The sequence below is a fragment of the Moschus berezovskii genome, chromosome 20, assembly GCF_049115385.1.
Source record: "Moschus berezovskii isolate FMDL1 chromosome 20, NW_MosBer_1.0, whole genome shotgun sequence".
NCBI classification, from domain to species: Eukaryota; Metazoa; Chordata; class Mammalia; order Artiodactyla; family Moschidae; genus Moschus; species Moschus berezovskii.
Window position 1 is genome coordinate 62,804,487 of NC_142479.1, and position 62,915 is coordinate 62,867,401.

Consider the following 62,915-nt stretch of genomic DNA (forward strand, 5'->3'; position numbering starts at 1 on the left):
AAGACTGTGGCCCTGGACCGCCAGCGGTGTTTGGAGATACTGCTGTGAACATGTGACTTTCAATATGTACATGGACCTAGGAAGAAATCTAGATGCGAGTGTTGTACACATACGTGTCTTCCTGTTCTGCCCATTGACGAACAGTGTCTAGGACCAGGGCTCAGATCTTGGTCTCTATGACTAGTCTCCACTGAAAGGACTCCTTGGAGTTCTTGGAGAAAGGATTGATTCTTGAAAAGTACATGATGAGCTTGGAACACCTTATTGTGCAAGAAAGCAAGGAAGTGCTCAGAGAATGACAGGGACCCAGCACAGGACAAAGGGGCTAGCTGAAGGGGCTCTCACTGTCCAAATCTAGGAAATTGGCACATCAAAATAACTCGTGATAATAATGGATGATAACCCACTGAATACAACTGGAAACCATGAGTCCACAGTGCTGTTGATATATTAACACGTTGCAAGTTTGACAAGGACCAGGACATTTAGTTTCAAAGTACCTCCCCACAAACCACTCATTATTTACTAAGGAGAAAGACATAACTATCTAATCAAGCAATCAGAGAGAATATAGCCAGTAATGGGACAAATCAAAATCTTAGGGCATCTGATAGGATTCAGTGGAAACACAGCAGTACATCCACGATATTTGTGCCAAAGAAATGTGACTTGAATTTCACCATGAGTGTGGGTAGGGACAATACTGGCTCCCCACAAAGATGTGCACCCCCTTAATCCAGGGAACCTGTGAATATGTTACCTTACATGCCAAAAGGGATTTTGCAGCTGTGATTAAGGTTACAGACCTTGAGATGGGGAGATTATCCTGGATTATCCGGATGGACTCAATCTAATCACATGAATACTTAAAATTGGAAAACTTTTCCTGGCTGGGTCAGTTATGTGAAGTGAGAGGGAGCTGACCCCTTCTCTGCTGTTGCTGACTTTGAACTTGGAGGAAGGGGGCCATGAGCCAGGGAACGTGGCCTCTAGAAACTGGGAACAGGCCTCAGTTTTCAGTTTGCAAGACAATGGGGGTCTTGGTCCTACCACCCAAACGAATTGAATTCTGTCAGCTACCCAATGAGCAGGAAATGGAATCTCCCCGAGAACTTCCATAAAGGCGGTGACCTGCTCACATCTTGATTTCAGTCCAGTGAGATGCATTTTGGACTTCTGACCCACAGAACCATAAGAACAGGTTTGTGTTGGTTAAGCTGCTAAATTTGTGGTGATTTGTTACTCTAGCTATGAAAAACTAATACAATGAGGAGGCATCAGAAAAACCCCAACTGAGGGACACAGTGTTAGTTATCAACCACATTGAAAGAATGCAAAATTCATGAGATCAAATAGCTAATTAGAAAAATGGGTAAAAATGAATAAGCATTTTGAGAAGAAATATGAATGGACAATAAAAATAGGAGTAGATGATTTACTTCATTTGTAACCGGGGGAACAAATTAAAAACCACAGTGAGGAGCCTCCCTGGTGGTACAGAGGCTAAGACTCTGCACTCCCAATGCAGGGGACTTGGGCTCTATCCCTGGTCAGGGAGCTAGATCCCACACGCCAAAACCAAGAGTTAGCATGCCACAACTGAAGATTCTGCATCTAAGATCACATGCAGTCAAAGAAATAAATATTAAAAATAAAAAATAAAAACCACAATGCGATTCCGTTGTATTCACCAGATTAGCCCAACTGATGATACCGTATGTATGTGACAATGTAGAGCTGTGGCGAGTTCCTTGTGCTCCAGGTCCTGAAAGAAAGGGCTCAGGATACTCGGTCCTCAGGAGGATTATTAGCTGTGTGCTGGAACAGGTGGTCGGACACCGGGCCCCGCCCACAGACCCAGCCCACCTCTCATTGGTTTGCTTCCCACCAATCCCCGCCCCACTAGGTCCGCCTCTCTCCGTAAGAGTCCTGCCTGAGCACCGCCTATTCGCCGTCACTTCCGGGCAGAGGAGCCCGCGGAAGGAGGAAGTGTGTGTCAGAGTGGCTGCGAAGCCGGGCTGAGGTGTTCCTGGCTGGCACGCCGCAATTCTTCCGGGTCTGTGCGTGGGGACACGGAGGTGGCCGGCGAGAACCAGCGGGGGAGGAAGACATGAGGCGGCCGTGGGGTCTGGCGGGGTCTGGAGGTTGACTGCCCCTGCCGCCTTCCCAAGAGGCCGCCTCCTCCAGGCAGCCAGCCACCCGTCTCCCACAGGGTCTCACGCCCCACCGTCATCCCGGCGCCTTGAACTGGGGCTCCTGGGCCTCTCGACCCCGCGCTATGACTGCGGCCGCCGCCTCCAACTGGGGGCTGATCACGAACATAGTGAACAGCATAGTAGGGGTCAGTGTCCTCACCATGCCCTTCTGCTTCAAACAGGTGAGTCCAGCAGGCAGTGGTCACCCCCCTCGCCGCCCCAGGCTAACCCCCTCGTGGGAACTAGGACTTGGGGAGGCGGCCCCGCAGCTCACCCGCCCCGTGGCTGCAAGAGAAATTCAGGGAATTCCCTCGAAGAAAAGCTTCAGTTCACCCGCTCAGTCCTGTCCGACTCTCTGCGACCCCATGGACTGCAGCACAGCAGGCCTCCCTGCCCATCATCAACTCCCGGAGCTTGCTCAAACTCATGTCCATCCAACCATCTTATCCTCTTTTCTCAAGGAAAAGCTTAAGAACAATTAATAACTTCAGATCGAAGTGCAAATGTAGCAAAGTAATATGATCTTTCAAAAATGGAAAGTGACCACAGGATTCAATATTATTTTTCTTTATTATTATTTCTAAAAACTCTGACCTGACTGCACTTGTATTCAGAAGCACATCAGTCAAACCTCCAGGCCTTGGAGCTAGTTTGGGGTGTTGGTTACAAGGTGATTACTACATTTTCCAGATTGTTTGCTTAAAATTTGTGCATTTCACCATATGCAAATGTTACCTTGATTGAAAAAATCCGAAATATTAAAAAATTGGTGTCATCCCAGCATTAAATACTGCATGAAAGAAACTCACCATTTTTGAGGTGTGGGTTCATTTGGTTTCTGTTTAATTCACAAATAAACAGGCATTTAGTATGGTAGAAAAGGGAGGTGATAGAATTATCAAATTGGGTAACTTCTTTCCTACAAATGAACTTAGCTTACTGTGTGCCATGCTGGAGATACTGTTACCTCTGCCTCTTGGGGCAGGAGCTGTCTACTAGCTAGGTTGCTTGAGGGTGGAGGAGGAGAGGGACACCAGAGAAGGACAGGTGGCCAGCAAGGCCTCAAAGACCAGTCTTACATGATGAAACCAAATAGGTGGAAAAATGAAAATAAGATGGATATTTTGGAACTGAAAATCGGCATCAGCGTTTAATTTTAGAGTAACACTGCATTTTTCACATTTAGCATCTTTTGGATAAAAATAGCAAAAAGAAAATGCATTTAGCGTTCCCGTGTGAGTGGTTGATCTGACTTGGTTGGTGAGCATGTTGGTGGGAGGATGGAGACTGCAGGGCTATGTAGAAGGCCACGCTGGCGGCTTCAAGAAGCAACATCTGTGTCTTGGCTTGTGAATCCCAGCGTGGGCCAGCCACCTCTGGGTGTTTCTGGAAGGACTACGTGTCCCAGTGTGCATTGCGACTTGCCTGGCACAGAACTGCATCCTGGGATGTGTAGTTGGCTGGTCCTGAGTCTGTAAATGCAGTGCTGCCTTCCTTGACTCCTCTCTGCCAAGTGCCACTGTGGCAGGGCTCTGGTGATTCAGATTTGAATGCCTTACTGTGTGCTGGGCATGAGTCCCCTGCCAGAGCATTTAAAAATGGGCCAGGCTGAGTTGTCTGGGGGAAGAGCTTATTGGTGGGTGCCTTCTTGCAAGCAAAGACCTGGAAGTGGTTTGCCCTGCCTCGAGGACCTGGCCAAGTTAGGACATGCTGTCACTCATCACTCAGACTCAGCATCTTCTCCATGAGAAGCCCATTGGCAACAACACCATGTGAGGCCAACAGGCAATTTGGAGATGTGTGTTTTTATGTGGTAGCGAGGTCACTTAAAAGTTTTTGTTTGGGTTTTTTGTTTGTTTGGTTTTAATAATTTGGGGCACTTTTCCGAAAAATTAGCAATTTGTTGTAGTGTAATATGCATAGAGAAGAGTGAACACATTTTAGGTGTACTCTTGATAGATTTTCATAATATTAACAAACACATGTAGCCAGCTCCCAGATTGAGGAACACAGCATTGCCAGCACCCCCCACCCCTGCCTCCTTACTGAGGGTCGCCCTCCCACCCCCAGACCCCACTGGTCAGTGTTGCCAGGTTTTAACTGTGTCTGAATGCATCATGTCGTAGGTGTCTGGTGAGCATTGCTCAATTTATCTGTTTTTTAACCTTTGCTAGGCAGGCGTGGCATTTCCTATTTGGAGCAGTTAGGAACACGTGTCTGGGGACCTGTCCTGTGGGGTGGTGACCCATGCTCAGGAGAGCTGGCTGGTGGGCTGTGTGTGTATTCCGCTCTGCTAAATGCTAGTAGGACAGTTGGTTGTTTCTTCAGTTTTTGGATTACAGATAAACCTGCTGTAAACATTGGCATGCAGGTTTGTGCATGAACACATGTTTTCATTTCTTTTGGGTAAATACCTAGGAGTGCAATTGCTGGTCAGATGGTGAGTGTCTGTTTAACTTATAAGAAAGGCAAAAATGTCATTTTTAATCTCTTCCTTCCAGAATGTGTTTATCACTCGTAGCTGTTGATCCAAGTGGCTGGAAGGTAGTTTGCTGTAGGGTGTCTGCAGGGAACTGGGGAGACTGGCAACCCCTCACCATTCCTTGAGACTCTGAGAAGGAAACGGGGTCCCTGGTGCTCTTTTGGTGACATGTATATGCTTTATGTCCCTGGGCAGAACGTGTTGACCACTCCATCCAGGAATTGTTACCCATTGGCGTGGGGACAAAGTAGAGCTGGGGCCTCAAGTCTAGGGAGCGGGGGCCAAGGGGAGGGCTTTTGGTCATCGCTTGTGCTGTTCACCTGTGTTCAGTGTGTGAGATAAAGATGCTGGGTAGTTTTATTTTGTTCAGTTCAGTCGCTCAGTCATGTCCGACTCTTTGAGACCCCATTTATTTTGTTAACATCTCACTTTTGCCCCAACACTCCAGTGTGGCATTGTCCTGGGGGCCCTGCTCTTGGTCTTCTGTTCTTGGATGACGCACCAGTCCTGCATGTTCCTGGTGAAAGCTGCCAGCCTGAGCAAGCGGAGGACTTACGCTGGCTTGGGTGAGTGCATTGCCTGCCTGAGAGGGCCGGGGCCTTTCTCAGCACCTTCTTAAGAAGTGCAGCATCTGGATCTGGGGGTGTGGGCCTTCGTCTTTTAAGTACTTTTCTTTCACTTTATTATTTTTTTATTTTGGTCATGCCGCACAGCATGAGGGATATTGTTTCCCTGACCAGGGCTCGAACCCACACCCCGTGCACTGGAAGCATGGGCTCTTAACCACTGGACCGCCAGTGCTTTATTCTTTATTCTACTTTATTCTTAAAGAGTCCTTTGAGCAGCAATCTCTTTTCTTATTTTAAAATTTAATGCAGTTAAAAAAACAAAGCTGTTAACATCAACATATTTTAAAATTGAGTTAATGCTTGTCCTCCTGCCTTCTCTTTATGCACATCCACACAGAGAGGCCCCGCCCGGTTCAGGCAGCCTCGGCAGCTTCTGCTCCTACGCCTGCGGCCCCGGAGCCTTCCTTCCAAGCTGCCTGACCCAGATATTGCTGCACGTCTCCACCTTGAATGCCATGGGCAGCCTGTCCTTGGGCTCAGGCTTGTAGCGGCGGCAATTCGTCACCTCCTCCGTGGCATCCTCTGTCCTGTTGCTGTTGGTTGCAATCTCGTTCCCTCTAGTTCTTTCTTCCTTTGATTTCAGCTGAGGCAAAGAAGGCTGTGCTTTCCACCTCCTTTCAGTTTGATCTGTTTCCTGGGCAGCCTGTCTCTGAGGGCAGGGCCCCCACTCTCCCGCCCGCCGCAGGCTGGTGTGCAAAGGCTGCATTCTCTCCGTCACCTCGGACCTTTCGACTCCATGTTGCATTCTGGGGACACGTGGTGTGGGTGTTGAAATACAAGTACACGTGGTCTCAGAGGCTGCCCTATGCACATCTGGGAAAGACTCCCATCCTCTGGCTGAGACCCCCTGACCTTCCAGCTAGTGTGTGGCCCGGATGCTGGGTCCGCTCGCGGAGGCCCTGGTGGGCCCTCGGCTCACATCTCTCACGGCAGGGAGGAGGTGCCAAGAGGAAACAGTGTGCAGGGTTCCCAGGGCCAAAGAAAATAAAAACATCTGTGAGCCCCACGCGTGGGCTTTTGGCAGTGTGACCTCTGGTTTCCTTCTATTCTGCCTACTTTGCATTGGCACCGAGATACTCACATTTGTTCTGACCTCAAAACTGAAGGACTGCTTCCTTCTCTCTCCATTCTGATAAGAGTGGTGCTGTCAGACTCTTTCATTGCTGTGGAGTCACTTGGGGAAGTGAAATTTAGTGGCTAAATTTGACTCGCTCCCATGAGAGCAAGTTCTACTTGGGATATGTGCACCAGAGCAGGTCCCTTCCTCCTTCTGCGAGGCTGTGGCTTTTGGGGTGACTCTTTCTCCCCGCTCAGGGTTCCCATGAAATGCTTGGCTATGCCCTGAAAGAGTATGAGTGACCCTGGACTGGGGAGGCTGTGGTTTTTGACAGTTGTCCATCTGAATATTCTTAGAAAGTCCTTGAGAAGGCAAACTGGTTTGGCGAGGTGTGAAAGATTGAAGAAAACTACCCATGGACACCCTCCTGCGTGGTTGGCTGGGGCTCCTACCTTTAACTGCTTGTGATGGCTGCAGCCCAGTTCTGACTACCCAGAGGCAAAAATAGATCTGAAACCACCTGTGGTCTCTGATTATGCCTTTGGTACCAAACAAGATGGAGCATTTGTGTGAACTCCCACAGTCCCCCCAGGCCCAGCCTGCAGCATCAGCTGCCCTTTGTCCTGGCTCCATCCTGGCACCATCTCTGAAATGGAGAGACCCCGCTACTTGGAAAGGAGCCCTACGCAGGAGGAGATGGGAGTCTCTCGGACCCTATGGACCAGCAATCCTCCCACGCCTCCTGGGCCGTTTCCACTGCTTGTAGGTCTTCTGTCTTCCTCCTCCTCCTGGCCCAGAGCTTGTGCTGCTGCCAGAGATGGTGGCCTGGGAGAAGAGAGCCCACTGCATGCCAGTCCTGCAGGCCCGGGACAGATGGCCTCTGTCTGCAGAGCCCCCAGCACATGTCTGCTGGGCCCATGGGCATCAGACAGCTGGGGGTGGGGGGGTGGGGGTGAGGAGATGGACAGACCTGGAGACAGTACAGTGCAGGGTGTGGAAACGGCTGAAACGGCAGAGGCATCCTCAACAAATAACCTTTTTAAGCTGTCCGCGCTCCAAGGAACGGGTGGGAGGTTTTCTCAAGTTTGAGTTTGCGACATTTCTCAGTTTGGTTCATCCCGGGAAGTGACCACGGGGCTGCCCTCCCTGTGCTGGCCTGTGCGTAGGCATCACTGGAGAATGAACTTTGCCAGTTTGGGGAAATACAGCTCTGGTGTGTTTTGTGTTTTGTGTGTGCGTTTTGTGGTGTTCTGTTTTCTGCTTGTAGACCCAGTTCTGTGAATTTTATCTACTTTTTATCTGCTGTTCCTTTGCCTTGTGTGGCTGACTTTCAAGTAGACTTTTCAAACCCCATTTTCAGAAGATATACAGCTATACCAGATAAGTCAGCTGTCCCTAGAAGTCATGGCCCCATGAGGCCAATCTGACCCGGGCCCTGCCTGCAGAGGTGACCAGGCCTTGCTGCCACCTTGGAGCGCTCAGCTGTGTGCAGCAGCTGCTCTGGCACCGCGTCTGTGGTCCTGTCGTCTACCCGCCCAGGTTTCTGTGGCCCTGGTCAGCCTGCTGCCCAGTCATGGCTGGGTGGGGCCTGCAGAGGGCCTGTCCCTCCCTGCCTGTCCCAAGCTGTGTGACCTGTACCTGTGGATACTTGGCTTGGGAAATGAGGGTCATAAAACCATCCTTTCTGACACCCAGGATTCTCTGCACTCCCCCACCCCTTGTTTATCCAGCAAATGGTCATCATACCCCCCAGGCAGATGGCAGCGGGAGTCAGGTGGCAGGCTCTGGGGAGGGCTGGGTTGAGGTCACTGCCCTCTGCGTGAAAAGCACAGTTTGGTGTGTGCTTCTCCATCTCTGCCCGATGAGTGGAGGCTGTGGACTGTGGGTAGAGAGCGTGGGGTGGGGCTGGGGTCCCGAGTTCCACAAGGTGGTCTGAGTGTCAGTTCTGTGTGCTCAGCAGCCACAGAGCTGTGGGCCCGGTTGTGGCCCCAGGAGAAAGCCCTGAGCCAGCCTCTCTGGGGAGACTGGGGAGCCCCTCCTGACAGCACTCCCGGCTGCACACCTGGCAGGAGTGCCAGCTCTGGGTCCCCATGGGGCCCAGCCCATGAGCTGCAGCGAACCTGCCGCAGATGGAGAGGGGAGGGCTGACCCAGGAGCCTGGGGAAGGGACCTGCCTTCTTGGAAACCATCCAGCAGATGCCACCCAGCCTCACGGGGCAGGTCTGGTGCTGTGGTTCCGGCCCAGAGGGGTGGGAGGGCAGTCCCTGGCTTGACAGGCAAGAGGCTGAGGGCCGGACGCTTGGTGTGTGGGGTGTATGTGGGACTGTCCCGGCTGAGAGCCTGGTGGGAACCACAGGCCTTCTCAGCACAGGCAGTGCCTCGGGGGCAGCCGCTCTAGGATCGTCCTTCTGGGAACCGGTCGAGTCTTTCTGGGTGAAAAGGTGCTGCCTCATGACTTTTCTCTGTCTTCCTAGAGCAACTTTAGTTTCCTTTGTCCAGAATGCGGGTGTGTTCTGGAACTCTCTCTGGCAGGGTGCTCTGAGCACTTCGAATATGCTGTAGTTGCTCAGCTTCCTTTTGGAGAAGGAAAAGGAATGGGATGGCTGGGCCCCAGCCACCTTCACGTTAAGGGCACCGGACTGTGTGTCTTAGAGGACCCTGAGGTGCAAGTGTCCATGTGGTAGTTGGACAAGCTGGGAGGCCGGAATGACCCCCGGTTTGCTTCCCAAGGCCGCCTGCCCTGTGGCTGTGTAGCCCAGGGGTTCCACGTTCACTGGCTTTTGGCAGTGCTCTGACTTTTCCTTAATAGTTTGAAAGTAAAGTAGTAGTGTTTTTTGGACTCGTTCACATCAGGCGGCCTGTGTGTTCCCTGCTTTTTGGTCTCCTGGATGGCTCTGCCCGTGTGAGGAAGGGGGCTGTGCTGTCACGCACACCCCCTTCTGCTTGCTCCTGGAGGATCAGAGCTTCTCTCAGCCCTCGTCCGGCTCACCACGGGGCTGGGTTGCAGGGGTTCCCGGCCTCTGTGAGGTCCAGGGTGGGGCCTACTGAGTCAGCTCTTAATCTCTCCTCTGCTGGAAACAGCTCCACTGTCAGGAAGGACGGGCAGAGGGGCTCCTCCAGGCTTGCGTGCACTTGTCCCCTCCTGTCCCAAAGCACCTTGCTCGAGATTTTCTGCTAAAACCACAGAGTGAACACGAAGGCCCTTAGCCAGTCCCCTTGTTATGACTGGGAAAACCAGATGTGCTGGGGCTGGGCTGACCGCCCTCCCTGGGCACCCCCAACCCTTTCCCGGGCAGCCCCTGACCCAGGCAGGCCTGCCTTGGTCTCCTTATTGGCAGCCTAGCTTGCCCAGAGGGAAACTGCTGCTTCCCTGGAACCATTTTCCTTTTCTTTGTGTATGTGTGAGTGTGAAAAGTGACCTACCCTAGCTTTGTTCTTATTTTCGGTGATTCTTATTTGTTGAAGGTAGATCTGAAAAAAGCACGGGGCCAAAATTTTCAAATATCCCCTTATAGCTGTAGAACTCCAGGCCTACAGGTTTTTGTCAGATTGCCTTTCACAATTTTTACTGGTGATATTTTTACTGATGTGCTTCTCTCACTTTAGACTGAGTGTTCATTCTCTTTTTCCCTCCCTACACTAGCATTGCATGCCTACGGGAAAGCAGGGAAGATGCTGGTGGAGACCAGGTAGGTGGTGCTGTTCTGTTGGGGTTAATTCTCTCTGTTCTTCACTTGTGACCAAAGAGAAACAGGAGGATTGTTACACAATGAGCCGCATGTTTCAGTCGTGGATTGGTTCATAGCTTAAAATATTTCTCTGAAGTGTTACTAAATAGTTGAAAGTTTAATTTATTGTACCCTTAAAATGATTAGTGTCAACCCTGAAAGCCTTATTTAAGTCTTACTAAGAAAAATATAGAAATGGAAAACCCAGGGAGCACAGCGAGGGGGCACTCCCTCGGCTTTACTTCATCTCTGGGTTCTGTTCCCGAAACTCAGATGCCCCCCTGCATCCCGCCCCCTGCCCCGAACACTGTTGCATAAAGGTGGCATTAAACTGGAAATGTCATATTCTCCCTTTGGAGTAAAATTTTATGAGATGAACAAAATGGCTGAGAAATTGCACTTTTAGGCTTCTAAATTAGGGAATTGCAAACTGAAAAGAATAACCCTTTTCTGAAGCAGTTGATTGTTCTTTTAACTTGTCTTAACATCACAGTGCATTTTTGTACCACCTGAAAGAATTTTTAGAACCTCCTGCTGAGAGAAAAATGTAATTCCACATAAAGAAGAGTTCAGTGTTGCTTAATATTCACTCTAAGTAAAATAGCGCGAACTCCGCAGCCAAACCCTGGAAACTGTTGAATGTCAACACTGTGTCTCCCGTTTGACCCCTCCCTTGGGTTGTTGCGTGTCAGCGGCCAGGGGGATGCAGGTGCGCCTGGGACCCCCGATGCTCAGCTCTCAGGCTCGCCCGCCTTCCTTGCAGCATGATTGGGCTGATGCTGGGAACGTGCATTGCCTTCTACGTTGTGATTGGTGACCTGGGGTCCAACTTCTTTGCTCGGCTGTTTGGGTTTCAGGTAAGGACATCTGCAGGTGTGCGGTACGCCTCACGGCTGCTTGCGTGGCAGCCCAGGGACTGTTTCAGTCCACGTCTCGGACGGGGAGCAGTGGGAGGGGCTCTGAGACCAGCACGCCAAGAAGCGAAGCTGGGCCCCGGTCAGCCCGGGGCTCAGGGTGGGAAGCCCAGGCTGTCCCTGGGCCAACGCGTGGTGCTCCGCCCAGGTCACGGGCACCTTCCGCATGCTCCTGCTCTTCGCGGTGTCCCTGTGCATCGTGCTTCCGCTCAGCCTGCAGAGGAACATGATGGCCTCCATCCAGTCCTTCAGCGCCATGGCCCTCATCTTCTACACCGTGTTCATGTTCGTGGTGAGTGTCTGGCCGCCGGCTGCCGCCGAGGTGGATGGGAACGTGACGTAGAATCCGCCACGGGAGCCCGGTGGCCAGACAGGGCCGCAGGGGCGGGGAGCGCTCTGAGGCAGGGAGTGAAAGTGTGATGCTCTCCAGTTCACAAAGACCTTTTCTGTGGGCTTTGTGGCCAAGAGTCAGGAGGGCAGCCTTTTGTCACAAGGGGGTGAGAGCAGCTGTTGTCTAATGAGTGTTTATCACTGACTGTTGGGGGGCAGGGGGCTGCAGTCTGGAGCTGACACTCAGGACGCCCCTTGGAACCCCCTGGGCCTGAGCCCCTGACTACTTCAGTGGGAGCAGAATGGGAGGGTCTGTGCAGAGGGCTCTCCGTAGAAGACCGAGCCCCAGGTGGTGTCTCCAGTGCCCCTCGGCTCTGAGGGCCAGCCCAGTGACCCTCCCCCTGCCTCTCCAGGCTACCCTGTCCTTGATGGATCTGTCTTTTAAATTATGTCTGCTCAGGACTGGCAAGGACCTGCCAGCTTGGGGGACTGTCCTGACCTGGAGGCGACTGGGGTGGGCACAGCAGGTGGGCCTCATTGCTTACCATCTGCAGCCCTTGACGGGCAGCTGCCGCCGGTGCCAGGAGGCCCCGCAGCTCCTCTGGGCAGCACCTGGCCAGCTGGTGGCACAGCAGAGAGCTGAAACCCCGGGGCCACGCACTACTCCCAGCCCCTCCAGCCGGTGGCACCAGGCTGCGCTGTGGGGGCCTGCACTGTGGTGCCAGCCGCCTCGGTGCCCTGCCTGGCCCTGGCCCGAGTCCCACCTGTGTGTGCTGCCCGGTGCTGAGCTCCGTTTCCTTCTCCTCTCAGATCGTGCTGTCCTCCTTCAAGCACGGCCTCTTCGGTGGGCAGTGGCTGCAGCGGGTCAGCTACATCCGCTGGGAGGGTGTGTTCCGCTGCATCCCCATCTTTGGCATGTCCTTTGCCTGCCAGTCGTAAGTACCACCTACTCCCGGGGCCCTGGGGGTGAGTGTTATGAGGGGAGGCTGCCATCCTGGGAGCGGGAAGCACCATTTCTTTCAGTGGATGATCCAGGCCACGAGGAGTAAGGTGTTCTTCACCTGGCCTCTCCCCGCTCTGGGTTCAGAGTGGGAGTTCTATGTTTGCTGGGAGAGAAATTGACTTTGTTCCTGAGATGTGTTGCCGGCACTGTTGGCGACAACGCCCAGTTTGCCAGATCCCCCACGAGCAGAGTTGGCTGTGGGGAACACAGTACAGCCCCGAACCATCTGACTCACAGAGTCCCGAGCGTTTTGCCAGAATTTAGTTATTCGTGTGAGAATATTTAAGAGGGAATTGCACAAACATTGACTTCAGACTGCTGCTGGGACGCTTTCAGAGGCGCGCATGTGTGTGTGTGCGTGCGCGCACACGTGTGTGTGGTTGAGCAGGCGTGTGCTCTGGCACTTGGGGCTGTAAACGCAGAGCAGTGATTTGCATAATTCCAGCAGCCCTACCTTCTCCAGCAAATGACAGGAGCCTACGATCCATGCCTGGTCGGGTGGTAACCCTGCTCAAAAGAGGCTAAAATCCAGTGGGGACAGGAAAGGACCATCGGTGGCGGGGGTGTGGCAGAGCAGCCCCCCGTAGCTCCACGGGCATGAACCGTGCCAGTCGTAAACGTAACAGATGAGACTTGTTCCGACTACTGTGTTTACACCCACACGCGAGATCCAAATCGTCGTTTCCCACTTCTCATCTCTCTTGGCAGCTCGGTTTCCACCACAGCACACTCCGCTCTTGCAGTTTAACGTCCCTGTTAAAATTAGTGACAGAAGCTACATCCTTTTGCCGTGTACCTAGTTACCGATTGTCCTTTTTTCCTGTGGGTTTGGTCTGGCTTTCCGGTGGGGCTGCTCTGTCATCAGGTAGGTCTCTTGGGCTTGGTTCTCAGGTTGAGTTATGGGTTCTGGAGCGGGGCGGGTTGTGAGCTCATATTCCGTCTGCCGCTCACGGAAGGCGCGGGGCCTGGGGATGTGCCCACATCCCCTGGGGAGTGGAGCCGAGAGGTCCAGAGCCGGGGCTCTTCCCCGCACATCTGGCCCCAAAGCGCATGCAGGCTGGGAGCCCTGCTACCCTTGCCAGGTGGCCATGGGCCCCGCTGTGTGGCTGGTCTCCCCACCCTGGGTGGACTGGACCTCCACTGTGCTATCAGCGTGTGGCCCTTCCTGGTCTGACCTCAAGGCAGATGAGTGCAGGGCGGCGCAGGACCAGCAGGCCCCCAGAGCAGCTCAGAGAGAGCGCTGAGTGTGTGGAGGCCCAGGCCGTGCAGGGGCAGGCGGATACCTCTGACTCAGGTAAACTGAGTCACTGGCTGCTCAGTGAGATGGCCAGGTGCTCTGCAGGTGCTGGGGGTCTGGCTGCTGCCATCAAGCATCCCGGGGCACAGGCAGGATTGAGGAAGGCGGGCACCACAGCCTGGCCACACCCATCCATTCCCGCATGTGGGCACAGCCCCTCCCCTCCTGGCTCCTGGGCAGGGGCTTCTCCCCGTGTGTGCTGGGGATGCCCCTGTCCTGAGATCTGGTGCTGGGGCTCCCTGGTGTGGGCCTGGCCCTGGCCCTAGGAGCTGGGCAGTGCCCAGATGCTGGTGTCAGTCCCCCTGCAGGTCCTCTGCCACCTCCCTGGTCTGCACGGGTGTGTGTGCATGTGGCCGCTGACTGCCCCCTCTGTAGGACTGAGGTGGGGACAGCTGTCCATGGTGACTGTTGCCCACCAGCAGAGGCCAGTGGGACAGTGTTCAGGGCCAGGACCGGTGCCAGCTTCTGCCAGCCAGGCCTCCCCCGTCCTTGTCATTTGCTATCAGTAACATTAGTGGGCCCTCTTTGTTCTCCTTTCACTTTTTTTAAGGCAGTTTTGGGGGTGGCTCCACTGACTGTCATGCTTTTCACTTAACATCCTGATGCGCCCCCTTCCGGCCTCCCGTGTGGCGTGACCGCCGGCCCCGGCTCCCTGGGTGCCAAGCCTGAGCCCTCAACACAGCGTCACCCTGCTGTCTCCTCTCAGGGCTGCTCAGGGCACCGCCCTCCCTGTCTGCCTCCGTGTGGCCTGCCTCTCACAGGTGCTGGCTCCCTGCCTGCCTTTGCAGAGAGCCCACGTGGACGCATCCGTCCCTCACCCGGCAGCTCTGCCCTGCTGGCCCTGGGCTGTGGGGCTGCAGCCACTCTTCCATCACAGAGCTGGGTCCATGCCGGCTGAACCCCTCACTGAGGCGCTGAGATGGGCAGGCGGCCCGGCTTGTTTGTTTAACTTTCCATTCTTTTGACAGCGACTCTCTGAACCGCTTCCTGCTTCCCCTGTAAACACGGGCTGCTTAGCCCAGCCCGGAGCTCCCCGGAGCGGTCACGCTCCTGCTGCAGTGGAACAAACGGCCTTTCATCCTGTGGCACTTCTGAAATGTTTACAGAGAGTGCGTGCAGGGAGCGCGCCGAGTGCCGTCCGTAGTATTGTGTGAGCCCGGCCACGGCGCTGGTGGCTGCTGGCGTTGTGGGAAGGCAGGTGTTGGAGACTCGGCTGGGGGCCTGGAAGAGACGAATCAGCTCCGCAAAGTCGCTCATTATTTTTACAGCCAGGTCCTGCCCACGTACGACAGCCTGGATGAGCCATCAGTGAAAACCATGAGCTCCATCTTTGCCTCCTCCCTCAATGTGGTCACCACCTTCTACGTCACGGTAGGAACCCTTCCATGTCCCTTCCCCTCCCCCGGCTCCTGCAGTCCCCAGTGCAGGCCTGTCCTTGCTTCTTCCCATCCTGGTGGCCGAAGGGCAGCTCTGCCCCTCCACTCAGCTCTAGGGTGGCAGGGCGCTGACTCTCCAGGTGGTGTTGGAGTCCCCATCCCCGGAGGAGCGTGGGCACCTCAACCCAGGGCCTGGAGCCTCCGCACGACCTCTGCTGACTCACTGTGGAAAGGTGGTGCAGCAGTGAGAAACTCGAGAAATAGCAGAGAAAGAAAATCACAAGTTCCAGCCCGTAGACGCAGATACAGTTCACGTGTCAGTAGATTTTCCCCTCCAGTCTTCTTGATTCTCTTCACTGTTTTTTTACATGGCAAATAGAGTGATAAATTCGTTGAGAGTCTGATTTGTTTTCCTGAACCTTGTGGTTTCGCCACTGTTGTCAGTTTTTCCAGATGGTCCATCAGATTGTTGTCCATTCAGCCCGTGGGGACGGCAGTTTACCCCACGGTTCCCGGGTTTGGGTTTTGAGCCACGTTAAATCCAGCCCCTCCGTGGGGCTCATGGGGCATGCCTCTGCTCACTTTCCAAGCAGGCAGCTCCCTTCTCTTGGTGCCTTGCTGTCCAAGCAGGGAGAAGCCACGTGGGACTCTCACCTTCAGGGCTTCCATCTCTGCTCATCAGAGAGGACTTGTATGAGTCAGGAGCTGGTGGGCCTTGTTCCTGCTATAGCTGCTCATGACGAGGTTCGAGGGCATTCCAGGGAGGGTGTGCCTCTCCCGCCACACGTCCCCTGCTGTCGTTCCCCCTGCAGGTGGGCTTCTTCGGCTACGTGAGCTTCACCGAGGCCACCGAGGGCAATGTGCTCATGCATTTCCCCTCCAACCTGGTGACCGAGATGATCCGTGTGGGCTTCATGATGTCCGTAGCCGTGGGCTTCCCCATGATGATCCTGCCCTGCAGACAGGCCTTGAACACTCTGCTCTTTGAGCAGCAGGTAAGGTGCTCAGGGCCCCTCGGATGGCATTCTGCCCAGAATCCTCTTTGTCCTGGCCTCAGTTTCATTGTCCTCCAGTGGCTTTTGCTAGTTCCTTATTTTCCTGGGCAGTAGCAGGCAGAGCTTTTTCTAGTTAAAAATCAGAAACTCCAGTTAAAATGGAATCTTTTAATGGGGATTTTTTTTTTTTAAACCAACCAACTTTGGAGAAAAGAGTGCCAGATCAGCCAGGTTGCTTCCTGCAGGAGACATGGAGTCAGGCTCAGTGTCCAAGCAGCTTAGGTCCCGTTGGAGGAGTAGTGGGAAATCGGGGGCTTGCTTCAGCATGAACCCCTGGGAGAGGAGCAGGTGGGAACTCAGGAGAGCTGGCTTGACTGACAGGCATGTATAATGGCCGGCCAGGTGGGCCGATGGGTGCTGGGGTCAGGCCACCGTTCTCTTTAGGTTCGTGTAACAGAAAGTTTTAACAGTTTGACGGAAGACATCTGAGCCCTGAGAGAGACTGAGTTTCGTTTGCTGTCGTATGTGTAGGCCCGGCTCCATGTAGTCCTATGCGAGCAGTTTTCAAATGTATAGTTGGAACCCAGACTCCCCCGCTCACTGCTGCCCAGTTGACAACACGTGGTACAGGTGTGGTAGCTCATGCCCCCGGGCAGGGGCATGGGGTTGGCCCCGTCTGTCTGTGGTGGTTCTTGTGTTGCTGCCCAAGTCCCTAAGCCTGGTCTATGGCGTCAGCCAGGACTCCTGGTGGTCAGTTGAACTGCTTCGGCCACTGAGGCGGGAAGGGGAGAGTCCAGCAGGCAGGCAGGGAAGGTGGCTACTTAGGACAGCTGGAACCAGGCTTGTGGTCTAGTGGCTGGCACGTGGTCGAGTCGGCCTCCCTCGGATTCTGCCACCAAGGCCAGCACCTTGAGGCAGAGCTCCCGGCCTGAAAAGCTGGCTGCCCAACCTCCGCCCCTGTTCAGGCACCTGGGCACCACGCAAGACTCTGTCCCCTTGGGGGGCACAGCAGGGCAGCTCATGGAGCCCTGGGGTCCTTGTTTGATGCACATGTGTGCTTCATATCTGAGTAGCATTTGTGTCTCTGTATGTAACCCATTTTAACCATTTTTAAAACTAGAAAATCAGTACCGGTGATAAAGGCAATGTTAACTCAAGTGGAAAGCTTACCTGCGTGTCTCCATCCTCACACGAATGACCCCTTCTGCTCCCCTCAGCATCTGTGTGCATCTCTGCAGATTTCCTCTCGCTGCGTTTTCTCCTGTCTCCAGTCCACGTGTATCCATGGAAACCCCCAGCATCACTGCACCCTTGCTCTCACCTCCTAGTCGTTGCTTGACGTCTCCTGGTCACCCTTGACCTTTCACAGATAACTCCCATGACCCCTTGATGCACATAGCTGCTTGTTTCTTCATCTCTTAGAGTGTTTCCTGGGGACATTTTTGCAGGATTCTGAGCCAGAAGGTGTAGACCTAACACCCTCCCTCTCTAGTCCGTTCTGAGAAAGCCACCATTGCAAGTCAATTCTGGATATTGGGTGCCTCCAAACTGTAGTTCGAGAAGGGTTGAAGCTTCCCTTGAGTGGTGTTTTCCTAGCCCAACAACAGTAATCACGGTCGGCCCCTCCTGTGTGCACAGCGCTGTTCTAGAAGTTTCTCTCCCATCACCTCCCACCACAGCCTGATGAGATGCTTCCGGTGCCCCTGTGCCTTTGGGTACAGAGGCCGAGGCCAGAGATGGTCTCTTGGGCTTGACTGTAGCATGCTGTGACTTCTCCCCTTGTGTTCTTCCTGGACTCACCTGCTGGCAAAGCCGAGCATGTCTGTGCACACGGGGGGCCTACCGCACCCTGAAACTGCTGCGTGTTACTGTGAGTGGGGCTGTGTTCTGCCTCCTGTGCTATGCGGCGCTTTAAAAAATCTGTCACAGCACTGCTCTAAAAGGAGGATGGAAGGATTTGTTCTGAGTTTCTCAGAATGAAGTTACCCCCATAGCTGCTGTGAGGAGCAGCCTAGGCCTTCTGGGGGTCCGAGCTTCTGGTTGCAAGTTCACGTTCAGGCATAGCTGCCTGTGCTTGGTGCGCTCACCCACCGCCTCCTAGGCCGACCCGCCTGGGGTGTTGGCAGAGCCCTTTAGGGACGTGCTTACAGGAGAGTGGAGAGGAAATTGGTCATTTCTAAATCTTGTTTTTATTTTCTTTCATATAGCAAAAAGACGGGACCTTTGCCGCTGGAGGCTACATGCCGCCCCTGCGGTTTAAAGCCCTCACCCTCTCGGTTGTGTTCGGAACCATGGTCGGTGGAATGCTGATCCCAAACGGTAAGGCAGGGGGCTGCTCCAGTGACCGGCCTCCCACCGGCTTATCTCGCCCTCCCCGACCCCGTCCTGCTGTTGTGCGCCCCTGCCTCTTGGGTGTTCAACCACAACACCCAGAGTCTTGCCACCGTCCTGTCTGGTCAAAAAAACGGGTCCAGAGACTCTTGGGTGCTGTTTTCTTTGACACCCTGAGAAAAGCTAGGGAGAACACGCTGCAACTTGATGGGACAAACATGTGGGTGGAGCTGCGGTGTGGGGTCCAGGCCTGATGTGTGAGTTAACGGTTACCAAGCCGTCCTTCCTTACTTCCGACTCCCGATTTTGTTGACACGTCACTGAGGGCAAAGGCCTTGCTCCAGCACAGATAAAGCTTATTGTCCTCAGACATCCAGTGGGCCCCACATGCCCTCCAGTCAGCAGCCTCGAGGCCCCCACCCTCCTGGCTTCCCCACAAACCGGGACAGGTTCTGCTGGATCACTTGCTGGGCACCAGGTGGGGTGATGTAAGATGAGCTGGCCCAGAGACCCCCGCTGGGCGCCCGGACACTCTACAAGGAGCCGGAGCAGCGATGTGGGCCCAGCATGAGGCAGGTAGGCAGGATCCCTGTTAAGCTCACCTTGCTGTCAGGGCAGCCGAGGTTCAGAGAGGGAGGACTTGCCTGAGGCTTCTGGCCACACGCAGCCCTTCATCAGTGTCAGGGTGGACACCCCAGCTGTCTTTGTCAGCACAGCTGGCTTTGCCCTGCTCCTCACTGCTGTCCAGCAGGACGCGTAGAAGGGTCCTTGTGGGAGAAGATGCTTCCTCACCCTGCTCGCTGGAAGCTCACCCCTCCCTGTGGCTCTCTCGCCAGTGGAGACAATCCTGGGCCTCACAGGCGCCACCATGGGAAGCCTCATCTGCTTCATCTGCCCGACGCTGATCTACAAAAAGATCCACAAGAACTCACTTTCCTCCCAGGTGCGTGTGGCATTCTCACCCCACTCCTGGTGGGGCTGGGTCGGGCCGAGCAGGAGGGCATGTGCTCTGATGGCTACTGTGAACTAGTTGTGTTCCTTTCGCACAAAAGGATCGTGGTCCCACAGGTCTGGGAAACATGGGTCTACGCCACGGTGAGCAGCCTTGCACCCCAGGGCTGCCGAGCTGAGCCAAACTTGTCTGCGCCTTAGGTACTGAACAGCATTTCCCTGCCTGTCTGTCTGGTGACTGGATTATCCATGTGTGCCTGTCGCGTTCCACGACCCTGACTCCATCCTTTGCTGAGGTTGCCTGCAACTGTCTTGCTAGGGACTGTGGTTTTATTTTTTTTAATTTATTAGGCTGACCCGGGTCTTAGTTATCTGACATGTGGGATCTTTAGTTGCAGCATGCACGATCTAGTTCCCCGACCAGGGATTGAAGCCAGGCCCCCCTGCATTTTGAGTGTGGAGTCTTAACTGCTGGACCACCAGGAAAGTCCTTGGGGACTGTCTTGTTGGTGTCACCTCTCCAGGTTTTCACTGTTGCGGACAAAGCCACAGTGAATATGTGGGTACACGAGCATTTCTATACATTTGAGAAAGTACTGTAGGAAGCTACCTGGGTCTGGGATCCCTGTATCAGAGAGCAAGAGTTTCTCTTCAAGGACCCATGTGCGGGTCAGCGCTATAGCTCTGCAGCTGACCTCGGCCTCTCCCTTCCATTGGCCCGAGGGTGATGGCAAGTCTTGGCTTCCCTGGAGTGAAGGTGAGCATTTCTCTTTCCCTGAACTGTCCATGCTTTTTGCTCACTTTTTATAGAGTTGTTGAGCTTTTGGTAAATTCTTTGGGAACATAGTATACGTAAGGCAAAGCACATAAATCTCACATACAGCTTGATATATGTTGGCTAAGTGAAATGAAAAATGTGAGTGTTAGTTGCTCAGTCATGTCCGACTCTTCAGGACCCCATGGACTGTAGCCCGCCAGGCTTCTCTGTCCATGGAATTCTCCAGACAAGAATACTAGAGTGGGTAGCTATTCCCTCCTCCAGGGGATCCTCCCAACCCAGGGGTCGGACCCAGGTCTCTCAGATTGCAGGCAGATTCTTTTCCATCTGAGGCACCAGAGGGTGTGGCTAAGTGAACACAGTCACAGAACCACCTCAAGGGCAGATACAAAACTCTCCAGCACTCGAAGCTTCCCTGGGGCACCCTAGTCTTTCCTCCACAGAGGTTACTCCCTCTCTTCTTATGTTTTGGAATAATTTTGCCTGCCTTTCAAGTTAGTGAAAATGGAGGCTCACAGGAAGTATTGGTGAGTGTCTGGCCTCCTTCCTTAGCTTCACGCCTGAGTTCCCAAGTTACTGCTGGGTGGCCAGGGGTGGTCTGCCCACCTCCCTGCCATATGCTTCTCCATGTAGGAGTCTGTGGTCACCCAGAGCTGAGTGTCCTGGATGGGCTGCTCCGCCTGTTTCTTCTGGTGCAGGCCGTGTGCACTTTGGTTGGCAATTCTCTTAGGTGTGGAATTGTTGGGTCCTGGGGTTATGTCTGTCCAGTTTTGGTAGACTTTTCCAGACTTTACCCAGCTTTCCATAGTGGTCCTCGGGCACCATATTGGAATTTTAATCGCGTTGACATCTACAGTCCCTTTGTCGGTCTCTAGCCCTTCCACTGGATGTATAGCAGTACCTCATTTGGGTTTTAATTTGTAATTTTCAGGTGACTGATGACACTGAACACCTTTTCACGCTCTTGTTAGTTGTGTGGGTTTCTTTTGTGCCTTTCAAGTCTTGCCCAGTTTTTATCTGTGAGTTGTCTTCTTATTGATTTGTGGAGGTTTGTTAAAGATTTGAGATCCAAGACTTTTTTCAGACATGTATATTACAAATGTTTTCTCTCACTCTTGGCCGCCTTTTCACTTTCTTCTGATCAGCAGCTGTTCTTAATTTTAGTGTAGTTCAGTTTTTTGAGTTTTTCTTTTGCTTTGTGCTTTAAAAAACATTTTTTTTTTTTTTTAATTTGACTGCACCGGGTCTTATTTGTAGCATGTGGGATCTAGTTCCCTGACCAGGGATTGAACCTGGGCCTTCTGTGCTGGGAGCACAGAATCTTAGCCACTGGATCACCAGGGAAGTCCCTTGCTGTGTGCTTTTGATGTACTATTTAAGAAAGTTTTGCTTATCCTCAGGTCCTGAAGACAGAGTACTCTGTCATATTGTAGAAGCTTTTTATTTTCTCTTTCACATTTAGATCCATGCCCATCTGGAGTGCCGGGTGTGTGGCAGGGGTCAGGGGTCATGTTCTGGGTGGCTCTCCAGTTGGGCAGCACCCTTTTGCTCTGGCGTCAGTCACCTGCGTACATGTGAGAGTGTGAACTCCCATCACGGGTCTGTCCGTCTCTCCCACACTAGTGCTCCCCGCGTTGATTGCTGAGGCTTTGTAATGGGTCTTGATGCTGGCAGCTTTATTCTTCTTCAGGGTGGTTTTACCTATTATTAGTCCTTTTCATTTCCAACTCAATTTTTTTTCAATTAAAAAAATATTTTTTTGGCTGCACCGTGAAACACGTGGGATCTTAATTCCCCAACCAGGGATTGAACCCATGCTCCCTGCAGTGGAAGCCAGGAGTCTTTAACCACTGGGCTGCCAGGGAAGTCCCCCAACTCAGTTTTAGAAGTGGCTTCTCAGCTGTTGGTGTTTGACTGGGGTTGCATCAAACTGTCAGTTGAAGACTTGACATCATCATTTACTTTACAACTTTTCCTAATTTCCATCCTTATTTCTCCTTTCGCCAGTGGCTTACTTATTTAACACTAAAATTTTAATTTTTCCTAGAACAGCGTTAAGTAACAAAGACACTGTAATAAGTTGGGAGAGAAACCACAGAAAAAAGGGAGAACATTTTAGTACTTTTAATAGTACTGTTTACCTGGTCTTTGAAAGAGAGACCCCACGGCTTTATTTCCCACTGGTCCTACGTGTTAGGTAGCCAGCCCTGCTCTTGATTGCCCTGCTTCTCCCGACGCAGGTCTCAGACCTTTCCTTATTGGAGCCCCCTCTGTCTGCAGCCTTCTGGGGACTCCAGCTGATTTTCACCAGTGGTTTCTCTAGATTTCCAAACTTTGGGGGATTTCCTGGTACTCTTTTTGATTGATTTCAAGCACAGTTCCAGTGTGGTTAGAGAACCAAGCTGAAGAACTTCAATCCTTGGACGTTTGCTGGGGCCCAGCAGGTGGTTGATTCCGATGGATGTTCAGCTGTCTGGCCGTCTGCAGTTGTTGGATGCAGAGCGCATCCCGTGTGTGTTGGGTTGAGTTTGCTGTGATTTTTTTAGATTTTTATGTATTCTTACTGATTTTTTAATCTCCTTGTATATCAGTTATGAGAAAGGTATGACAGTTTCCATTTGAACTACATAAAGGTTCACGTGTCTTTTAGTTCTACCAAGTTTCGCTTTTTGTCCTGAAGCCACGTTACTATTAGCTTACAGTTTTAAGATGGTTATATCATATTAAACTGACCCTTTTCTGGATGAAGTGTCCCTTTTTATCTTTGGAGATGATTTTCTCCTTAAAGGCAGCCTTGTCTGATATAGTGTAGCTAATCCAGGTTTATTTTGGGTTTATATTTGCACAGTATAGTTTTTGTTATCCTTTACCTCTGTACCTTTACGTTTAAGGTTATGTCTGGGGTAAGAGCATATAGTTTGCTTTTGTTTTGTTTTGATCCAATCTGTTCATAGGAGTATTTAAGACTGTTTACAGTTAATACTGATTTGGGGGGTGGGGATTAAAGCTTCCGTCTTACTCTATTTTTTATTTGCCCTGTCTGTTCTTTTTTCTGTTTCTTTCTTTCTTGCTGCCTTTTGGATGAATCAAGCATTTTAAAGTATTTGTTCTCTATTCTTCCTTAACTGGTGTTGTACATTTCTGTTCCACTAGTGGTTATATGAGGCAGTTTAATGTGAATCCTTTGGTTTATTAGAGTTGACCATAAATTAGTTGTTTTTCTTTTACTAATTCCCAGATGAAGTAACCATCCAACAATATTTTAACTCCATTTATCTTTGTCTTTGGCCTTCAGTGCTATTGTTTTTATGTGTTTTAATTTTATGTGTATTTTAAACACTACAAGACATTATTTTTGTTGTTCAGATAGTTGATGTTTGTTTATTTTGATCCTTTGCACCCTCTTGGTTTTCTGGGGCCTGGTCCCATCCCCTGGTGTGCTTGGTAGTTTATGGAGGTGGGTGTGAGAAATCGTACAGTCCCTGGATGATGTTGTCCTGTGTCCAGCAGACGGAGGATGGGAAGAAGGCCTGTGTCCACTTGCGAGCAATCTGTGTCAGGTTTGCCTTCACTCCTAGGGTGTAGCCCTTCCTGAGTCTCAGCTCGATCACCCGCAGGTTGCTAAATTCTCTGCTTAGCTTTCATCTTTTTGGCAGCTGCTCTCTGCACGACTCGGCGCAGCTGGTGGCTGGCACGTGCCTCGGGGAGAGCTGTGCACAGAACGTGGGTGCCTCCTGGAGGGTTCCTTTTCTACAGGATCTGGTTCTGGCTGTGTGGAGCCCGGGGCTCACCCCGTCTGTCTGCCGGCTCCAGGCTACTGCTCTGCTGTCCCGGTGCCCAGCACTGCTGACCAGGAAAAGCCTGCCCTGGTGGGTGGTGCTCGTCTCTGTTCTCTGGCTTCTCACTCCTCAAGTCTCAGCTGCCGAAGCGGTTCACCCGTGCCTTCAATTGAGGATTTTAGTGACTTTTAGGGACTCCTTATAATATGAGGCAGTTATTTCATTACCTGCCAAATGGCAAAGGTTTTTCCAAGTTTTTGAAGTCCCAGTGTTTTAGTCTGTCAGACTCTTTTTAGGAGAGAAAAAATGTCATTATTGAAATGATCCTCCTGTGCCAGTGTAATTTTAAGGAATTTTTTTCATCAGTTCCTGTAGTAATTCCAGAACTTCATTTTTCCATTTAAATCTTTTTTTTTTTTTTCCTGTGCCACATGGCACATGGGATCTTAGTTCCCAGACCAGGGATTGAACCTGTGCCCCCTGTAGTGGAAGTGTAGAGTTGTGACCCGTGGATCACCAGGGAAGTCCCCCATTTAATCCTTCACTCTTCCGTATTCTATTTTGGTGTAAGAAACAAAGTAGGTATCCTCAGTTTTTTCTAGATGACTGCCTAGTTGTCAGAATACTGTGAGTCCGTTACTGGTATGAAATGTTACTGCTTCTGTGTATTAAATTCCTGTATGTATTTGGGCTTGTTTGGGACTTGTATTTTAATTTCCTGCCTGTTCTGTCCAGTGATGTGGCCATCCGTACGTATGTTGTAATTACCCAGCCTTGTGATGGTACTCCCTTGCCTTGTTGTGTGGCTCTGAAAGTGTTTTAATTCTAATCTCTCTTGTTTCATTAATGATGTTTCTGGTTGTTCTTGATGACTTTCTTTTTTTTTTTTTGGCTGCGCCACATGGCTTACAGGATCTCAGTTCCCTACCCAGAAATTGAACTCAGGTCATAGCAGTGAAAACCCAGAATCCTAACCACTAGGCCACCAGGGAACTCCCTGTTTACTTTCTATGTGAATGTTCCAATCAGCTGTTCTGACTCTTAACAAAAATAAATCCCCCTTTTTGGTTTTGGTCTACTTGGAATTCATTGAAGCTGTGGATAAATTTAGGAAGAATCATTCCCTTGATACTCCGGCTAATCTGCGGAGTGTATTTGTGAGCCTCCCAGTGTGATAATGGGGTGTGGTGTTCAGTTGTCACGGCTGCTCTCAGCCCACCTTCCCCGTCTCCATCTGCTGGACCAGCTTCTGTCTGCTCTGTGTGCTGGGGGTACTGGGACCTCCCTTTCCTTTGGCTTTTCTGACTGTTTGTACCTAGGGAGGCTGTAGATTCTCATTTATCGACTTTTTACCCACTGACGCGATGGCCTCTCTTGGTAATTTCACCTCCCCCTTTCTGGTTGTTTCTTGTCTGTGTCATCTTGTGCCTCTCTCCGTGGCGCTGGGGGGTGAGGGGCCAGCTCGTTGTCTTCCCAGCTGAGCTGGGACAGCTTGTAGTGTTGACTCGGCACATGTAATGCTGGCTTTGGCTCCATGTACAGAAATGAACATGCGCATTCAAATGCCCCCATGTTTCTGTAGATGTGAACACACTTAGAATCACGTTAAAGCAGCATATATCCGTGCCTGTTTTAATATGGATTGTTAAAACTGGAAAGCACATTGAATCATATTAACTGCTTTCTGACCACGTGCAGAGAAGATGGTAGGTTTCCCCACTGGACTTCATGTTCTAGTGAGGTGCATTGTGGATCAGTCCTGGGGTGGACCATCTGATTGTGGCATACCATTTGTATGTGTTGCTGTTTTACTTCTGAATGTGGAGTTTTCATGTTTTGAGAAAAATGAGCTTTGCAAGGGGCACACTCAGAAATGTGACGGGAGTCTGGTGTGCAGACCTAGGGCCTGGAGGGCACCGCTTTGAGTGCGTCCCTGCTGTCCCGGGAGCCTGGTTGCTGCTTTCCTGGATGGCACAGACCTGGTGTCAGCCTGAGTCCACCTGCCCTACTGCCTGAGTGCTGCCGGCACTGAGGTGCTTGTCCCTGGCCCTGGCCCTCCGGAAGAGGCAGGGAAGGTGGGCCCGCAGGTTATGGGCCCATCACAGCTGTGCTGGAGAAAGGCACCAAAGAGTGTTCTGAGAAACATCCTTAGAAGAATAAGAAGTGACAGTAGAAACACTGCTGGCCCTTAGTTAGTTGAAAAGAAACCTTATCTGTCATCACCAGTTCATCCTTTACATTGAAAATTCAAGAACTTGGAGAAGCTCTTCAGTGGGGCTGAGTTAGAGGGGTGGGTTTGCCACCTGGAATTGACACTGTGGCCGGAAGCCAGCAGAGGGAGCAGGGCCACCTGGAACTGGTGGCTGGTGGGAGGCAGTGGAGCCCTGAGCTGGAGCTGCACCAGCCTCCACGGGAGGGTCCGAAAGCGCCACTGTGCTCCTGAAACAGGGATGTAAATGCCCACTGGGACCTCACCCAGACTGTGACACCTCCGCCTCAGGTCTGGGGTGCCTGCCGTGCCCTGATCACACTGCACTGAAGACCTGAACTGGGGTGCACGCGGCAGACTCTGGAGCCCCTGCCCCGAGGTATGAGCTGTGTTTGAACATGTACGTCTTCAGTCTCAGGTGTGAGCAGTGAAAGGGGACACCTTCACTCTGGGCCAGTGCCTCTCTCTGGTTCTGGGTTGGGAATCCCAGCAGACTGGGGGCCCTGGGGTGTCACACGTGGTCCCCAGGCCAAGTCCGTGGTTTTGTCATAAATACCGGGGCTGAGATGTGTTTGCATTTCTCCTCCTGGTGGCTCTGTAACTGGTTAAGAAGAACAGAAGTCAGGGCTGCTTGATCAGATGTCTAGTGTACCAGGTTCACTTACCAATCTTGTCCCATTTTGAAGCAGCTTTTGGACTTGCAGAAGTTGTACCTGAAAGATGGGTTTTGCAGGCACGAGCCCCTCCTGTCCCTATCCTGAGGCCGTGGCAGCCCGGTACCCCTGCTGGCTTCCGCTGTGTTCTTCCATCATGGCTGGTTGGTGTGGTGCAGACCTTGGCTGTGGACCCTTCTTCTGGGAGCAGCGTCTCTTTCTTGCAGAACTTTTGGGGGATGGGTGGTCATCCCTGTTCACACACGTGTGGCCCTCAACCTCCCATACTTCATGGCAGAGCGGCAACCCGAGAGCATCTGCCGTGGGGGCCGTGTTTCTGCCCTGGTGCGGACTGACTGTCACCTCCCAACACGTGCCTGCTTGCACACTACGATCTGGTCACTGCAGTGGCACTGCCCGTGGATCTAGAGTCCCTCAGTGTCAGGCATGGCCCTCCCACGTCCTCACTGATGCCGGCCTGACATTAATCCGCTGCTCTCTTCAAGCTGGGGTTTGCTTTGGCTCCCCTGCCTGGGGGTTTTCATGGACCTGTGGCATTTCTTTAAAAGAAAGGGTTAGAGTGGAGAGCTGGGATCTGTTACAGCTGCTCTGGTGGGGCCAGCGGGCTGCTCACGCTTAAGACAGTGGTCGGCTGGCGGGTACCCCACAGAACCCTGGGCAGCTCAAGCGCCAGGTGTGTCAGGGGACGAGGGGGTTCCCAGCAAAGGGTGGGGTGGAGACGGCTGCTGGGTAGGGGAGCACAAGTGGGTGTCTTCATGGACACGGTGGAGATGGGAAACACACTTTGCGGGTGGGGTCATGCGATGTCTGGGCCGGAGGCAGAGACAGGTGTGTGCATGGCGCCATGCAGCGCTTCCTGGCTCCGTGCAGGCTCTTCTTTGTAAGTTGAACTTAAGTTGACACTTTCTTGGCCTTTTTAAGCTTGCTGTCTCCCAGCGTTGATGGAGTTAATGTTTTTTATTTTGTGTGCGATTTGTTTCTTTAAGGCCAGAAAGCCGAGGGTTGAAATAAATCATTCAAAGCCATGGATGAAATGTTGCCTTTGGCTTGTTGGTCTCCTGTGGAATGTTCAGTGATGTCCCCGTAAAAATAACCCAACACAGAAACGACCAACCAGCTGTCTTCATCTCTGTGTCAAAACCATTTTAGGGGCCACCCAAATCGGCCTGGAGGGGACGGGCTTCTGTCGGTGAAGCCCAGGCTCACCTGGCTCTGTCGTGGGGGCCGTGGGAGCTCCCCTCCACTCTGGCCAGCCTCGCAGGCAGAGCCGCTTCGGCTGTTAGAGTGCTTCAGTAGGGCGCTCACTTGGTCGTGCCCTCGTCCTGTCGGTGCCACAGGGTCCAAGGCTGGACATGAAGTTCTTTTTGCTGTTTTCTCAGTCGTCAGCTAGAGAAATACAAGATGCAAGGGATTTAAAGTTTCTTTTTTATTTTTAAAAACTACTGTGGTGGTGTCTGCTGTTGCTTCTTGAACCTTCCCTTTGTGGTGAGCGGGTGTAATGTGCTGCTCTTTGAACTCACAGCTGAAGCTGGTATCCACACGTTTTTAAGAAAGTTATTTGAAGTGGGGGACAGGAGTCGGGAGCTCTTGACCCCAAGCTGTGCTCAGTGTTTCGATGCTGCTCAGACATGAGGGGCTCAAACCCAACAACATCCCCATGCGCACCTGACTGAGGCCAGCTGGTAGTCAGTACCAGAGGGGCCCTTTGAGTCCATGGCACTGACTGGGCCTCTCTGAAGCATTGCGGACCCTGGAGCATGGCCAGCATTTTGCCTCTGTGAGCCCCAATCCAGCTCAGTGTTTCCAGAGTGACAGTGGAGAAAACAGACTTTCTCTCTGAGGTTCTCCACATCGGTTGGCATCCACCTTCAGGAGCACAGGGCCTTTCTTCCTGTCAAAAATTTTTCTTCTGCAGTTGTGTTGAGCCTGGGAAAGTCTCACCGGTTCTTTTGAACTGATATTTTTTTTAAAGAGTCAACGTGCCTTTCAGGAAAGGTTTGCGTTCTGGCTCTGAGAGTGTGTGGAGGTGGGTGGCGGGGTCCCCAGGCTCTTCAGGCAGGCTGCCTCGTGGATCTTCTCTGAGGACCCAGGAGTTACTGCTCCCTGGGAAGAGCCAGGTGGGCCAGGCTAGGAAGAGCAGAACGAGCTGCGCCCACTGCTGTGACAGCAGAAGTCACACGGAGAGCATCGGTGGGCCCCATGTGTGCCGGGGCTCCAGGGCAGACGGCGTCACAGCACGAGGGGTTCCTGTCCTGAGTCGCTGAGGGCAGCACTTCCAATCAGCCTCGGGGCCATCGCAGGAGGGACGGGGTGGGGACAAGGCCTCTCGGTGAGTGGCAGCGCATCCAGCTCAGCTTGCCGGGTAGCACCGATGGGCACTGACAGCCAGAAGGGGCGAGGAGCCACCTCCTCACAGCCGTCCTGCCTGTGCCCTGCAGCTGCAGGTGTGTCTCACCCGCTGGGTGATGTTGGGACTAGTCATTGGTAGCTGGGCACCCAGTGGCCTGAGCCCTCCTTGGCTGTGGGTGTGGGACAAGCAGGAGCCCACTTTAAGTTGGGTCGAGGCCCCGAGATTCTTGCTCTTCTGGTGAGAACCATCAAGGGACCCAACCTCTGCATCAGTAGGTGTGGGCAGATGTGGCCGCCAGGCTCTCTGGGCTGCCTGGCCAGTGGGCCCGAGTCTCTCTAGCCAGCAGGCCCCTCCGTGTCACACTCACGGCCCCTGCTGCCCTCAGGCTCCCTCACACCCCGCCCCAGCCCCATCGCCCTTGCGGCTCCTGCGGGTGTGGCCCACGATCCTGTCACAGCCGTCAGTGTGGTTGTGGCCTCTGGGGGCTGTACCCCACCCACAGGAAGGGTGGGTCACCGGGACTGCGTGGCCCCTTTAACTCTCGGGGCATTTTCTCATCCAGGTGGTGCTTTGGGTCGGCCTGGGCATCCTGGTGATCAGCACACACACCACCCTGTCCGTGAGCCAGGAGACCCCCGTGGACTTGGCAAAGGAAGCCCCGGGCGGCAGGCTTGGAGAGGTGGAGGGCGCAGTGAAGGTAGAGGCAGCCCAGCTCCCAGGTACGTGGCTCCCAGGTATGCACACAGGCCCGCAGCCTTCTCTGCGTCACCGTGGGTCATGGAGATGCAGTCATCACTTTCCAGGCTGTCTCACCTGCCCAGCTGCCTCAGTCCTATCCGGGTGATGGAGGGGGCAGCGGGGGCTCCTGGGGGCTGGTGTGTGTGCCACCTGTGTGCAGGGGACATGGTGAAGACAGCAGGGCAGAGATCTCAACTCCTCCCCCCACCCCCATGCAGAGCACCAACAGGTAAGTAAACTTGTGGGTGTCATTCAACGTTTGCTGGTTGTAAGGATGTAAATTTTAAGCCAGATTTGCTTGGACCGAGTCAGTGATACCCCTCAGCTTTGTTCACTGCTGCCTGCCTGGCCTTCCCTGTGGGGGCAGCAGTGCTGGCTGCTGGTGGATTCCAGGTCCCTGTGGGTAGTGATGACTAATAAGCCCAGGTGGGAGTACTGGTCTCCCTGCCTACTGTGAGTGACAGAAGGAAAGGTCCCGAGGACTGTCCAGGGAAGCAGGTGTGTCCAGGGAGGTGCTTTTGGGGCTGGGCCACCTGTGGTCGGAGGCTCGGGCCTCTCATGGGTAGCCATGTCTGTTCCAGACTTACCTGTCTGTGTTCAGAGAACCCCTGCAGTTACAGCACCCCACACCAACTTCCTGCAGGAGAACAGTCTCTCCTGGGGCTCTTTTGGGGGAGCCCTGAGCCCAGAGGAATGGGTCATGTTCTCCTCTGCCTGCCTCGGATGGTGAGGGCCAGCGAGAAGACTCCCCCTTTGGGAGTCCCCAGCAGAAAGGACCCCTGGGGATAATGGCGCTCAGCAGAGATATTAATTGGAGTGGTCAGAAACAGCTTGGGCGTCGCCACAGTGGTTGCACAGATTCAGTAACTTGGACAGAAAGAAGCCTCCTGGAGGAGGGAGGGAGATGGCACCCCTCCGCCCCTGTTAGCAGCCCCACTGGGTCCCTCACCCCCGGGGATCCTGGCCCCGGGTGCTTTGGAGACGCCCCCCGCAAAATGTGACTTGGACACTGTTTTCGCGTCTCAGCTGGCTACTGGCCTGCTTGGTAGTGGGATTCTTGGCATCAGTTGACGTAGCCGGCACCGGGCTGCCTGTCCCCATGGTGCTGGGCGGCCTCCAGCCCACTGCCGGCACGAGCAGCTGCATCCTGTCGTGGAGGCGGGCCCCGGGCTCACCTGGAGCTGCCGCGGCCACATCTGGTTTTCATTTCTTCCACAAGTCTGTAACAAACACACGGCCCCTCTCGGAACCACATGCCGTTTGTTTAACTCAAGTCTCTGTGTTTCTCGCCCCCGGCCTCCCCGTCATTGATGGGTTGCCTCGTTGAAGCAGAGCTGGGCCCGGGGGGCCTGGGCCGCGTGCCCCGCAGCCGTCCGCCCATCAGCGTGTGAGGCAGGTTTATTGGTCTCTTTGATGTTGAAGAGGCCGAAACAGTACCAGCTTTTCCCAGAGCCCGAGCTGGGCTTCGGACTGGGGGAGTCCTGCTCTCCTGGGGACACATGGACCTGGCCACCCCCAGCCTGGTGCTCCCAGCAGGAGCAGGGCCTGTGACACTCCTGTGTGGGCGGAAGAGGTGCGCAGGCCTTCAGGAAGGCGAGGAGGCTGCTCACTGTGAGGCTGACGGCCCCCTCGGAAGTCTGGCGAGTGCGTTTGGAGTTTCTCATGCTCTTCAGCTCCTCCTCTGAGTGTGGCCTCATCCCATTTCTTCCTCTCCCTCCCAGCCCACGGCTTCTCTTGGTGTCAGGAGCCACCTTGGCCACACACCTGGTCCCCCAGCGGGGGCCCGGCCCTGCTTCTACTGGGTGGGAAAGAATGGGAAGGGCCGGGCTGGGGCCTGTGGGCAGCAGCATGTTGGTGTGGGGACACAGCTGGCAGAGGGTGGTCACAGGCCTGAGTGGGAGCTTGCCCTCCCCCATCTCATTCCTAAGTTTCTCTTCTGAGGATGCATCCCTTGTGCTGCTGTGCCAGGCGCTGGTACACGCAGGCAGAAAAGCGTCTGACCACCTGCGACCGATGCCAGTGTGCCCGTGGGAAGGCCTGGCTGCAGGCCTGCCTTCCTCCTCGGTCCCCACTGCAGCTCTCCCTGTGCCCCGCCGAGAAGGAGCAGCTAACACCCCTGTGCCACGTGACTTCTCAGTTTTTCTGCCTGTGTCAGACGCGGCTGTGAGCTCGTCTCACCAGTGCTAAGATAACCATGCCAGTCGCAGCCGAATCTGGAAGGACTCCTCAGGGGAGGAGGGGCGCTGCCTCCCGTGTTCAGCCCCAAGGGACCGGCCCATGCCCCCTCCACCTGCTGCCCGTGGGCAGACGTACCCATCTGCAGCAGAGTGTGACAAGGGAGCCAGACAGGGCCACCCAGCCACCCAGTAGGGGCTTTGGGTCCAGGGACCCATTGGGATTCCTGCACATCCAATAGAGTGTGCTAAACAGGGTTTCCCTTGCTGCCTAAGTCAAGAAGAGCAGGGGTTCCCAAGTAGACCTTCTCATGGCAGCAGTGAGGCAGGTACTTTGAAGGTTGTCAGGAAAAGTACTCAGAAGCAGCACCTGGCCTTTTTAAAGGACTGTTGGTGGCTGCTCCTGTTCTCTGCATGGCCCTGGGGTCCCTTGCATCTCCTGAATTTGGGGTTTACTTCCAATCAACAGGGATTCCATTTGTGGAACTTAAGTGTGATTTTAAGAGACACTTTACTTTTGTGCTTGGCAGTCAGAAGACTGCTTCCATCTTCACTGATCACAGGATACAGAGAGATGCCTCCAGACTCAGAATGGGGTCCTGCAGGGGAGAGTCAAGGAAGAGGAGCCCCTGGCCCTGACCCTGTCTTCCGAGGTGGAAGTAGCCTTGAAGGCAGATTCTCGTTGCCGTGGACAAGCCTGTTCTGTATGTCGCACCCAAAAACAGCTGCATGTCCCCAGGTTTCAGAGCTGTGGTTGTCTGAGTGCCAAAGAATTGATGCTTTTAAACTCTGGTGTTGGAGAAGACTCTTGAGAGTCCCTTGGACTGCAAAGAGATCCAACCAGTCCATTCTAAAGGAAATCAGTCCTGAATATTCATTTGAAGGACTGATGCTAAAGCTGAAACTCCAATACTTTGGCCACCTGAAGTAAAGAACCGACTCATTGGAAAAGATCCTGATGCTGGGAAAGATTGAAGGCAGGAGGAGAAGGGGACGGCAGAGAATGAGATGGTTGGATGGCGTCACTGACGTGATAGTCATGAGTCTGAGTAAACTCCAGGAGTTGGTGATGGACAGGGAGGCCTAGTGTGCCGCAGTTCATGGGTTTGCAGAGAGTCACACACGACTGATATGCTGAACTGAACTTGGGTCCTCTGTCTCCCTGAGCCAGTCACAGAACCACTTGGTGTCCACACTAGACGAGTGACTGTTGGCCAACAGTCTTCCCAGGAGCTCCTGGTAAAAGCGCCATCAGGAGGGTCTGAGTGTGGATGGGGCCAGGCAGGTCAGAAAGCTCCCCCACCCAGCAGAACTGAGGCAGACATGGAGTTTACCTGCATGGTGCCCACTTTGGGGAGTGGAGGCCCTTCCAGGCTGGGGCGCCCTCTGCTGGCCACTCCCTCTGATTCACTGCTGCCTCTGGAAGGAGAAACTGGCCGAGCCCCTGCCTGGCCTTCATCCTTCCCTGGGGTGACCACCGTAGGTGAGTGCGGGCTGTTCTTCAGTTGCTAATTTGGAAATTTGGTGTTAGTTTTACTGTGGCCCAGAGGCATTGCTGGCAAACTGTCCCCACGAGGAGCTCTGGTTTGTTTTAGGAAGCATTGTGTCCATTGCCAAGGACAGTTGCGAAGTGCCCGAGGCCCAGCCGCTGTGGGCGGGGTGGCCACGTTGTGTACCCATGCCCCGTGCTCACCCGAGTCCCCCGGTCATTCCTTTGCTTAATGATGGATAGATTTTGACTTGGTCCTACAACATGATGGAGATATTCTTTATTTTGTTGTGGTTTTCCTTCCCTTCCTGGCCCTCTGTCTTAACTTGGTCTTCCACTGGACAACACCTCTTGATTTTGACCCCCGGGGGCTTCTGGAGGCTGGGGACAGGGGTGTTACCTGTGGTGTGGAGCAGACACCACACATTTACTCGAATCAGTCACTTCACTGAACTGTGGAGTCTTGCGTCTAGCTCCTGCCCAGCGCCATCCCCCCTCTACTTTGTTTTGGGCACTAAACCTCAGCTGCTGCAGGTGCCCCCTGGCAAGCATGGCAGGTCAGCCCAGGTGCCTTCTCCTCTGGGGGAGGGAGCAAGCCCACCTGAACAGGACTGTCGTGAGTCCCCCCGGAGCCCCTTTGGGGGTCCCACCACTGTGGGGGGTTCCGCCTCCCCTCTTACAGGCAGCTTGTGCCCTGAAGGCGGAAAGCGGTTGCTTTGGGCCTCTGGGATGAAATGACTCTTTTTAAACCTTTTTTGTCCCCCCTAGGTAGTGTTTTAGTTTCTGTCACTTTTGCCTAACAGGTAGAAAACGGTTTTGTTAATGGAGAGTTTCCTAAGGGGCTCCATTTTGGCCACCCTCGTGGCCCTCTCCCCGAGGGCCCGCCATGACTGAGCTGTTGGGCTTCTGGGAGGCTGAGGAGGCCCATGGGACACAGGCTGTGGGAGACCAGCTTTGTGGGCTGTGCCTCTTTCTCACCTTCTTTTTGATAGGAATTTTTACCTCTGCAGCGAGAAGTTGACAGAATTGCAAATCAACCTCCCATAGGCATTTTCCTTAAGCATTTCTCTCCTCCCCTTCCCCCTTGGCCTGCAGCAAGGGGTTGGTTGGGCTTAGGGAGGGTGTCCCCAGGAGGGATGATGTTGGACACTTACTGTCCCCAGGCCTCAAATGGTGGGTTCATGCTGCCACCTGGTGGTGACGGCCAGCTTTATGCAGGGTATCGCTCTTCTGCACCCAGTTAGGTGTAAATTGCATTTTGACATATTTTTGTTATGAATACACATGAAAAATGACAGTTTTCTGTGCTACTTAGCTGCTAATGATTGAACAGAAAAAAAAATAACTGCTTAGGCTCTGCCATTCGACTGGGAAATGTGATTACAATCCAGGGAAAACCGCCCAGTTGCCGTGCTGATTGGCGGTGTAGCCATGTGGAAACACCGCTCAATTATCTGTGCCGTGCTTACAGGCCAGAATCCAATGGTGGACGTCGCTGAGGACGGCCGAGAGAAGCCGAAGCTGCCAAATGAGAAAGATGAGATGGAGCAGGCCCGGATTAAGGGCCCCGTGAATGTGCCCCCGAGGGAAGACGCCAAGGAGAAGCAGGAGGAGGCACAGCTGCATCGCCCCGGTCAAGGTGCTGTGACAGCCTGGGTGGGGGGGTGGGGGGCGGTGTCCATGGGGGCTGGACCTCAGCTGGACATCAGTCATGTGGTTGGTTGGGATGAGAGCTCGGTTCACAGACCTGAAGAGGGAAAGCCGCCCTGGGAGGGAAGGCTGAGTCACCTGCCCCACCCCACCCGCTCCCCAACATCTTCCGTCTCCTTCCAGGAGTTGCAGTACCTCTGGGCGAGGCCCACCGTCATGAACCTCCTGTGCCTCACGACGAGGTGGTAGTAGATGAAGGTCAAGACCAAGAAGGACTGGAGAAGGAGCGTCCCTCCAAACACGTGGATGAAAGGGCCCTGGGGGGCAAAGGTCAAATGGTACCACCCCTGCTGGATTCAGGACGAGAGAGACCCAGACAGGACCAGGCTTTGGAGGCAGCGGGCGGTCTTCCCAAAGATTCCCAGAAGGTTCCAGAAGAAAATGGTCAGCCAGCCATTGAGCCTGTGAAGGAGGACCTGGGGCTGGGCGACAGGGGCGTGCATCCAGGGCCCCAGGCAGTGCTCCCCGAGGGGCAGGACGTCCCGGTGGCAGGCGCAGGGGCCAGGGCAGAGGGTGCCTTGCTGCCTGGCCATGCTGTGGGGGCCGTGGGCAAGCCGGAGGAGAAGAAAGAGGCTGGTGGGTGTAGGCTCCATCCTTGCAGGGCCCGGGAGAGGCTGGGGACGGGGCGGGAGACACTGACCCCCTCCCTTCGGTCCCACTGCCTTTCTTTTCTCGCGAGAGGAGCTTGTGTATGCAGCAGCCCTGATGCAGCTGTCGGGGCTTGGCAGCTCCTCTGACGTTTGTCAGACACTTGTTTGCCAGGCCCGTAAGCATCAGGTGCTGAGCTGCTCTGCATGTCTGGGCGCGCACCGGGCCTGACGGGTAGCTCCTTGTTAAGTGCCATCTCAGAGCTACTGACGACGGTCCCCGCATGCTAATTGATGAAGGTAGTTGATACTGGCTCCCCGCCACCAGGCTGTGAGATGTGAAATATTTTTTTTAATTACCTCCCTGGTACTCATCAGGTTGAATATACACTACCGGGGAGGGAGGGCCAACGTGAAGGGTGATTTTAGGAAATATTGGCCTCCTCCTCTTGTCCCCCTCTACCTTCTTCTGAGTTTTCCTGCAAGCCTCCTGAGTCTTTGCCGTGTGTGCAGGTGGGAAGGCTCCCCTCCCAGAGGAGAAGCCAGGCCCGGGGGCAGCACCGCAGGCAGAGCCTCGAGAGCAGAGGACCGAGGAGGGACAGGGTGGGGAGCACGCTGGCAGCAAGCTGGAGGGTAAGGCCTTTGCTTTCTCCCTGCATCCTCCCAAGGCCTGGAGATACTGCCGCTTCCAGAAGGAAGCGCAGTGTGGCCCAGAAGGAGACACAGGGGCCCATTGTCTTGCCAGTTTCCTGCTGAGGAAAGATCTTAAATAGCTCCCCTGCCAACTAACAGCCTTCTCTCCTCCCTTTTCACTTCCCTAGGAATGATTTTATCTTCTTTAAACCCCCTTTAAAAAAAAAAAAAACAAACCTGTCACTGTCATGTGACTTTCCGTTCCCGTTTGTATCTCATTTCAAAATAGACACGTTAATATTTCCAACAAGCTGGCCAGGCGTGGGGGGCGTTAGCGAGCGTGGGAGGGCCGGTGACTCACTGCTGTCTTAGCACTCCCCCGCTGCTGCCGAGGCAGCAGCTCCCGCCCCGTCTTAGCTGGGGCCGGGTGGGGCTTTGTACCCACCTGCGGTGAAGACCTAGCACCTGTCCCAGAGCGAAAGCTTTATCTTTTCTCTCCAATGAACGAAACTTGCTCTGCATCCTCCTCCAGACCTTCATGCCCATTTTGGGATGCTCCCCACTCTCTGCTTTTGATGCCCCTCCTCACAGCCCCACCTGGTCAGGCACTGCCCTGCAGTAAAGGAGGCGGTGGCAGGTCTCCCAGCAAATGATCACTCTTCCTGGTTTCTTAGGCCCCCACCCTGAGCCCCTGTGGGGTCACTCTGTTAGCTAGCAGTGTCCACAGAGCGGCCCCCGGGTGTTTCACTGTGTGCTCTGAGAGTCTGGGTCTGTACGTGGGGATCATGGTACAGCACTCAGGTGGGTTCATGGGATGCTCGTGCCTTGCTGCCCCACGAGCTGCTTCCCAGAAGGTCCTGCAGCCTCGGGAGAGCTGGCCCAGAGCACTAGGCCTGGGAAGCCAGCCGAGCCTCTGCATGCAGAGGCCAGGAAGGCAGAGCTGAGGGTCCTGGCGTTTCCTGCAGCTCGGATGCCGTGGAGTTCCGCACGTCACTGTCTTTGGTTTCAGTCTGTTCACTGGTCCTGGTCCTTACAATCTGTTATCTAATCCTGTTTGATTCTTTGACTTTTTCTTTTCTGAAAAGAACTTTCATGGTTTCCTATTCTGCCTTTCTGCAAACGCCTCTCAATGGGATGCACAGCTGAAATCAGAAAGATGGTGGCAGGTAGGAGTCGGGAGGAGCATCACAGTGAAGGTTTCTGTGGGGGTTTAAAGGCGAGACAGCAGACAGTGTGGGCACTGAGTCCGGTAGCGCCTTGCATGGGGTCAGAGCCCAGGATCCACACATGGTCTGTCCGCCAACTGGGCTCAGCCGCAGCCCCTCAGGTGGGGTCCCCCCTGATTCCCAAACCCACTCGCTTCTAGTCCACGTGCCTTGGTGCCCCTTAGCCCCACTGGGGTTCTGCCGTGGGGCGCCACCACAGGACAGCCAGGTGCAGCCTGTAAGCACCTGGGCACTCCCAGAGATGGGGCGGGGCCTGCGTATGACTTCCGCCGTGTGCATGACCTGGTATTAATATGCTCTGCATGTGTGTTAATATATGTGCAGCTCTCATCCCATCCATGAGTCTGATCCCTGTGGTCCTGGTGGGCTGAGCAGTTGCACGCGGAGCTCTGGCTGGGGGCTCAGTTTATCACCACTCTGCTTCCCATCTGTCCCATGTTGCTTCTGGCTGGACATGGCACACTTACCCCACCCCCCACCCCAGCCTTGGGCTAGGGCTAGTCCTCCGAGGAGCCAGTGAGTCAGGGGGCCTGCTCTTTAGGAACCCTACCTTGGGGACAGGTGGTGTTGGCAGCATGGTCATGGTTGAGGGAGCTGGTCTGGAACTCTGGGATGGTGCTGTGCAATTCCCTTGTCTAAACGGGGTGTGGGGAGCCCCGAGATGACCCACAGAACATAGGCTTTCTCAGGCAGGCATCTTGGTTACCTTAGGATGTCTGGATGTGTGTCTGGTGGGGAGCAGGGGGCTGGATCACCCGGGCTGGCCAAGCGACCCATCCTCCGTGTGCTTAGCCTCAGCATGTTCCTCATGGGCACTGGCCTCTGGGGGGAAGCCATGGCAGACCCTGGGAGAAGGCCAACCCTTCCCTGTTCTGGGGGGGTCACAGGTCACTGTTGGGGAGGACAGGCCAGCACATCTGCCTGTGCCCAGCACGTGGGGCCCTCGCTGAGGTGTTAGCTCTTGCCACTCCCAAAATGTTCTCTTTTCTTCGAATTCGATCTTTTTCCATCTGACAACCTGTACAGTTACGTCATCTTTCAAAGCTTCCTGTTTAAAGACACGTGTTATGAAAGTTCCTTAAGCCTGGACTGCTGGCTCTACAGAGCTGACCCAGTGCTGACATGTTTGCAGTGTGTTATGAGCTCTCCGCACCCAAGGGGTTCAGCCTGGGGGCCTCTTCTCAGTCCACAGTCTGTGGGGGCCCTTCCTACACACACCTGCTGCAGCTGGCCTGCTCCCAGCTCACCTGGTGCTTCTCCCCTGCCAGCTGCAACCAGCTTCCTGGGAGAGGCGGGGCTGGCGGGGGTGCTGGCGCAGCCTTCTCACTGAGATCCCAGCCCTTGTCACTGCTGAAGGGGAAGATGGTTCTGTTTGTCTTTAAAATTCTCACCTTGGAGGAAACGTTCTTAAAAAACTAATATTCTTTTTTAGAATAGTTGATAGTTTGGGTCACCAGCTCAGATCACTGTCATTTGTGGTTATGGCGCATGGGTGCTGGCTCAGCCAGGTAGAGGGGAATGCCCAGGAGGTGTCCAAGGGAGGGGCCCACAGGCCACCTTGGCCTCCCTGCATGCATCATACTGCCCTCAGCCCAGCCAAGCGCCTCTGTAGCCCCCAGGCTCTGACCACATGTGTTTTCTGCACCAGAAGCTGGCCGGGCGGAGATGCTGGACCACGCCGTACTATTGCAAGTGATCAAGGAACAGCAGGTGCAGCAGAAGCGCCTCTTGGACCAGCAGGAGAAGCTGCTCGCGGTGATCGAAGAGCAGCATAAGGAGATCCACCAGCAGAGGCAGGACGGCCAGGAAGGCGAGGACGGCAAGTCCGGGGCAGGGAGAGGGAGAGGGCTGGGCAGGCTGGGGGATTGCTGCGCCCGCTCAGGGAAGTGGGGTTGTCACTTTCTAAAAAGAACTGTGCTTATTTATGTATGTATGTATTTGTCTTCGGCTGTGCTGGGCCTTCACTGCTGCATGGGCTTTTCTCTAGCTACAGAGAGCCGGGCTACTCTCCCGTTGTGGCATGCTGGCTTCTCTTGTTGCAGAGCACGGGCTCGAGGCAGAAGTTGTGGCGTGTGGGCTTAGTTGTCGTGGCTCCTGAGCTCAAGAGCACAGGCTCAGTTCTCGTGGTGGATGGGCTTAGTTGTTTCACGTCACGTGGGATCTTTCTAGATCAGGGATCAAACCCATGTCTCCTGCATTGGCAGATGGATTCTTTACCACTGAGCCACCAGGGAAGCCCAAGGGTTGTACCTTAATGCAGGAAAGCCAGAGTCTCCTGCCCCACCACCTCCCCCCGCCCCCACTTCCCCGTTGGATCTGTGGCTCTGTGGTCTAGAATCCTGCTGGGCGAATTTAAGCAAGTGTTTGTATTCCTTGATTGCTGGCAAGCTGGCTTCACTTAGTCACTGCTTCGGTAGCTTCTGCTCATCTCTGTGGCTAAACGGGTGCCTGATTCCTGACTTCATTTGCAGTGGACGTACAGCCTGAGCTGGGGGTGGCTGCACCCAGAGGTAAGGAGCAGGAGGTCCACGACGCAGGGATGGTGGAGCGTCCCCCGCCGCAGCCTGTGGAAGTCCTGCCTGGCGCTCCTGGGCGTCCTCCCGCTCCTCCCCAGGGGCACAGCCAGCGCTCCGTGGAGGAGCCTGAGGGGGCAGCGGGCAGAGCCCCAGCTGTGCCTCCTGGCGGTGCTGACCCGGAGCCCTGGGCAGCTCCGGCTGAGCCAAGCCTAGGCCGGCAGGGCGCTGTGCCTGAGGCTGAGGGCGCTGGCGTGCACGAGCGGCTCCCTGTGCTGGAGCCTGCCAGGGTGCCCGGGAGCCCAGAGCAGCGTGGGGCTGGGGATGTCCCCGGGCAGAGTCAGGATGTTTTTGGTGGAGGCGCCCACGAGAAGAAGAAACCCGGGAAGGAGGCAGCAGCTGCTGGTGCGGACACTCAGGAGGCAGATGTGCCGGGGGTGGGGGCAGCGATGGGGGCCCCTCAGGTAAAGTCCCAGCAAGTGAGCCGAGACCGGGCACCTGGAGGCAGGTCAGGGGTAGCAGCCCCCCAGGCCCAGGGTGTGTTACATCAGCCGGAACACCGGGCCGACCCTGCTGGAGGACAGGGTGGGCAGCAGGGTGGTCACGTGGAGGTGAGGAAGGAGGCCCCCGGCAGGGAGCACGCGCCTGCTTCCCGGGAGGACACCGCCGGCCAGGAGCCTGAGCAGAGGCCAGACCCTGAGCTCGGGCCCAAACCCGCCATACCTGGAGATCAGAAGCTGGACAACGCCAAACCCAACCGGGACTTGAAAGTCCAGGCTGGCTCCGACCTTCGGAGGAGACGGCGGGACGCAGCTCCTTTGGCAGAGGCCGGGCTGGCCCCAAAGGACGGGGTCATCATCAGCTTCAACTCACTGCAGGTCAACGACCTCCGCAGCGCCCTGGAGACCCAGCTGCACCAGGCCGCTGGGGGCGCCCTGCGGGTGGTCCCAGGCCGCCAGATCAAACAGCTGCCTGGGGCCCTTGAGGAACCCTGAGCCCCACTGAGGCCAGGGTGCTCTGGTCAGCTGGTGAACCTGGACCACGGTGGGTGCCAAGCCCCAGGAGTCAGGCCCAGGGTGGAGTGGCGGCCGTGCAGCTGCGGCCACATCCAGGCTCACTCTCCCGTGACTCAGCCCCCTTTCTGCAGCCTTGAGGAGAAAAATAGCCACTCCCTGAGACCAGGAAGCATGACCTGCCACCTCCTGTGTGGCTGTGGGAGCCACTGGGGTTCAGGTCGATTTGTTGGGGCTCTGAGTGCTGACTGCAGCCCCGGCCCCCCAGCTGCCGTGAAAGGCAGGTGTTACCCCGAACTTTAATTCCTTATTGATGTTCTCTGTGACTGTCAGTACAAAGCCTGAGTAAATGCTTCTGCCTTCACCCCGTCTCACAGCAAATGCTGAGTCAAGCCTGAGAGGCTGGACAGGCCTGTGGGTCCAGCCGCCTCTGCCCTGGTGCTCTGCTCTGCGTACTTGGGTCTCCCAATCGAGTAGTTGTGATATTTAAAAAGTAAAACAGACCACTGCTGTTTGGTTGGTGCCGAGGTGATGAATCACCCAAAGGCTCCCACGCCATAGACCAAAGCTGTGACCACGGGACTTGGGTTCGAGATCCAGTGGGGAGGGGTGCACGGTCTCGCTTCTCACTTCTTCCAAGGCAGCGTCTCCCCTGAATTTGCACCTTTGGGACTCATCTGTTGGGAGGGTTTTTGCGGTGTTTTTTGTTGTACTTTGTTTCAAGGGGCAGAGAGACCAGTAGTCACCCCCGACCCGGAGCTGATTAGCAGGTGACCTGACAGACATGCTGGACTGTGCCCTCAAGAGCCTGGGGCCTTCAGCTGCTTTGTGCTTTGGGCTGTGTGTGCTTCGTTCCCCTCTGGGGGCGGGGGCCGCTCCAGACCCTGCCCCAAGGGGTCCATGGCGGGGAGTCACTCACTGACCACTAGCCAGGGGTGCGCAGGCCACGTGATGGCTCCGGCCTTGGTCTTGGCTCACCTCTCCCCTGTGCCTTTTGAAATGGTTTTATTGTTTACTGTGATTTCTATGTCACTTTGAAGCCTCAAAATGAATAATAAAAGGAGTGGAATCCTCTGCAAGCCAAGCTGATTCCCCACGAACCCCGGGCACTGCTCACACAGAGGGGAGCTCGGTAAAAGGCGTCCGGGTCCCCGTGTTTCCCGCCCTCCATTCTTAAGTAAAAATAATTCCAAGCAAACTGTACCTGGTGAAAGTTTCCCTCAGGTTGGAACGCCGGTATTGTTTCGGGGTGGGATCGCATGTCCAGCCCTCTTTACCTGGATCTCTCACCTTGACACCGTGCTCTGTCCTCTCGACTTCCGCAAAGACAGTTTCTTCCCCAGAGCAGGAGCCACGACCACCTGAGAGCATCAGTGCAGCCTCTGCCATTGCCCGCCACGCCCGCACCTCCGCACGCTCGGGGTCCTGTCCCAGTTAATGCTCGTATTCTCCTGCAGGTTCTCAGTTCCACTCCCCTGCTCCATCCTTTCCTTCGGGAGAGATCTGGGCAGACCTCTGGGTGGGGTCACCATAACCAGTACTGCAGGGAGTCACGAGGGGCTGGGAGACAGTGCCTTGCTTTCTGACCACAGGCCATTCCTCCAGCTGGGTCCCACGGCTGGTCGATGTGGCCAGTGCAGCACATGTGGTCCAGGCCATCAGGAGTGACCCTCTGTGCTGGCAGATACACTTGGCAGACACAAGACCTGGCTGGTCTAGGTGACTGGGACGGGACCTGTCTGTACTCCCGTTCTAGAATGGGGCCCCCAAGCCCAGCCCGGGGTGGGAAGAAGCCAAGGCCAAGGCTGTATGGCCTCCCGTGGTGCAGCTGAGCCGAGTCCCAGGCCAAGACAGGTGGAGCGCACAGGGTGACTGCCTCCTGGTGACACAGCTGAAGAAGCAGCAGGAAGCATCTTTCCTGCATCCTGACACAACACGGTTGAATTCCCTCCCATAAACACAGTTTTGAAGACAGGTTGAGTTTGGGGAGGGGAGCCAGGGAGGTCCATGAGCTGACTTCAGTGTGTGGTAAGCGGCCTGGCCCAGCCAGTGGATCACGTCCTGGACCTGAGACGTGGCTGGTGCCTCATGAACTGGAATCTGAAAGGATGGTAGGAAAGCACCGGGTGGGACAGTTCTGGAAGGGACTGGAGCGCCTGTGCACAGCAGAGATGCCCGAAGCTGTAGCCAGCAGGCTGCCCAAGTGCAGAGAGCACAAAGAGTCAGAAAGAGGCCCTCCTCGGGCAGGAGGCACCTGCCGGGTGTGCACGTGGTCTCGGCAGACAGGGAAGAGGGGAGGCATTCCCAGCAAGTCTGTTTTCCTGGCCCACTCCTCCCTCCTGCCCTCAACCAATCTGAGGGTCCCTCACCCCTGGCCAGGATGGGGGTCATGTCAGTGATGTGTGGTCCTTAATTCCAGTGGTGACTGTGAAACATGACTGCCCAGCCAGCCAGTCTTTAACAGTCCTGAAGCCCTTAAACAGCGTATGGCTCTCCTCCAAGGCTGCCCTGGGAACTGCATTTCACTGGGATGATAGCTCAGAGATAAGGGGTTTCAGCACTTTGTGGGGGAAGTGGAGGAGCCTTTGTAAGAGGCTGATTCTGCAGGAGCCTTTATAAGAGGGAACAGCTCTGGGCCCCAGGGCACGGGTGCTCTGGGACAGCAGGGCCTGGGTGGAGCCAGAGGACAAGGTGACCTCCACACCCTGGGGAAGGAGGCTCTGGGATGACATGCCCAGCAGGCAGCGCTCAGGATGCTGAAATCTTCCTGGGTCCCGGCTGGGTCTCCCTGGAGCTCCAGCATGTGTGCTGCTGTGGCCTTACCAAATCTCAGGATGAGGGGCGGGACCAGAGTGGGCAGGAGCCTGGCCAGGATGGACCTGGGCTCAGACCAGAGGCTGAGGAAGGGAGGGTGGGGCAACCCCATGGAGCAAGTCTCATAGGCACCAGCTTCCTAAAACCAGACCCTCCCTGGGTTCTTCACCCTTTTGTCTGGAAGAGCAACCCCCACCTTTTTTTCTAAGTCAGAAAAACCCCATCAGTATCAGATTCCTACAGCTCGGACCTTTCCCTCACGGTGTCACTATTCTCTCTTTGGTCTGTGCTGTAACCTGGTAGTTACTTCTAGATGCTTCACCAGACTCAGGTGACATGCCTTTGGTGAGAATTCTTTAAAGAACGAGACTTGCAAGGCAGCTTGTTCACAGCCCATGCACTCATTCTGCAGATGACAAAACAAGTCTTTCAGTATCTGATCTGCATCTTTATTGTGGGTTCAATGCCTCTTATTCTCCCCAAATCCTTAGGTGTGCAAGGCTGGAAAATCCATTCCCCTCTGCTCATGCGCGCCTAATGTGTTTCCAGCCCTTTTAGCCCCAAGGACTTTTGAGGTTTTAGACGCTTGCCCCTTGAGGCCATCAGTGCCAGGCACCCAGGGATGTGGATTGGAGCTCGTAGTCCTTCCTAATGGCCTCCTGTCAGGGTCTTCTTGGCCTGGAAGACAAAGGGCTGTGTCTGAATGGGTTGCTTTCAAGTTAGACATGGTTTCAAAATTAAGAAAACTAACACACCAGAAGCCACCTCCTGGCAAATAACTTACAAAGAGCTTGGCCACGGGTGTGCAGCATGGGGCCAGGCTGGTTGGGGCACTGGGGAGCCTGGGGCTGGGCTCAACCTGCTCTGTGGGCTCTCCCACCCCTGCCAGGCATTGTGCCACCAACGAGTCCAATTTAGTCCTCCCCCTTCTATAAAGGAATCTCTAGGTCAGAGATACTGAAACACTTACCCAGAGACAGGCTCCCTTCTTGCCTCCTCATGCACCCCAACAGAGCCTCAGGGTACAGGCAGAGTAGACAAAATGGCTTGTGTCTTTAAATGAGAAGCCCCCCAGGTTCCCTGTCCTGAACTTCCAGTGCCCGGGGCCTGTGGTTAGGTTGCCCTCAATGGAAAACAGCATGAGAGGCGGCGACACGCTCCCGGGGGCAGGACAACATGACAGAGGCAAAGGAGCGTAAGGAATCACAGATGACCAGATACGTGTGATCCTGCCTAATAACCACAGGCGGTAGGGAAAAGCCTGGTTTGGCAGAGAGTGTGTGATCTTTATTTTACATGTGAATCCTTCTAACCACTGACCACAGGATGGTTTGTACCTCCCTGAGGGTGTGCTCTGAGTAAAGCAGGGAAGCCAAAGAGCCAGGAAGCAAGTCCAAGCGACACATGCATCTTGGATGAAACATGTCACATCAGAGATTGGTGAGGAGGGCAGAGGCCGCATATCCCAGCCACAGTGATTGCTAGGAAGGTGCAAAGGGTTCTTTGAGCCCTCTGGGAAATGAAGGCCCATGCATTCTCAGCCATCCTGGAACACAGGAAAACTGCCTTGGATTCCCTAAATTCTGCTGAGCTGACCCAACTGCCCCCTCTCAGGTCCAGTACTCAGCACCAGCAGGTCTGGTGAACAGAACTGACTGTGGGCATCGTGGCCCAACCCAGAGCCACCGAGTGGAGAGAACCCAGGACCTTGACACCTTGGGCACCAGCTCAAAACCTTGTGCTAGCCACGTTACAGGCAGCCTCCGTGGCGGCGGGGGTCGCGCAGGCTGGTGTGGGGCAGTGCCCCGTCGAAGCACCTGTTGGAGCCCAACACCGAACCCAGAAGAAAAGGAAGCTAGTTTCCCGAGCGGGTAACGTGGGTCCCCGCCCCCTAGGGTCCCACCCCCGGGCGAGGCTGGCGTTCACTTACCGCAGCAGCGAAACAGCTCCGCAAAGCCTCGAACTCCTGCGCGCACAGATCCTTCTTCAAGCAGCCGCCCGGGGCCGTGGACGCCTGCACGCACCTGCCGTAGGCCGCGGCCTGGGGGCGGACGGAGACAGGCGAGGGTCGCCACGGTCCCCGCGCCCGCTGATTAACCCGGGGCGGACCCCGCCGCCGCCGCTCCCGGGTCACCACTACCCGTCCCCCGCCAGCCCGCACCCCGCTCCGCGCGGCCCTTGCTGCCCCGCCTGACGACTCCGCACCTCGGCCCCACAGGCCGCTAGACACTCGGGGAAGGCGCGGAGGCGGCTTCGCACGCGACCCCAGACAGCTCCGTTCCCCGACATGAGCGGTTCTCCCCGGCACCTGTGGGCGCCGCCATCTTAAGTCCGGCCTCTTCCGGCGCCCAACGGCGTGACAGGCAGGCACTTCCGCCCTCAACCTTTCTTGCGCTTTGTCACTCGGTCAGGCTTAGCCCTCGCCTCTACCTCTCCGGAACCGCTCTCAGTCCCCAAACCCTGCAGTTGGCTCGTTGTCGGGCGCTTTCCTCGGACTTTGTACTGGTTCACGCGCAAATTGTTTCCTAAGTCGGCCTCACGGCCCTCCTCACTCGAGGGATCGGCCCGCGGGCTCAGGCTCACGCGGTGATTGGCGGGGCCCGGCCTGGCGAAAGCGGGGCGGGGCCGGAAGGTGACCGGCACCATGGCGGCCGCGCCGCCGCTGCGGGACCGCCTGAGCTTTCTGCACCGGGTGAGTGAGTGCTGGCGGCCCCGGTCCCGCCACGCGCCGCCTCCTGGCCTCGGCCCCGGCCCAGGCCGACCGCCTCCCAGGCTGCGCACTGCCCCCGTGGGATCCCCGCGCCCCCCGGCTGCTGCCAGGCTCGGCGTCCCCTTCGTCCCACTCCGTCCCCTCCCACCTCTCCTCTCGCTTCTTTCCCAGTCTTCCGGCCGCTTCAACATCCCAGAACCCTTCTCATCTCAAATCCTACCTTTCGGCCCCTTCCGAGGCTGGGGGACCCCACAGCCTTGTGCGGGGGGCAGGTCAGGCCACCCCTGTGTCCGGTCTACTGGGGACAGTAAGACACCTTGAACAAAATCCAAGTTTTTCTGTTTTCTTACCCAGCTTAAAGTAGCTTTACAGAAAAACAAACAGTGATCCTCCGAACTCTGTCCGAGATAACCAGATGCTGATTCGAGGAGAGGCAGAAAACCGTTTTATAAGTGGTCCAAGCAGTGGGGGAAGCCCTGAATTCCTAGTTCAAATTGTGCGGAGAGGACTGGGCGTTTTCAGGACAGGATAGAAGGGTGGAGTTCAAGTGAAAAATGATAGGCGTTTGGGCGGTTTTGGTGGGATACGACTGCTGTGCTGATAACTGGTGGTTACAGAAGCTAAGATCCCATCGTACAGTAGGAACTGGGAGACAGACCCTGTTCCTCCTGGTGGTTACATTTCAAGGAGTGGTCCTTGAGAAAGACTCTCCCAAGTTGTAGGAGGTCTGGGTTCCCAGTTGTAGAAAATGCTCCTGAAATGAGCCTGAACCACTCCAAAGTCCAGGGTCAAGAAAGGGAGGCTGGGGTCTGTCACCAGAAATAGGCCAGAATGAACAGTGGATTCTGGCAGTATGAGCTTCCACAGGCGGGGGTGCTGGGTTCACCCTCATGCTGCTGAAAGACCGGTCAGTTCTCTTTGAGCAGAGGTTTCGCTATGTGCCGAACATGCTATGATCCTGCAGACCTTTCCAGCTTTTCTCTGGGTCTCGGTGGACAAATAGCGTAAGCAGCCTCTTGCAACATTCAGGCCAACCGTGTCTGTGGCCAGCACCTCAGAGACTGCGCCTGAGGTCTCCTGTCCTGTCTGCACTGAGGCTCATACCCCCCATATGTGTCGTAAGGTGGAATGGGTGTTTCTGGTTTTAATCCCTAGAAATTGTACATCTTTGTGCTGAGTCAACTCAGTGTGAACACCTTTGTGCTGACGGATAAGCGTGAGACACACAACTGAGTCGGTTGTTCTTGTTTTGAGTTGTTTCTGTGGGATCCCTTACTGGAAGTGGCGCTGTAGGTCTGTCAGGGTGAATGATTGTGTCACAGGGGCTCACCCGGGGAGTCTTTTTTTTTTTTTGCCAGTCCGTACTAAAGGCGCTTTTAAGTTGTGTGGCTGTAGGTGTAGGGGCCTGGGGGGCCATGCTGAATTGTGACCTTTAGGGCCTGTCGCCATGGAGACCGCCACCCATTTCCCCTTCCCTGCAGAAGGGAGGCTTCTGCAGGCTCTCTGTGGCCAGTGGGACCATTGCTGTCCTCTTTGGGTCCCCTGACCTTGTGGCACGCCAACTATAAACTGTGTGGAAACTGGGATCCCCAAGAATGAGGGCTCCTGTGGCCACTCACTGTGGGCTGGGCTCTTGCTCCCTTTCAGCTCCCGATTCTCCTGAAGGGAACATCGGATGATGATGTCCCATGTCCGGGCTACCTGTTTGAGGAGATTGCCAGTATCCTTCCTTGTGGATACATCTGGGGGCCCTGTAGCCTCTCCTACCCCGTCTCCTAGGGTCTTGGGCTTCTCCTACCCTGAGGGGGCCCTGGCTCCTTTCCCATAGCAGCTAGGTGTGTTGGCTCTGAAAGTCACCGTACTGATGACATGAGGCTTAGGAGATCCTAGAAGCCGGGTGTTCCTGAAACCAGGGCCTGGGGTGGGTGCCTGTGGTGGAGGGGGCCACACTGAGGAGTTTGACAACCGGAAGGTCCGGCTTCTCTCCCTGGCCAGGGCATTGTGTGACCCAGGGTTAGCTTGCCCCTTCCCTAACCGGGCACCTCCCAGAGATCTCCCATGAATCCTTGGGCAGCAGCCAGTGTCTCCTGGAGTACCTGCTGAACCGTCTGCACAGCGGCTCTGGCCGCGTGAAGCTCAAGGTGAGTCTGAGCGGCTCCAGAGGCCTGCCCGGGGCTTAGGTCAGGGCCCCGTCCTGCCCCCAGTGGTGAGGCTGGAGGGGAGGGATGAGCTGGGGGCATGGGGGGCTGTGTCGAGGGGAGCACCCTTCTGTGGACCTGGCTCTGCCCCCCCCGTCCCTGCTGCCCCAGGTGCTGAAAATCCTGCTGCACCTGTGTGGTCACGGCTCCTCGTCCTTCCTGCTCATCCTGAAGCGCAACCCTGCCTTCATCCAGGAAGCCGCAGGTACGGGCCAGCACTGCCATGGGAGGTGTGGGGAGGAAGGCGGCCAGGGCAGGTCTCGGCCAGATCCCTTAACCCGAGCGCGCGCCTCCCTGCCCCATACCCGTGCTCCCCACTCTGTGCTTGGTTCACACTGTCCTTTGCTGCCAGCTCCTCCCCTCCTCCCGACCAGGCCAGACCAGCGCATTGCGTGGAATGGCTAGTGTCTGTCCGTGAGCTCTGCTGGGCCTTCGCAGCCTGGACCTTTCCTGTCTCTCCCTGCTTTGGGTTCCTTCTTCTCCCCAGGGCTGCTCCTCCAGACTCTAGGAAGCCCTTCATTCTCGGAAGGGCTGGGAGAGTGGGGGACGGGACTAGTGAGGCTGTAGTGAGAGATGGGGCCCTGGCCTGTGGGGATCCAGGTGACAGGTGGGTCTGGGGTAGAGCCCTGTCCCTCACCTGCCCCCAGGCCAGAGGTGTTCATGAGTCTCTTGTTAACAAGAACTGGTGGGGGGATGTGGCCTGAGGTCTTCTCCTTGGGTGGGGAGAACTGAGTAGGAAGGCCTTGGCCTTCAGGCCAGAACCCACCCCGCCAAGCTGTCCCCGAGAGGGCAGTGCCCCAGAGGAGACTGAGTCCTCTGGCCACCGCTTGCTGTTGGAGACTTTAGTGCGCCCCACCCACCAGGTGCTTGGACTCATCCCCACCCCTCGCCCCGCTGCTGCACCCCAAATCCACTGTCTTCCCTTTACTGCAGGCGTGCTGAGGCCAGGCTGGGGCTGAGCTGCCTGTGGGCCCTGGGGTCCATGCAGGCGCCTTGGAGACAGGGATTGGCCTTGGAGGGGCACAGACCATTACTCGGCAGATGCTCAGAGGCGCCCAGGGTGCTGGGAGCACACTCATTACAGCCTAGCTCCCTGTATTTTGTGCACCGAAGCAGCATGGCTGGTTCATTCTCACCAGCTGGAGGGTCAGAACGGGCCTATCCCGCTGCACGGCTCACACGGTTGTGGCCAGTGCTGGGCCTCACCTCTGTCTTGGTCTCTGAAGAGGGCAGAGGAAGCAGAGGGGGACAGCTGACTGTGGTTTTCTATTGGCTCCAACATCTCTCAAGCTCTGAGGACTGTCCCCAGAGGACGAGTGCCCAGATAGACAGGGCTGTGAGAGGAGCTGATCCTGAAGGCGGGGGGCACACAGAGGTTGGCCCAACTTTGGGGGCCTGGTGGGGGGTCCCCGTGACTCCCACAGGGAGGCTGGGAGCTGTGGCAGGACGGCGTGGAGGTACCCCTCCCTGGCTGGTCTCAGCACCCTAAGGCAGGAGGAGCCAGCGAGGTTTAATGAGACATAAGCTTCCCAGGTTGGAGAAGGAAATGGCAACCCACCCATTCTCTTCTTGCCTGGAGAATCCCATGAACAGAGGAGCCTGGCAGGCCATGGTCCATAGCGTCGCAGAGTCAGATGTGACTGAAGCGACTAAACACGCGTGCACACATGCGAGCTTCCCAGGTAGCGCTGGTGGTAAAGAACCCACCTGCCAATGCAGGAGACGCTGGAGACACGGGTTTGATCCCTGGGTTGGGAAGATCACCTGGAGGAGGGCATGGCAACCTACTCCAGTATTCTTGCCTGAAAAATTCCACGGACAGAGGAGCCTGCTGGGCTATAGTCCATGGGGTCGCAGTCAGACATGAATGAAGGGACTTAGTGCACACAGGCCTATCTGATGGGCCAGAGCTGAAGCTTTATGAGCAGGAGCCCTTTCAGGCTGTGATAAGGAACGTGCGTTCTGGTCAGGCCCTTGGAAGCTCTTCAGCTGGACTAGAGCCTCTTCGGGCTTCCGTGATAGCTCAATTGGTAAAGAATCCACCTGCAGTGCAGGAGACCCTGGTTCGATTCCTGGGTCGGGAAGATCCACTGGAGAAGGAATAGGCTATCCACTCCAGTATTCTTGGGCTTCCCTGGTGGCTCAGCTGGTAAAGAATCCGCCTGTGATGTGGGAGACTTGGGTTCGATCCCTGCATTGAGGGCCTTCTCTGGTCGCCTCTGGGTGGAGATGGTATTGAGGGGAGGGAGTGAGGCTGCTGTTGCAGAGGGTCGGGTGAGGGGCGGCCTTGGGTCGGGGAGTGGCCCTGGTGTTCTGGAGGTTGAGTTGTAGCCTCTTGGCTGGGGGTGTGGGAGGTGTGGGCCAGGGGTCGCCGAGGGGCTGTGAGGGCACAGCCACCCCAGGCCTGGGGACGGCAGTGCATCTGTGCTTTAGGAAGCCCCGAGGCACTTGGTTGAGGGGGCTGAGCTGGGGGCTTCAAGGGGGCCAGGCAAGGCCAAGGCTCACCGCCTGTGTCAGGTGTGGGCTTTGAAGCTGGGTGGTCAGCATCGCCCAGCTCAACTCTGCTCCCATCTGTCCCGCAGTTTTCGCGGGGCCCCCGGATCCACTCCACGGGAACAGCTTGTACCAGAAGGTGCGGGTGGCTGCCCAGGTGAGTCCAGGACCCAGGTCACTCCCTGCTCTCCCTGCCCAGGGCCCTGCTTCCACTCTTTCTGCAGGACAGAGCCTGAGTGGCCCTCAGAGGAGAAGGAGGGGTGGGGGGACCGTGGGTGTGTGGCGCTGAGTGCCGTCTGCCTCGTCTAGGACTTGGGGGCTGCCTTGTACTCGGACACCTTGTCACCTCCGCCTCCCTCCCAGCCTCTCAGGACCCTGCCTCCGGCAGGTACGCAATTACACCTAGCCCTGTCACTGGGTTACTCTGGGCGGGCCCGAAGCCTCTCTTCCCGCAAACATCCGGGGTTGAGGGTTGGGTCCCTGCTGCTGCTGACGTGGGCCTCCCTGCAGGCATGGGCTCCCAGTCCAGGCCCCAGAGCACCCTGCAGGGCTTCGGCTACAGCAAGGAGCGGGGTCACACAGGTGAGTGCTATGGGACTGGGGCCCCGGCTGAGGGTGAGGGGCAGGTGGGGCCTGTGTGCCCCCCACTGACTTCTGTCCCACCCTGGGGCAGCTGGGGAGGTGCAGTCAGCTCTCCTTACCTGGCTGGTGAGAAGCCAGGCTGAGGGTCAGCCCCACACTTGGGCCATCAGCCCTGGGCTCTTTCAGGGAGCTGAGCGCAGAGAGCAGTGGTCCTGTCTGTGACAGAGGTGACTTGGAGCTGGCGCGGTGGCGGCCCTGCTTGCCGGGAGAGCCTGAAGCCCCCCAGGGCCACGTGAGCCTTTCGTGGGCTCTGGGCCGGGTCCAGCTGATACGCTGACCACTCCAGCCATGGCTCCTAGTTCCCTGGCACTTGTGATTCCTAAAGTGGGTTGGCCTTAGAGCCCAACTGTTCCTAACCTGGGGGTGACCGCCAGATCACCCTCCATGGGGCACTCTGTGGGAAAGCCCCCAGCACTGGACGTGAGCACTCCTTAAGTGGCCAGGGAGATTGTGATTCTCAGGACAACCACCTTAGGTGGCCCCCTACTCTGAGGTGTGGACCCAGGAGGGTGAGTGGTACAGCTTTGCTGTGAGCTGCCGCTCGTCCAAGCTCCACGGGGCCCGGATGCATTGAAGTGAATTCACCACAGAAGCTTCTGGGAGGGCCCTGTTCCTCCACAGGGCCTCTGCTCTGTGACTGCATCTTGTGTCCCAATCTCTCAAGTCCTGGGTGAGGAGCAGCTGTGGGCACCTCATCCTGGGAGCACAGGGTGGGACTGAGGGAGCTGTGCTGTCTCCCCTCTCTCTGCTGCAGGCTCTGCGGGCGAAGCCTTCCTGTCCACCATCCAGAAAGCCGCAGAGGTGGTGGCCAGCGCTGTGCGCCCTGGGCCTGAGAGCCCTAGCTGCCAGAGGTCCCTTCCGCGGGGTGATGCTTACCAGCCAGCCGTGACACCTTCAGCCAGCCTCGGCACCCCCGCCTCCGGGAGCCCTCTCCCCACAGCCAGCCCAGGAGCCCGAGGTATTGAGCTGGACTCCTCCCTTGGGGCGCTGGCTTCCACCTCCCCGGGCCTGGGGCTTCTGGTCACCTGCTGGGGCTGGGCGGGAGCAGACAAGGGAAGAGGAAGAAAGCAGCGCTCTGGTGGTGGGGGCAGGGGGCAGGAGCCTCACCCTGCTGGTCCGAGACACCTCTCAGAGCCAGCCACCCACGAGACTCGACTCCCTGGGGCCTCTGCGGCGGTGCGCATAGGGCAACCCTGCCTCGACCCCCCATGTCCAGTGTTCTCTGCTCTGGGTGGGAGCTCGGGTATTACGGCTCCACAAGAGGTGGGGTCTGCCCAGGATCCCAGCTGCTCAGACACAGAAGCTTGGATCTGGGACAGGAACCATTCCCAGCTCTCGTGTGTTCACCCAGCACCTTTGAGCGACTCTGCGGCCCATGAGGGCCCAGGGGCAACAGGGAAGCCTTCCGCAGGGGCCAGGCTCCATGCCTTGTGTGTTCTAGTGGTGTGCTGTGATACAGGAGGGAGCAATGGCTGCCCACGCCCACTGCCTCCACTTCTGCCTCTCCCAGAAGCACCGTCCCGTTTGCCTGGCTCGGGGGAAGGATGTCAGTACTCGCCGGGACTTGAAAGCTGCTGTGCTGGGCGCTGTCCCCACTGCCCTGGCACTGGCGTCTGGTGCCTGACGCTACTTCCTCTTTTCTGGGCAGGCGTGTCCCATGCGGACCCCCCACCTTGGCCCTGAGTGAGGGTGTGCCATGTTCTGCCCCGTTTCCTCTTGGGTGGTGTTTCCCAGAGCTGGAAGCCAGGCAGCTACTGTGTCCACATCCCAGGACCCAACCCACAGGCTCTTCCCTGGGTCTCCCCCTCCAGGGCTCCTGGGGAGACAGATGTGGGGCCGATATGAGGCCCCAGGGGTCTGACCCTCAGTCGGTGTTTCTTCCAGCAGCGAGACACCAGCCCGGGCAGGCCGGAGGCGGCTGGGATGAGCTGGACAGCAGCCCCAGCTCTCAGGATTCTTCCCAGGAGAACGATGACCTGGGCAAGGCCTCGGACTTGGGCAGTCGGTCAGGCAGTGACAGCCCCTCGGGGGCCAGCCGGGCACCTAGTGACCTGGCAGAAAGGTGATCCAACACCCAGGGAGCCCCTCCCTTCCCTACCCTGATGGGGGAGAGGTGACCTGGAGGGGGCTCACCCCTCCTGGCGTGAGGGAGACCACCCTTTGTCCTGACCCGTCTGCACCCGGCAGGGTTGAGGCTGTGACCCTGAGTGACTGCCAGCAGGAGCTGAGCCTGGTCCGGACTGTGACCCAGGGGCAACACACTTTCCTGAGCCGAGAGGAGGTGCAGCACTTTGTCAAAGAGTGAGCCCCAACCCGTTCCGGGCCCCCTCACCCCTGCGCCCCATCCCCATCCCTCGCCCTGGCTCTGCACACACAACCCTACTCCTCGGCCCCAGCCCTGTTGCGCGGTGCCTCCTTCCTGCAGGTGTGGCCTCCTCAACTGTGAGGCTGTGCTGGAGCTGCTCATCCGCCACCTGGGTGCCACCAGTGAGCGTGTTCAGATGGTGAGGAGGGGAGTGGGCGGGGCTGGGGGTGTTCCCCGGGCATGGGGAGTGGGGAAAGTGAGCACAGGATGCCCAGTCAATTGTCTGGTCGATTGTCTGCTGAGGGCCCAGAGGAGGAAGGGAGGGAGCTGGTCACACAGACCTCCCTTGGAGGGAGAACCAGCTGACATCAAGCCCACCCATCCCGCAGAGAGCCCTGGGTGCCATCGCCTCCCTCGGGTGCACTGACCTGCTCTCCCAGGAGCGAGTCCTGCTCCTCGCCCGGCCTCGGCTGCAGGAGCTCAGTGCGGGTAGCCCCGGACCCGTGACCAACAAGGCCACCAAGGTGAGCAGCCTCCAGGGCCCAGAGGAGGGGGTGCAGGATACCCCAGTAGTCCCACACCCTCCCCCCGCCCCCACTGCCTTCCCTAGACACGCCCCCTCCCACTCCTGCAGCTGGCACAAGTCATGCCCTTAGAACTGCAGTTGATGGCCTTGCCTCTTCCCATACATGGGACCCCCAGGTTTCCCCAACCTTCTCCAGGTTTCCCCGACCTTCTGCCCAGCAGATCTGCCTTTTAGGCAGTGCCTTTTCCCTTGTGGCTGTCTCCTCCAGGAAGCCCTCCTCCTGTGGGAAGCTCTCCTTGATTGCTTGGATGGCTCTCTTCCTGTACTCTGTGTCATGGGTCTAATCTCTGGTCCCATATCCCCCACTCTGGGAAAGCAGAAATAGTTGTTTGTCTGAGTCCTCTTCCCACTGATGAACGTGGGGAGGCTACCTGCAGTCTTCTCTGGGGACCTGCTGTTGGCCTCCCTCAGCTTCCAGTTTTCTGTATGGCAGCTGAAAATTCAGGTCCTTAGTCACCTGTCTCTAAAGCACCCTTCATCAAAAAGCACTTGTGAACCTGCCACACACAAAACACGTCGTGGGCACATCACAGTGTTTCTAAACCCTGAGAAGAACCCAGGAGTCCAGCTATCAGGAATGACACTAGGGTGGGGGTTGGGGGTGCTTCAGCCACATCTGTTTCCTCCAGAGTGTCAGGTGCTTGTGTGGCACTTGACCGGGAGGGGGCGCTCTTCCACTCTGGCAGGCCATGCAGCAGCTTGATGGGGAAAGCATCTGTTTGTGTGACAGCTGGTAGAGTTTGTATGACTGCCGGGGGATGACAGAATTGTTGTGAGCGGCCAGTGGTCCTGCCCCATGCTCTGGCCAGCGACATTGAGGAGAGGACCCAGGAAGACCATGTCCTCTGTGATTCCTGGAGGAGCATAAGAGCCCTCACCAGTTTCCCTCTTCCGTCGTTCAGATCCTGAGACACTTCGAAGCCTCCTGCCGACAGTGGCCCCCTGCCCGGAGGTCCCCAGCCGAGCCTGGCCCTGCAGCTGCCCGTGTGGGCCCATCAGACCTGTTGACCGACACCCTGCCTTTCACTGGGAGCCAGGCCTTCCTGCAGCCTCTGAGTTCAGCTCTGTTTTCGCCCAAGGGCAGCACGCCTCCATCAGGGCTGCAGCCCAGCCCTGTGCCCCCACCGTCCCTGGACAGCTGCCTCCTTCCAGTCCCTGGGGCTGCCAGGGAGGCTGAGACCAGGCTGGCAGGTTCCAGAGACCAGGGGGCTGCATCTGAGCAGGGCCCGCTCTGCATGGACGCCCCAAAGGGAGGGCCAGAGATCGGCCTGGGCCCCGGCCACAGCTGCAGCTCCTTATTTGCTGGCATGGAACTGGTGGCCTGTCCCCGCCTGGTGGGGGCCGGGACTGCTGCAGAGGAGCCCCTCCCAGCCCACCAGGCTCCCTGGACGTTGTCACAGAGGCTGGCAGCAAAAGAGCCTTCTGGCTCTGAACCATCAGCTTTTGCATTCTTAAACTCATGATCTTGTCCTCCTGGGCCCCATGCAGTCTGTGTGCTCCCTGGCCCGTGACTCCCAGGACCCTGGGATTTTGTGCTGTCCCTTATGCCCACAGCCCCCAGTTCCCCTCTCTGTGGTCGGCCTCGCCTTCCCCTGGCCTCTTCCCCTCACCCACTGAGGCCTTGGTGTGCGCAGCCACCCAGCCAGGCAAGCTCAGAGTGGACGACCCACCCATGGATGAGAATGGCTGCCAGTAAAACCCAGGTGATACTTTAGAAGTCCACGCACCAGTCAGAGCCAGACTACCACTGTGGTAATGAGGTGCCCGTGGGAGCTGCTCCCCAACTTTGCTTCTAAGGTGGGTTCCCTGTTTTTCTGCTGGGAGGCAGGACCCCCCCCCCCGCCCTTACAGCTTATCCCCTGGGTTTGATGGCCCAGGAACAGCGCCCCCGAGCACCCTGCAGGACTCAGGGAGGGCAAGGCAGGCCCAGAAAGAGGAGCCGAGCACGAACTAAGCCTGGTAGCCAGTGGGCCCTGGGGTGCCGGATCTCCCGCCTCATGACCATCTGCTTTGGCGGGATGAGCACACCGTCCACTTCTCCCATCTGCCAGAGGGAGAAAGGGAGGGCAGTGGGGCAGACAGCATGACGTGGCCTTTCCAGAGGGCTCTGGAGGGGAGCCCACGGGAGAGACCTGGTGACTGAGCTTGGAGACCACACACCCCTTGGAACTGGCTCGAGTCCCTGGGGTCCTTATGGGCACACACAGAAGGGCACCAGGGGAAGATGGAGAGGACCCATCTGCAGGCTGAGCCCAGGCCCAGCCTCCAGCCAAGCTTCTGCTGTTTCCAGGCGACAGTCCTGAGAGGAGGATCCCAGGGCCACCTCAGTCATTCCTCCACCCCCACTCTGCTGTTTCCTTGGCCAGAGATTGGCCATTTGGACTTGAATTCCTCCTGTAGCAGCAGGCAGGCAGGCACGGAGCCTTGCAAGCACTGACCTTAGAGTCCCCTGGGGAAAGCCCTGCCTTCCTGGCCCTCAGAAACAAGGATTTTTTGGGTCTTTGTTTTTGAACTGAGATCCCTCCCTCTGGGGGAGGGGGTGTTTTGTGCAGCCTCCACCTTCTCGTCCATCAGGATCAGGGTCTGAGTAGGGTTCGGGCAGCATCAGGTCCTTGGGTGACACGTCAGCTCCCCCCTGCTGTGACCTCTGCCTGCAGACCGGACAGCCACCTCAGAGCTAGAGCTGTGGTCGCTCTGGGGAGAACTGGGGACGGCCTGGGGTCACACCTCCCACATAAACACTGCTGTCCACAGGAAGCTGCACTGATCGCTTTTTCATTTTCTGTCTGTGCGTGTGTGACAGAGGAGAGAAAATGGCACTAAGGGGCACAGGCAGAGCCTTCTGAAAGCAGGGACGGGCATCAGTTCTTCCTTAAATGTTTGGAAGGACTCCCCAGTGGAACTATCTTGTCCTGTAATTTTCTTAATTGCAAAGTTTCTAACTACAAAATTCAATTTCTTAAGTAGATTTAGGACTATTACTATTCGGGTTATCTGTTTCCTCGTGAGTTTCAGTAATTTGTGTCTTTCAAGGAATTGGTCCATTGCGAATTTGGCTGTAGAGTTTTTTCAGCCTAGTTTCTTTATTCTTCCAATTTCTATAGTGTCCCACCTTTCATTTCTGATATTAATGTTTTTTCCCCCTTTCTTGGTTAGTCTGATTAGAAGTTTATTGATATTATTGACCTTTTCAAAGAACTAACTTTTGGTTTTATTTTTCTTACTGATTTTATGTTTCCTATTTTATTGACTTCTGCTCTTTACTATTTCATTCTTCCTGCTGTGGATTTTTTTCTTTTTCTAGCTTTTTAAAGGTGAAAACTTAGGTTGTTGATTTAAGACCCTTTTTTAATATAAGCATTTAAACATTTTAACTTTATTTTTGGTTGCAGTAGGTCTTCCTTGCTGCGTGCAGGCTTTCTCTAGTGGCAGAGATGGGGAGCTACTCTTCATCGCAGTTCACGGGCTTCTCATTGGGGTGGCCTCTTTTATGGTGGCTCACAGGCACTAGGCACAGCGGCCTCAGTAGTTGCAGCTTGTGGGCTCAGTAGTAGCGGTTTGCAGGCACTAGAGCGCGGGCTCAGTAGTTGTGATTCATGGGCTTAGTTGCCCTGTGGCATGTGGAATCTTCCCAGATCAGGGGTCACACCCATGTCCCCTGCATTGGCAGGCAGATTCTTATCCATTGTACCACCAGGGAAGTCCTAATGGAAACGTTTTTAATGCTATACATTTTCCTCTAGACACTTTTAGCTACATCCCATGAACTTCGATAACATTTTAGTATTTATTCAGTTCAAAATATTTTCTAATTTCCCATAGGACTTCATTTTTGTCTGACTTTTTGGGGGGGGCACAGCACCAGGCAGCATGTGAAACCTCCTGACTAGGGATCAGACCCGTGCCCCCTGCAGTGGAAATGCGGAGTCCTAAGCCCTGGACCACCAGGGAAGCCCTGATGGATTATTTTAAAATGTGTTTTATATTGTAAGAGAACATATAATACTTTCATTATAAAGATTTCAAGCTTTTGGTAAAGTTTGTTTAGTGGCCCAGGATATAGTCTATCTTGGTGAATGTTCCATGTGCACTTGATTTGGAGAACTACAGACCAATCTCCTTCATGAACATAGATTAAAAAAAAAAAAAAGGTCCTCAACAGACTGTTAGCACAACAAATCCAGCAGTATACAAAAAGTAATAATAAATCACAGCAAGTGGAGTTTTTCCTGGGGATGGAAGGCTGGTCCAACGTCTGAAAATCAGTGCAATTCACTATATTAACACACTAAAGAAGAACAAATCACGTTATCATTTTACACAGAAAAAAGCAAGAGATAAATTTCAACATTCATGATTAAGAAGAAAAAACTCAGCAAACTAGAAATATAACAATTTCTTTCACCCAGTAAAGGGGATGGACTGGGTGCTTGCGTGTACACAGTTGCTTCAGTTGTGTCCAACTCTGCACCACCATACTTAATATCAAAAGGCTGAGTGATTTCCCTCCTCCCAAGACTGGGAACAAGGCGGGAATGTCCACGATCACCACTTTTGTTTAGCATTGCCCTGGAAGCACCAGCCACTTCAATGAAACAATGGGGGAAAAGGCAAATACAAAGGAAAGGAAGAAATAAAACTCTTAACTAACGACAGGAAGCATGATTATTTATGTCGAAAATCACATAGATTCCACAAAAAAATCCTATGACTAATAGTTTGGCAAGAACACAGGCTGTTCAATAAGACTGAATTGTATTTTCATATACGAGTGATAAATCATTGGAAATTAACATTTTAAAATCTGTTATTGGGACGTCCCTGGTATGGGAGGATTCCACATACCATGGAGCAACTAAGCCCCTGTGCCACAACTACTGAGCCCATGCTCTAGGGCCCGCATGCCACAGCAACTAAAGCCCATGCGTCTAGAGCCTGTGCTCCATGACAAGACGAGCCACCACCATGGGAACGCAAGGAAGGGTACCCCCTGCCCGCCACAGCTAGAGAAAGCCCACACTTAGCAACACAGACCCAGTATGGCCAAAAATAAATATGATAGTGTCCAAAAACTGAAATAATTAGGTATAAATCTAAGTGTGTGTGTGTATATATATATATATAGGATCTGTATGCTGAAAAATCCAAAAGCCTGATTAAAGAAATCAGTGAAGACCTACGTAAATGGAGAGATATACTATGTTTATAGATTGGAAGATTTTACTGTTGTCAGTTTTGCCCAAATTGATCTATAGATTTAACATAATTCCCATCTAGATTTTTATCTTTTTTTGGTAAGTGGAAACAAATTGATCCTAAAAGCTACAACCAAAGTCAAAGCAATTACAATAGCTCAGGTGGTTTTGAAGAAGCACACAGAGGGCTCACAGTACCTGCTTTGAAAACATACTGTCAAGAAGCACTAGTCAAGACTGGGATGTGTGAAAGTTTAGACATAGCTCAGTGGGCCAGTATAGGCAGTTCAGAAACAGCCACACGGATATGGGCAGTTGGCTTTCCACGGGTGTCAAGGTAACTCAATGGAGAAAGGATAGACTTCAACACACAGTATTGAAACAACTGGAAGAAAATGAACCTTGGCCCCTTCTCATATCTTACACAGTATTTAAAGTGAGCCATAACCCTACCTAGAAGTTAAACTTCCAGAAGAAAACCTAGCAGAAAATGTTCTGTCCTTGGATTAGGCAAAGGCTTCTATGAGAGAGAAAAAGCACAAACTGTAACAGAAAAAATTAGGCATCATCAAAGTTGAAGAACTTTACTTTGACACGAGAACAAAAAGACAAGCCACAGACTGGAGATGTTTGCAAATCACAACTCTCAGGAAGGATTGATATCAAGAACATACAAGGAACACTCCAAACTCAGTGATAAAACAACCCCCAGTGTACAGAGTGGGTGAAAGATGTGGATGGACACTGCCAAAGGAGGTATGTGGCTATCGCACAGAGAAGCACACAGATGGTTTCTCAACATTGTTAGGGAAACGCCCTTGAAGACCATGTGGAATACCACTACACACCTATTAGTATTTTTAAAGAATATTTATTTTAGTTGCAGCATTCGGTCTCTTCACTGTGTCAAGATCTTTTGATGCAGTGTGTGGATTTAGTTGGCTCCAAGGCCTGTGAGATCTTCCTTGATCAGGGATCAAACCTGTGTCCCCTTCCTTGCAAAGAGGATTCTTAACCATTGGACCACCAGGGAAGAAGTCCTGACACCCATTAATATTAGTATTAATTAAAAATAATTAAAAAATCCGGTAATAGCAAGTGTGAGGCCAAGGGGGATCAAATGGAATTCACAGGCTGCTGGTGAGATGCATTAATAAAAAGCTACACTGCCTTCGGGAAAAGTTTGGCAGTATCTTGAAAGTTAAACACCTACCTACCTACCATACAATTCAGCAGTCCCCTCCTAAGTATTTACCCAAGTGATACGAAAACTTTATACAAATGTTTAAAAGTGAATGTTTACAACAGTTCCATTCATAATTCCCCAAGCCGGAAACAACCCTTAAGTCCTTGGGTTGCTGTGTAATAAAGAATGACTCACCCACACCGTGGAATACTAGTTAGCAATGAAGAAAAGAGGACTAGGGAAGACTCACGTGACTAAGTGAAGGAAACCAGACTCAAAATGGTACACGCCACAGGATTGCATTTCCGAGACTCTGGGAAAGGCAAAACCATAGCGATAGACTGACAGGTTGGAGGTGACTGGGACAAGGGGTGGGGAGGATTTGGCTCCAAAGAGGCAGTCCATGGTTTGGGGAGGGGGGAGAATGTTCTGTGCCTTGTTTGTGGTGGTGGTAAAACAGCTCTGTGTGTGTGTGTGTGCCTTGTTGCTCAATCAATTCTGACTCTGTGACCCCATGGACTGTAGACGACCAGGCTCCTCTGTCCATGGGGATTCTCCAGGCAACAATGCTGGAGTGGATTGCCATTTCCTCCTCCAGGGGATCTTCCCAACCCAGGGATTGAACCCAGGTATCCCGCATTGCAGGGGGATTCCTTACCATCTGAGCCACCAGGTAAGCCTAAACAGCTCTCTGCATCGTCAAAACTCAGCTGTACAGCCAAAAATATGATTTTTATTGATATAAATTAGAATTTTTTGAAGTAAAAATAGTATTTGATTTATAAAAATGGGACAAAAATGAGCAATGTGCTATTTGTTATTTTGAAGGGAAAAATGTTGGCGAGACCAGAGGCTTCGTGGAGGAGAGGGGACTTTCCTGGTGAAGGGATCACAGATTGGGGGCGTAGCGTAGCTACCGGGTAGCGCTGAGCTGGGTGTGCCAGGTCCACCTGTGCGCTGGGAAGGACGCACAGTGCAGGTAGGGAAACACGCAGGACGCCAAATAGGAGAGGTCCTGCCAGCGGGGACAGTGGTCTGGACATGAGAAACGATAGAAAACAACCTCCAGGCGGTAGAGGGGTTGGGGAGTGGAGGTGGGGGATTAAAACTTCGGAGAAGGAGGCGAAGAAAAAAAGGGGGATGGCATTGTCAAGACAGGAAAAGGACAGAAAAAAAAAAAAAGGACAACGCCGCCACCGAGCGGTCTTGGGTGTAAGGAGGGGAGCGGGCAGTAAGGGTGACGGTAGGTGTCAGGGTCGCCCGAGGAAGGGCCCCTATTGACAGCGTCACAGGTGGGCTTCCCTAAGACTCGTGGGTCCAGACCCCAAAACGGAGCTTTCAGAGGGTAACTGGACCCAGGTGTTCAGACCAGTCCGGGCAAGGAGGGAGCTCGGGTACCGCGCGAGAGCCCAGGGACCGCGTGGGATCCGCGGGACGGCATGGGAGCCAGCGGCACGGCGCGGCCTGGGACTGAGTGGGAGCCCGGAGGGCTGGCAGGGCCCACGGTAAGAAGAAACGCGGAGCTACCCTGCGCGCTCCACGGTCCTCCCCACGCGCCGTCCCTTTCTCCTCCTCGCCCACCCCTCCTCAGAGGCTCCGCCTAGGGCCCGCCCCACCGCAGCCGA

The 62,915-nt window shown here is 55.0% G+C and overlaps 3 protein-coding genes across 15 annotated transcripts; 2 read left to right on the forward strand and 1 right to left on the reverse strand.

The window, feature by feature from the left end:
- The first annotated feature begins 1,971 nt into the window (after positions 1–1,971).
- On the forward strand, positions 1,972–42,235 carry SLC38A10 (solute carrier family 38 member 10). 9 transcript variants are annotated; one of them, XM_088829256.1, is made up of 17 exons: positions 1,972–2,377; positions 5,126–5,243; positions 10,007–10,052; positions 10,855–10,948; positions 11,154–11,297; positions 12,146–12,270; positions 14,904–15,006; positions 15,824–16,006; positions 18,214–18,325; positions 19,174–19,280; positions 29,641–29,797; positions 34,951–35,118; positions 35,313–35,765; positions 36,290–36,409; positions 37,495–37,575; positions 39,284–39,454; positions 40,107–42,235. In XM_088829256.1, exons 1-17 carry the CDS (start codon positions 2,279–2,281, stop codon positions 41,141–41,143), a joined length of 3,318 nt encoding a protein of 1,105 aa, XP_088685382.1. In that variant the 5' UTR covers positions 1,972–2,278; the 3' UTR covers positions 41,144–42,235. The 9 variants fall into 9 exon arrangements, with proteins under 9 accessions (XP_088685382.1, XP_055264334.2, XP_055264335.2 ...); XM_055408359.2 differs by lacking the exon at positions 37,495–37,575 and having other exon boundaries at positions 29,641–29,812; XM_055408360.2 differs by lacking the exon at positions 37,495–37,575 and having other exon boundaries at positions 29,641–29,812; positions 39,287–39,454.
- Positions 42,236–44,400: 2,165 nt separating this feature from the next.
- On the reverse strand, positions 44,401–46,407 carry NDUFAF8 (NADH:ubiquinone oxidoreductase complex assembly factor 8). The gene is made up of 3 exons (XM_055408370.2): positions 46,181–46,407; positions 45,906–46,016; positions 44,401–44,653 (listed from the first exon to the last, which is right to left on the reverse strand). Exons 1-3 carry the CDS (start codon positions 46,262–46,264, stop codon positions 44,624–44,626), a joined length of 225 nt encoding a protein of 74 aa, XP_055264345.1. The 5' UTR covers positions 46,265–46,407; the 3' UTR covers positions 44,401–44,623.
- Positions 46,408–46,533: 126 nt separating this feature from the next.
- Positions 46,534–57,672, forward strand: TEPSIN (TEPSIN adaptor related protein complex 4 accessory protein). Of its 5 annotated transcripts, none has more exons than XM_055408365.2 (13): positions 46,543–46,667; positions 48,333–48,405; positions 48,735–48,826; positions 48,995–49,088; positions 51,466–51,533; positions 51,686–51,764; positions 51,887–51,958; positions 52,773–52,976; positions 53,903–54,080; positions 54,206–54,319; positions 54,444–54,522; positions 54,713–54,847; positions 55,812–57,672. In XM_055408365.2, exons 1-13 carry the CDS (start codon positions 46,620–46,622, stop codon positions 56,370–56,372), a joined length of 1,797 nt encoding a protein of 598 aa, XP_055264340.1. In that variant the 5' UTR covers positions 46,543–46,619; the 3' UTR covers positions 56,373–57,672. The 5 variants fall into 5 exon arrangements, with proteins under 5 accessions (XP_055264343.1, XP_055264340.1, XP_055264341.1 ...); XM_055408366.2 differs by having other exon boundaries at positions 53,906–54,080; XM_055408367.2 differs by lacking the exon at positions 51,887–51,958.
- Positions 57,673–62,915: the final 5,243 nt, after the last annotated feature.

Bases quoted from the DNA above. Each gene is read 5' to 3' on its own strand.
- SLC38A10 (XM_088829256.1), top strand. From the start codon at position 2,279: ATGACTGCGGCCGCCGCCTCCAACTGGGGGCTGATCACGAACATAGTG. The intron at 12,271-14,903 runs GTAAGTACCACC...TTATTTTTACAG, and splicing joins ATGTCCTTTGCCTGCCAGTC to CCAGGTCCTGCCCACGTACG. The intron at 37,576-39,283 runs GTAGGAGTCGGG...TTTCTGCACCAG, and splicing joins AATCAGAAAGATGGTGGCAG to AAGCTGGCCGGGCGGAGATG.
- NDUFAF8 (XM_055408370.2), bottom strand. From the start codon at position 46,264: ATGTCGGGGAACGGAGCTGTCTGGGGTCGCGTGCGAAGCCGCCTCCGC. The intron at 46,017-46,180 runs GTGCGGAGTCGT...GTCCGCCCCCAG, and splicing joins TAGCGGCCTGTGGGGCCGAG to GCCGCGGCCTACGGCAGGTG. The intron at 44,654-45,905 runs GTAAGTGAACGC...TTTGTCTTCCAG, and splicing joins GGAGCTGTTTCGCTGCTGCG to GCCAAGAAGACCCTGACAGG.
- TEPSIN (XM_055408365.2), top strand. From the start codon at position 46,620: ATGGCGGCCGCGCCGCCGCTGCGGGACCGCCTGAGCTTTCTGCACCGG. The intron at 52,977-53,902 runs GTATTGAGCTGG...TGTTTCTTCCAG, and splicing joins AGCCAGCCCAGGAGCCCGAG to CAGCGAGACACCAGCCCGGG. The intron at 54,320-54,443 runs GTGAGCCCCAAC...TCCTTCCTGCAG, and splicing joins GTGCAGCACTTTGTCAAAGA to GTGTGGCCTCCTCAACTGTG.